Below are 61,975 nucleotides of genomic sequence, written 5' to 3' on the forward strand. Positions count from 1 at the left end.
CCTTATTTTTTACAGACTTTGGCCCTTCTCACACGAATGGGACAGGCTGCCTTCTCCGGATGGTGCAGTTTTGCCCTCTGGAAGAATTTGCTCCAAATCCGGGCAGAGAGTGATGCTTGCGGGCTGTTAGCCAGGCAGGCGTGCGGCAGGGGGCGGCGTTGCTCCTTGATTCGCAGCTCTCTGCTCCTGGATGCGTGCTGAGGAGCGCAGGCAGCAACAGGGCACTTTTCTGCGGCTGGGCTGCGGGGTAATGTGATTTATGCGGCACAAGCATTCCCTCTAAGCATAATTTTTAATATTCTAAAGCCCATGGCTCCATTACTGAGTATATTAAAAATACTGCATCGAATGGAATAAAGATGGGCTTTTTTTTTTTTTTTTTTTAAATTGCATGACTTTGACTGAAAAAGTAATTTGGAAGGGATTTAACTGAGCCTGTACAACTTTTAATATAAAGTGGGGTAAAGGCTTCTATTCTGTGCTGCCTTTTCTCAGTGGTCCCAGAATTTACACCTGATGTTCCTCAAACAGAGCAGCTCTGGGGCTGCTGCTTTAACCATACCTGCACCCAAAGTCACTAAATGCTCACTCAGGAAAACCAAATAGTAACCAGCAATACTACCAATGCAGGTTTCTGTAGTGTAGTGGTTATCACATTCGCCTAACACGCGAAAGGTCCCTGGTTCAAAACCAGGCAGAAACACCTGCTCTTTTGGGCCTTGGACTACCTCCGCTCCAATTCACCTTTACAGCCCCTGCCATTCTCTGCAATGAAAACACATCAAAATCTGACCTTCACTCAACTCCATCGCTTGCTGCGCTTCTCAAGCTACCATCTCACCACGTATGTACCCTGCGGGCCATATGCTGGGCAGAAAGATGGGATGAATGGGAGAAGGGAGAGGAAGAGCCCCATGCCTACAGCTCCAAGAAGCTGGTTGCAGGGGCCTCATATGCTGGGCAGAAAGATGGGATGAATGGGAGAAGGGAGAGGAAGAGCCCCATGCCTACAGCTCCAAGAAGCTGGTTGCAGGGCCTCGGCAATGTGTGCTTGGGATCTGCAATGTCTGTGCTGTCCTACCTGGCTGCACCGTGCGGCACGGAGATGGTTTCCTGGCTCCTTCTGACTCCATTTTTCTCCACTCCCCAGCACATACTTTGGCTTTGGGCAAAGTAGAGAGGGAAAAAATGCCCTGCACGAGTGAGCTGGCTGTGGTAGGATAAGGCCAAGAAGGGGTTCATGCCTGTGGCAAGTCACTGCATAGGGCAATCTGTCACATATATTTCCCCTCTATAGAATCATAGATTATCCCTAGTTGGAAGGGACTCCCTGGGATCATCAAGTCCAACTTGTGGCTCCATGCAGGAACACCCAAATTCAAACCCTGTGTCTGAGAGCAGTATCCAAACTCTCCTTGAACTCCAGCATTTGGGGCCGTGCCCACAGCCCTGTGCAGCCCGTTCCATGCCCACCGCCCTGTGGTGCAGCCCCTTTCCCTGACCCCCAGCTGCCCTCCCCTGACGCAGCTCCATGCCGTTCCCTGTCGCTGTCACACAGAGCAGAGCTCAGCGCTGCCTCTCCGCTCTCTATGAGGAGCTGCAGCTGCCATCAGCCTCCCCTCAGCTCCTCTGCTCTGCACTGAGCCAACACAGGGACCTCAGCTGCTCCTCATATATCTTTCCCTCTAGCTCCTTCCCCATCTTTGTAGCCCTATAAAAAAAAATAGTTATTCACAGTACCTTGCATTCTTTGTGTCCTGTTGTGCACTTGCTGATTCTTGAAAAGTGTCAGCAGAAAAGGCACGCAAGTGCAAGAAGCATAGGGAGGATTTTCCCTTTCTTCCATTCTAAGTGCATTACCAAGTGCTTCACTCTGGTCAGTTACAGTGTGAACATGTATTTTTGCCAAACAGTGTCCATGTCAGCAGTACCTACTCTAGAAAGTACAAGCAAAGCTATTCATGTAATGTTTAACCAACAAGAAAGCTATTTCTCTTCTATATTTGATAATTAGTGCCATATCACATCCCTTTGGCTGCTTGCCCACATCCCTTGGAAAGTGCAGAGCTTACATATAAAGCTCAAAGAGTTTTATTCAATTATTTTGGTTTGTCCTCCATCTCCCTTTCTTGGTTGCAAATTGCCAGTGAACAAAGTGCCTTCAGGCTGTAATTTCCTGTTGCATATTTTCTGAAACAGTGTGAGGGGTTGCTCTTGATGAGCTTTCCAGGAGCCTGCTACAAGTGAATTTGTCTCATTATCAGCCAGATATCCCCTTCAGCTTCTTGCTACCTTTTTTTCTTTCACTGTCCAGGATTGTTTTATTTCCCCTTCCTGGGATTCAAATATTAACGTGGACCTGGACCAACTCTGTGTGGCTGAAGGGCTGTTTCCAGGAACTTTTGTCTTAGTGAATCTGCTGTTCATCCTCTTGCCCTCCCAGTGTGGTGCTTCAGACACCTGTGACCTGTTTTTACACAGTGTAAACAGTCTAAAGTGGACTACAGAGTGTTAAATCCTTTCCTCTGACAGCTGAGGGATTCTCCCCCCAAAACTGGAGTAGACACTGTAGTCCTAGCAGGGTCTGAGTCATTCTAGGTATGAAGAAGAACTGTCGTGAATTATCACAAGCACTGGGGTCTCTCAGATGTTCTCAGGGAGACTTTGGTGATTACAGTTGTGGCAGACCAGAGGTGGCCTGAAAACTCATAATTCTTTCCTTCAGCCCTTGGACTGCAAGCCTTGTGCTCCTGCAAAACACAGCTTAATATGAAATTTATGAAATTGTGCCTTTATGGAATAAAATACATTCTAGGATGTAATCTCTGTTCCTCTCCTCTTTAAAATAATAGGATTAATGAACAGAAGTATTTGTGTTTACATATAAAATCTCCCATGCATTTGTCAGGGACGTGTCCAGATGCTTTGCAAAAAGTACACCAAAGCAAATCAAGCCAAACAAAACCCTTGCTTTTCTCTGTCTTGTAAACTTCCATATAGTTGAATGCAAGAACAAACCAGTGATTGTTTCTCTCTAACCATAACTTGCATTGCGGTATGCTCTTGTACTCAGTGAAACACATTATAAATGTTAGCAATTGTTTCTCTGTGCCCATCACAATAGCTGAAGAGTTAAAATTGCTAATGATCTGTCCAACAGCCCAGCCATTTTTCAGCTGCTCACTGGGACCATTAATCAATGTAACCAAGATGCTTGAGCAACATTTACTAGCAATTAACCTACGGTTATGGGAATATTTTTCCCTATTAAGTTTCTATTCTAGCCTGCACATCAAATGAAAGATATGTCCTAGCACTGCTTTTGCTAATTGAAAAGGCTATGAAACAAAAGTTCTTGGACCTACATGGACCAGTTTGAAAGGAGAAAAGGAGGCATCCAACACACTGAAAACATTACACTGAGTCCTTTCTGAGACTGCTGAGTATTAACTGAGCTCTTCCTTTCCACTTGCTCTTCCTGAAGTAATTTGGAACACAGAAAAGACATTGGAGGTGTGTTGCAGTTGATTAATGTTCATTTTAAAGGACGTATTAAAAGGTTCCCTTGTAAAGAACTGTAAACACGCATGTGCTCCCTAATCTTCACATTACCCTACTTTTTCTGTATTTGACTCTTCAAACACTGAATAATTTTATTACCTCAATTTTCTCTACCAAGATGCAGAACTGAAGTATTTCTGATGTCAGCAATGTTACACCAGGAGTAATCTCTACCTCTGATGTTTTCTCCTGCCTGCAAAGTTGATTTGACTGGTCAGTATTGCTATGCCCTCTGTGAGAGTTCTCCACGTGTCACGAAGGAAAAGAAACAGGAAAGTTTGTGTTTTTTTGGTATTGGAGATAGGAAGATGTTAACAAACATATTGCTGAAGTATCAACAGCGATATCCTTTCTTTTCTTGTGTCCCCAAAGTTTCATGTTTGTCGTCCACTTTCCTTCATCTCAGAAGGAATGTCGTGAGTGCTTTCGTACTCTCAGATTGGACTGAAATTCAGCACTGCTAATTTTTGAAGCATTCATCATTCAAGTGTATAATTCTAATACACAGGAATGTAAGAGAAGCCTATATATAGCTGTAATCTTGGCCATCACTTTTGTAAGAGACAATGCCAGTTTCCAGCCCACATGCTTGAGGGGGAAGGAGACTTCAGCGTGTGACACAAAAGCAAACAAGAAAGATGTCTCCAAACACACTGAAAAAAACTCTCTTGCTTTCTTCTGGAGTATGACTCACGATTTCTAAGCATTTAGCAGAGCCATAGCATCATTGCTACTCCAGTTCGAATAGTCCTTTTAGCTCTGATGAGAGAGGAGAATCAGGATTACAGAACCAGAAGCTGGCACTGGGCCTGAATGTATTGCAGCCTAATTAAAATTAGGAACGGTTGAAAATGTGCTTGGTTAGATTCTATAGACAATGAAAGGCTGTTTTCCTACAAATGCTATCTTGATGATTTCCTCCACTTATATTCTTGCCTTTTCATTTATTAGTTACCTAAACCTTATAAAACAGAGCTTTCTCCATCCTCATGAGGCAGGTGTGTATACAAATGGCAGGTACTGATGAAATGTTTACTGAAAAGATTAGCTTGTCAATGAGGCAAAGAATGGATATTGATCCCCCTTCTATGTTTGTCAACCCGTAACCTGTTTAAGAAATGGCCTACAGCAATGAAATCCAATCAAGCACTCTCTGCAGCTCCAGTTTTCTTGTAATATAGGGAGGGGATTCAATCACAATAAAGGAAATGAACCACTTATCATATAAATGAGGATAAGGCAATTAGCAGGTTACAGGTTCCAACTCCAGGGGAGTTCAGACTGCAATACAGGATTACAGGATGGATATTCTGGGCAGCTGAACCTTTCTGCAGTCCTTGTTACACAGCACGATACATTGCAGTGCCAGGTTAACAGAGTTAATAGCAGCACGTCTGTAGGTGTGTATCCTAGCCACCCCCTGCCTGATGACTCTGTAACGGAAAGATTCTCAGAGCAGCGGCCAAAACAACTTTCTAAGTGATTAACACCACTGATGTCTGTCCTAGGGCTACCTGAAAAACAATTTTTCAGTTTTATGAGAGAATGCATTATTTTGATTTGAATCACCATTAGAAGAAATTTTAGCCCTTTCTACTGTTAATTCCCCCACAACAGTAACATGAGGCCCAGGTCTGGTCCTTACATGTTTGAGATGAGTGCTGTAGCTGCCAGGCTGCAGATACAGCCTTTAGTAGTCTGTTCTGAAGCTGGTTGTGCTTGCATGCGTGAGGAAGAGAGACTTGTAGACCAGCTGATGCTCACCCTTTCTTCTCAGAGTGGGCTTGCAGGTTCAGATCCCTGCCCTAGAACAGATGAAACAGCATGGGACACTGAATCATTTGCCATCTGAGGGGAGTGACCTATCCCTTTGTTTTTTTAAGGTACAGGTTTTCTTCTCCAGAAATACAATTCTGGACCCTGATGGGAAAATAAGAAATCAAATACTTTTTCATTAAAAGTGATATGTCTTGGTATACCAGTACTTTCTGTCTAATTAAAAAAAAAAAGAAAAAAAAAGGAAAAAAAAAAGGTAGCATCTGAGCAGTGTTTAAGCATCATCAAACTTGCATCTCTGTGCTTTTTTTTTCACCCTTTTCTGAACATTATTCTGCCTAATGGGTGCCTGTGTTGCTTCAAATGTGCACTGAAATAGACTTCATTAGATAAGCAGCCTTCAGAGCAGATCTTGTGGGAGATTATGTGTGCCACTCAAGAAAAAGTGAGAATTTGATGAACTAACTTATTTAGGATAGGCAGAAAGATAGTCAGCCCTCAGTTCCTACTCCTTGTGTGAGCTGGACCTCTGGAGAAAGCAGCAGGCTGTCCTGCCTGGTGTCTAGCTCCAAGTGCCAGAGTTCAAGGAGCGTTTGGATACTGCTCTCTGACATAGGATCAGATTTTTGTGTGGTACTGTGTAGAACTAGGAGTTGGACTCGATAATCCTGATAGGTTCCTTCTTTTTTGGGATATTCTACAATTCTATACAGAAGAAAGATATGTGACGGATTGCCCTATGCAGTGATTAGCCACAGGCATGAACCCCTTCTTGGCTATATCTAACCATATCTAAGCTTTGCCCAAAGCCAAAGTATGTGCTGGGGAGTGGAGAAAAATGGAGTCAGAAGGAGCCAGGAAACCATCTACGTGCCACATGGTGCAGCCAGGTGGGACAGCACAGACATGACAGATCCCAAGCACACATTGCCGAGGCCCTGCAACCAGCTTCTTGGAGCTGTAGGCATGGCCCGCAGGGTACATACGTGGTGAGATGGTAGCTTGAGAAGCGCAGCAAGCGATGGAGTTGAGTGAAGGTCAGATTTTGATGTGTTTTCATTGCAGAGAATGGCAGGGGCTGTAAAGGTGAATTGGAGCGGAGGTAGTCCAAGGCCCAAAAGAGCAGCTGTTTCTGCCTGGTTTTGAACCAGGGACCTTTTGCGTGTTAGGCAAATGTGATAACCACTACACTACAGAAACATGCATTGGTAGTATTGCTGGTTACTATTTGGTTTTCCTGAGTGACAAAGAGTCTGATTTTTGGGTGGTGTGGTGTGGAGCTGGGAGTTGGACTCGATGGTCTTTGTGAGATCTTTCCAAGTAGGGATGTTCTATGATCCTTCAAAAGCCATAAGTACAATCACTATTCACACAAATTATTATAAACATTGCAATACTTGTGATGGAACTGAGCCCTTGGTGTGTGTTTTGTCGATATATTGCTGTGTAGATACTGGTACCAGTAGCATCTGGTCCAGTGCTCCCAGCTGGGTGTGCCTGCTTCTCATTTATGGAAGAGAAGACAATCCTAAAACCAGTTCCTTCTCTTTTTCTGATACCGTGTCCCCCAGAGGCTTCCTGTCTGCTTAGTTAATGATTAAGAACTAACTACAGAAGGGCACGTATCAAGTATGGACATATTATATTGTGTCAGAATTGAGGAGGAAGCCTCAAGCTTGTGTCCCCTGTGCCTCTCTCCAGTATTAATCTTCTCAGTACATGAAACATTTTTCACCAATACATAACCTCACTTATTACTTCCTGCCATTAAGTGCAGCAAATACTCAGACACTCTTCTGGAACATTTCCAAATGAAATCTCAGAGTCATTACATTAACCTTTTCCATTACAGAGCAGAAGGAAATTAGCTACTGGCATACAGAGAAACACATGGAAAATGGTACAATATTTCACATAATTGTATTTTTGTGCTTTTCATCAATGCAAAGAGTTAAACATAAGTGTTAAAAGTCCTGCATGCTTCATTAAAAACTCTCAATTTCTCAATTTTCAGCAAAATAAGCCATCAGCGTTAGATTCTATAATTGACACCATTGCTTAGGGAACAAACCTATGAATCTTATTAGAGACAAATTCATTACTTTAAGTCCACCCTTAGGATGCAGAGCTCATAAAAGAAACCTCTGGAGGGTTCAGCTTAGGGGATGAGATGATTTCAGGCTGCAAATCTACAGATTTGCTGTAATTAACCTGAACTAATTATTGCCAGGCGATGGGTCAGACATCCTCGATAAAAGCCCCTGACTGGTTTTATTGTCTGCTGGGTTTGCAGCAAGAGAGCTTCTTGTTAAACAAAGAAAAAGTACTGAAAGAACAGTCCTATATATTCTTAAAGTAAAATAAATCTTTCCACTGGGAGAGCACAGCAGAGTCTATTTAAAATGCAGAGTCAATAGGCACAGCTGAACTACATGAATGTTTAATACTTTTTCTAGCTAGCTCACTGCAGGTAACGATCAGCAGCAATGTTCAAAAACAACTCCTGGGTGGGCTAAACATGTCTCCATAGGAAGTGAACGAACTGCTTGCCTGCTTTTGCAAGTATCATAAGAAGGGATCCATTTAAACACATTCATGCTCTGCAGATATGCTATTACAGTCAAAGCACGATGGGCATGCAATGGATGCTCTCCTATTACCATTCTTCCATTGCTTACAACGGACAGAACAGGTGCATGCGTGCACCTACAGAAGCTTCCACTGCTCACACCAGAAGAAGGAATAGTCTAGCCTGTATGAGATAAGATGAGATAAGCTTGTACCTCTGTAATAATAATAATCTAATTTTAATTTTCATGGACTTAAGAAGCATTGACTTCAGTGAAGGTTTTTGTATGTGTTTAAACTGCCAAATTCCCCTCCTCTTTATCTAGTGAGGATGTATCAAGCTGTAGCCCAATATGTAGTATGAATTGAAATCAATGGCAATGACAAACATTTAAAGATACCCTTTGAGTCTTGAAGATTCACCTGAACAAAGCTGATATCCTTTGTAGTGTAGGCAATAGTCCCACTTTGAGTGACAGATGCTCTCCAGATGAGGTTTCTGGCCAGCAATTTGACCATTTCTGGTTGTTAAGAATTAGTTGCACCGTGGAGGGACCGTGTGTTCTCCTTACTCCCTCAGCTAAAGGTGTTTATGGCTGCTCCTTCTTTTCCTTTGATCCAGAGAGTCACCGCTACTGCTTTTCTCTCATAAACTTGAATCCTACCTTCCCTTTCAACTCTTCTCTGCATCATACTGTTGGTGTTTGGTTTTGGCAGATTAGCACAGGGGAGGTAAGCAAAGTGGGGATGGTCACTGAATTTTGTCATGTGACTTAAGAGCCATATTTTGAGCTTCTGCAGGTCCCATGGGAGAAACAAGCAAACAAAAAGCCCAACCAGTCTGTACCAGGGCTACCTAGGGACTTCTGGGTTCCTTATCAGCTGTATGATCCTGGGCAGCATCCTTGGTATCCTTCTGAGCTCATTTTCCCCCAGATAATCATTCCTGCCTCACAGGGTTACTGTGAATGTAACCTGTACTCACATATGCTAATCTAAGAGGTTTCACTGCACTGGAAAGGTCTTGAAACTAAGACATTTTTGGCTAGTCCCCAGACATTATTTTTTATCCTTTATCAGTAGGTTTGCTATAGGTTTTTTCTCTTTGGGTCATTACATTTTTTCCTCTACTAACCATTTTCCTACTAGCATAAAAACATCCCCTTCCAATACAGAAATAAATAAATAAATAAATAATCAAAATTACTGTGTAAAAATGGTACAAAATTTGAACAGTGCTCGACCCCTCTGGCCACTTTTGCCTGCAACAGTTTCCATGAGGAGTCTGCAACACAGCCAGCCCTATGGTACAGCAAATGTGAGTCTGCAATTCTTCTGTGTGGGTGAAAATCAGAGCTCTCCTGCACACCTGGGTCAGTACAGTGTCCTTGGGGAAGTGGTCTCTCCCTAATGAGCTCAGGGGCAGAGCGCTGCAAGCACGCCCCAAGCCAGTTTACGACATGCCACAAATAAAAACTAGTAACCTGTGCGAGGGAAACCCACACTGCAGTGGGAAAGAGCTGCAGTTTTCATGTGTCACCACTGTATGCCACTGCAGCCTAATCACTGCGCTGCGTCGCAGCAACGAAGCACTGCTACAGCCCACCCTCAGGAACCAGTTAGTAGTACACTGTAATCCCATTACGTTTGGATGTTTTCAGAGCTATTAATCTCCAAGCAAGCCGTTCCAAAGTGAATTATCTGAAAATCATAGCATTAACCTCTTAGTGCATACACCATTTATAAATACTGGAGGCAACAGGAGTCCAGTTCATAATATATGTATAATATACATATATGTAACTCATTCCTTAAGAATATTCCATGTGTGATTTAAAATCCATCAGAAAAGAACCAGTCATCAAACAGTATTCTTGTAACCTACTTATGCTACGGGTGAAATAAACATGAATAATCAGAAATGAATGATCTCACCCACTGTCATTTCTAAGTCTTCCACTGGACTGGTGCAAAATTAATGCTAGATTTATCCTTGCAAGATGGGTGGGAGAGTGAGAATGGCCAGGACAGGGATTCATAATGTAATTTCACAATCACTGAAGTTATTACTTTGTCAAAATAATTTATTCGTTGAAAATTTTTGGCAATTCTTGAAATTGCAGGGGAAGTATCCTCTAACTCAATGGCAAATGCCAAGTAACCAGGAGTTTTAGTCTCAGAACAAAATTGTGATATCTACAGGACAGGTTCAGGTTGAATATTAGGAAACATTTCTCCAAAAGAGCAGTTGAGGCGGAGGCACAGGCTGCCTGGGGGGGTAGTGGGATCACCATCTCTGGAGGTGTTCAGAGCTGTTTGGATGTGATACTGACGGACATGGTTAGTGGGCATGGTGGGGATGGGCTGGGGTTGAACTAGATGATCTTAGAGGACTTTGAAACCTTAATGATGATAGCCATCATTCTCGTACAGGTGCACTATCACCCAGCCCAGAGAAATTACAGACCCCCATGTGTCCCATCCTGTCCATTTCCTGATAAGTGAGGAAGAAGAGGTTACGCAGCATGTGGGGCATGCTTCCTTTCGCTGTTTTAGTGCCTCCCCACCTTTGAGAAATGGTAATGATAAGGTAAAAAGAGAGAAAATGAGAGCTATCTTTCCTTGTTCTCTGCAAAAAACCCATATGACTAGTAATAACCTATTCTCCAAAGGGATAAATAAATAAAGACATACCAAAAAGCTGAAATGACTGAAAATAAATAAAGGGATTCCTAAGATGCTCTCCTTGCCCTTTGGGTTTTCTCTGGGCATCGTGGCCTATGCTTGTTACCAGCACACAGGCTTCAGACGTGGCGTTCCAGACATGACTTCATTCATCTGCTGAGTTATGTTTGTCTAAGAACTACTAACTACTTGCAAGTTTTACATTGTACTTCACACCTTTGCTTGCTTCTGACTGCAGTGCCTATGGGTTGGTTCGAACTCTGTAAAAGTTCTGTAAAAGTTCAAACTCATCCCAGGCTGGATGGGGCTTTGAGCAAGCTGGTCTGGAGGGAGGTGTCCTGGCCTATAGCAGGGAGGTTGGAGCTAGGTGATCTTAATCGTCCCTTCCAACCCAAACCATTCTGTGATTCTGTGTTTCTATGAAAATAAGGCGTTACTCCTGTCCCACAAACCCTTTCCATAGAAGTTACCTTTTTAAAGCAACTATTGCGAAAAATGGAAATATGATCGTAAATCCAATAATGCCTCTAGTGGAAGGAAACCGAAGAAACTCTGGATCTCTGAAATCTTGTATTTGGCAAATGTGGCAATCTTCTTTTCTCTAAAATCCAAAGTCTATAGTAGAACTAAATCAGCACAGGGGTGGGTGTAAACGGGAAATAACTATCAGATGTGAAATGTCTTTGGATTGTTTAGCAACATTACCATTCACAGCCACGGAATACATTACTTTTTATTGTAAACTCTGTTCCTTAGTGTAGTATAAATCTTAAAAATGTGTCAATACATGGCAAAGTAAATAGTCTCTGGAGAGAAAAAATGTTTTAAACCATCTATCAAGTCTAAGAAGTTGATAGCAATTAAAATCAGGGCTGTTTATGTACAAACATAAATTGCAGAGCTAGCCTCAAACTAGCCAGTAAAAATCTTGGCTGGGTGGAAATTCCAATTGCAAAAGACTGCAAAAAGCAACACCTGAATGTTAAGAAATGCTTTTGTAGATGATGCTTTTTGTTTCCATAGGGAAATTATTTTCTATGAAATTCTATGACATCAAGGGAAATCCACTTATTTATTTATTTTTACATTCAAAGACGAGTATTTAGGAAAATTAAAAAAAAATAAAAAATAAAAAAAAATCCCAGGTAAAAATAAGATACCTGAGAAGAAATATTGCCCATAGTAGATGAGCAATAAAGTATATTATATTTCGATGCTCATTTTTCCCCAGAAGTGTTATGGAGAGAGATGGGGAACTGTTTTAATTTTTGTAATCATTAATCGTGAATATTTTCATAAGGGAATGTAATTACTTTTGAATTTCTGTGTGCTTAAATTGAATTATTAATTGTGACTCTTGAATATGTGAGACCCTAAGGAAATGGTTCACTTGGTGGTGAAGAGGAGTTATGCTTGTGGATTCTGCCTCTTCTTTAGCAGGGTCTGTTGTGGTAGAACAAGGGGACGTGGTTTCAAATAAAAGAGGGGAGATTTAGACTGGATATAAGAAGGAAGATTTTTATAATTAAGGTGATGAGGCACTGGAACAGGATGCCCAGAGAGGTGGTGGATGCCTCATCCTTGGAGACATTCAAGGTCAGTCTGGATGGGGCCCTAAGCAACGTGATCTATCTGTAGGTGTCCCTGTACATTGCAGGGGAGTTGGACTAGGTGACCTTTAAGGGTCCCTTCCAACTCAAAAGATTCTATGGTCCTATGAAGGAAATCTCAACTTGGGATCCAATTGAGGAGCTGGTACTGAGATTTTGATGTTCCTGACATTAAAATCCACCTTGAGTTAATTGTGATTGCACCAGCAAAATGTAAATTATGGGTAATTTGCCACAAGCAGTGGGTAAATTAAACAGGAGAAAAATGACCATGTAGGAGTTTCTTCTCATCTTCCGTACCTCTGGAGGCAGATAAATCCAGCAGGAGTTTCTCCATCTCCTTCAGAACAGCGAAAGGCTTTATGAAGTGCTCCCAGCTCTCAGAAGGATATGAGACTTGGGGCTTCCTTCAAGTCTCCATGCTCCTGCTGTGTGCTGTTCCCTGTCTGATCCGTGGGAACATGGATTATATTTATTTTCTTCTAAGAGATGAAGTCATAACACAAGTGAGGTGGTGAGATACCATTTTGCTGAAGGTAGCTGATGTGCCTTGGGTCCCTCCCCACCTGTTTTTGAGGAGTCCTCAGGCAGGGGAACATCATCCCTCAGCTTGCCAAGGACAGGGCTGCTGAAGGGTACCCTGGTAACACAGGAGGTGAAGCGAAGCTGCAGGAAATAACAGAATTAGTCTGGTATTTTTAAACTTAGACTTTGTCATGTGGTCTCTCTGCTAAAGATTTGTGAGAATTTCGCAAAATAAGACATGAACAAATCAATAGAGGAACAGGATCTGAACCACAATGCAGGCATTTGTTGTCTCCTTGTGCATTAAATTACCCAATTAATGTTTCCTGTTGCCTTAGCCCGTTCTAATAAGGCTTGATGTCGCTTATCAGCCCTAATCTTCTAAATGATGAGCAAGAACTGCAGCTGGATTTACAAGAGCCTTTGGGGCACAATACCAAACTCCCAGAGAGCTGAAGATCCATCCCTGGAATGATGCTTATTATGGGTTCTTATTCATTACCATTTACTTCACACAGATATTCGCTAATAAGATCAGATCAGCTTTATTTTTTAAAGTGCTATTAAAACAGATATGCTGGACAACCAATCTCTGTGTATAAAGCATTGCTCAAAAATTAAGCTTTTTCTTGCTTAAAACCATCATTTCAGATATATTCAGAAATATTCCTTTGAGTCAATTGACTCTGCCTAGTTTGTGGGCTTATTTTTCCCGACAAGGTGACCTGCAGTTTAGGAATTATTTGAGCAAGAAAAATGTTTCCAGAATTAACTGAGAGTGATTTTTATGGACTGCGTGCATAAGTTAACTAATTAGAATAGCAATGTTGGAAAGGAGTTGCTGGTAATGAGTAACTAACAGGTATAAATGATTTTTAATAGACAGTGGTAGTGACTTCAGCATGATAAATGCTTTCCTGTTATATGATAAAAAATAAATAAATCTATTTTACTTAGAGATCCTGTTCCGGCACTACGAGGCCAGTGGGGTGGAGGAATAGATTCATTTAGATAAAATGCTATTAAATTGCCTGCATACTGTCCTGTCAGACAACTATCGACCCTATCCCATGGGAGAAATTGATTTCTGTGCAGAGAGCTATGTTCTTTCTGCAGCATATTGTTTTGCTGCTACTGCTCTGGTAATCACATCCTGCTGCCTCTTTTCCTTTCTCTCCCTTTCTGTCTATTTGTTGTGAAAGATTGATTGAGAGACACAAGGAATTTACATTGCCATATTTGTTCCTAGTGGACCGTTTCAATTATTTTCTGTTAAAAACATGAATATTTCCTTTCTAATAATGTACATGTGAACTTCCTTAAGTGGTCTGTGAGTGACATGTTCAGGACACGCTGACATGCTCTCCTGTAAGGAACATAGGGAACTGTAGGGCTATCCAAACCCATAATGCCCGAATCATGCAGGTGTGGGAAGGGAGCTGATAGGGGATTAAGGATTGTTGCATAGCTGTGGATCATCTTTCCATCTTTTATGCTTAAACACTGTTTATTCAACTTCACTGATGATAGACATTTTTAACTGGACAAAGCACTTGAGATCAATGCCAAGGTTGAAGTTGAACTTCATTTGAAGTCTTATGTCTGTGCAGGAAAACAAGAATAAAAATAACTGTCGTCAAAAAGGTACGCATTCAGATAATACGGCATTAGTTTTAAAAATGAGTTTTAAAAAGTTAGCTTACAATAGTTTTAGGACTATTTAAGGAATTGCCTCAAGGTGTGCCAAGGGAGGTTCAGGTTAGATATTAAGAAAACTTTTCAGAAAGAACGGTGAGGCAGTGGCACAGGCTGCACAGGGAGGTGGGGGAGTCACTGTCCGTGAAGGTGTTCAGGAGCCATTTGGATGTGGCACTGAGGGATGTAGCTGGTGGGCATGGTGAGGATGGGTTGGTAGTTGGACTAGATGGTCTTAGTGGCCTTTTCAAACCTTGATGATTGTATGATTCTGTGAAAATTGTTTGTCTGATGAGTTATGTGCCTGATCTTTTCTAATTGTCTTTCATTCTTATATTAGTTTCATCATTGCATCTCACTTCAGTATTATCAGAGTCGAAGCAGGTGCTTGAAGGCTTGTTTGTGGGGATCTAGATCTTTGCTGCTCACTGACAGCATTTGCACATGAGGGAGTCTCTGACTGGGAATCAGCTGCAATCGGGTTCCTTGCTCTACTTCAAGCAGAAGGGAATGAGATCCTGCTGTTTACACACAACTGTAATTTGGTAGTCACAGGTTGCTCTACCAGACCTTTGGATGGAGTGTGGAGTGGCTTGAACAGAGCCATGTACCAGACCAGGCTTGAAGATGATGCATCACATCAAACTAATGATTCCATCTTTGCACATAAACACTGAGGCTATGCCAAATATCCAGAATTTCAATGCTTTTATGTTTGTTATGCTGAATGGTATGTAAGGCTGTAAAAGCAGAATTACTGGTGACCTTTAAAAAACAAACAAACAAACAGGATGGAGCTTCTTATTTGCCTTTTCCTTGCCTGCCTCCTTTAGTCTGTAGTAAATAGGAAGTTGGACTTGATGATCCTCATGGATTGCTTCCAACACAGGATATTCTATTAATCTATGAAATAGGCATAAAATATTGTTTGACCACATTCACATTGGCCATGGGGCATTGCACAGAAGCCTTGCCAGAGTAAGGTCGGAGCCTCCCTGTCCCTTTCCTCTCCAGGGGCTGGTGGCATCCACTCCAGATGTTTGAGTATGGCCACAGTATGAGTATGGCACACTCACAAGCAAGCACAGAGCTAATTGTGACTGGGACACGAGTGGAAATTCTTGATGCAGAGACATGGCTGGGACATGGAGATTTCCTGGAGGAGAACAGAGACAGAAGGGCAAATCACAAGAATTCAAGAATCACATCTGGATTATCATATAGGAGAGTCCATCCCACATTTCTCAGTCAGACTCACAGGTGCCTGAGGCTAGTAGGTATCTGTGAGTCCTGAATACGTAATTTTTGTACTCATATTGGCTTATATTTATTTTCGTTTAATCTGGACATAGTGGTCTTCATATTTTCTCTTTGTTTTCTGAATAATACAACATCAATATTACAGTAAGATATCTGCTGCAACGATAGTAATTTAGCAGTAAACAGCCAGCATGCAGACATGGAGCTTCATTCTCCTCACACCAAGTTTTCTTTGATAGTAACTTTTCTATGGTTTTATAACTACCACTCACATCACATCCTACTAGTCCTTTACAGCTCACAGTTACATTTCATTATTTTCCCGAGATAGCTCAGTATCTCGTAAGGTACTCTTTGTTTTGAGGTGTGGAAATGGAATGGGAGGCTGCACTGTCTGGTGTTATTAGAAATACAAAAGAAGGGAAGAGACAGAGGAGAGAGGATGAGGAGCTGGAAAGATGGAAGGTGGAAGAAGCAAGGGGGGAGGGGGACATGTATTTATGAGCATGACTAGGAAATGGACAGTGTTGTGTGGTCTGGGGAAATGGCATAGTCAGAGCACAGCTGAATGAAAGGAGTCAGGTGGGAACAGCAGAAGGCCCAAATAGTGAGACCTACACCAGAGAAGGTGGGCTTCCTTCCTCACTCTAATCAGATATCAACCACAGATTACAGGGGTAGTTTTTGTCTGTTGGTGACCAAGATGATGATAAACTAACAGGGTCTTGAAATATTAGAGCGAAAAGAATCTTACAAATAGATGGATACAAACATCGGTTGGATTTATGAGGTATGAAATTTCTTGAGACACGTTGTCATCTCATTATGTGTATTTTTAATTAAGTAAAATTTAATTTGATAAGCCATTAGAAGTACCTCTACAAGGAACTGCTAGATTCACTTCATAAAGAGTTTCTAGGCTTCTTTCTCACAACAGGGTGAATTTTGCTCTGTGATCACTTTTTGTAGAGTAAGCAAAGCAAACAAGCTACTAGGAGAGTCTAATGCTGATAAAAGATGGGCTTTTGTAAACTGTATTCTGGAGTACCGTATCTTACATTTATTGTCTTGTGTTTACATTTGTTTGTGCTTCAGAACACACTTAACCAAGGAAGAAACTGGCCCTCGTTCCCATCCCCATCCTTGTTCCAACTGATTTCATGCAAACATCCATGATTTTAACAGTACTTTTATTTTAGAGAGTGAAAAATGCTTTGTCTTTCATGCCAAGTACAGGGAGAGTGAAGAAGGGAAGAAGATGTCAGATGAATCTGTCTGTAAAAGATGAACAGTTTGCAGGACCTGCTCTTGGACCATGCTTCTTTCTGTTTAGTGCTTTCCTCCTTTGCCACCCATTGCTAAAGACAAACACAAAGAAACACAAAGCAATTTAAAGCAATGTTGCAGTACAGGGTAACATATGGAATATCTAAGCATGGCTTACTACAGTTCTCCGGACAGAGGAAGCCAAAGATTTGTGTTACACTTTGAAATACACTTTTCGAACTGAGGAGCTTCAAATCATTTTCCAGTTCTCTACCAAGCCTCCTCTGTATTAGGAGAACTCTGACTTACAGATAGACTGGATAGTGGAAGTTGTGCCACCCTTGGGAACTCCGCCGCCATGAGAGGTGGCCTCACTGGACATCATCTGGGAGGCCCTGGAACCACCAGAGATCCCACTGCTGGTAAAGCCTGAGGAGTGTGTTGAGCTTTTGGCACCTGGAGAAGTTACAAGAGAGATGTTGCTGTGCTTTCCTAAGGAGAAGACTTCGCAGGACAATTGTAAACTACCATTCTTTTCTAAAAACAAACAAACAAAAAAACCCCACAAAGCTAGAAAAAATGTCAGAAGAAAATGATTGCTAATTACTTGACCTCTTCCATCAGTGCACTGGCTTTTAGATGGCATCCCGGTGAGAGAACGTCTACAATATTTTGTTGATGTTGCTGAATATAAAGAAAACGTATAACTCAGTCACAAAGACAGTTTTGATTAATTTGGTTGTCCAAAACAGTATGGGGCAAGTTTGTCTCTGCTGGAATTGCAATTTTCTGAGGAGCTGCTGGAGGGACATGGTTTAGTGGGAAAATATCGCTGATGGGTGGTCAGTTGGGCTAGATGTCAGGGAGAAGTTTTTCACAGAGAAGTGGTAAGGTGCTGAAACAGGCAGCCCAGAGAGGTTGTGGATGCCCCATCCGTGGAGGTGTTCAAGGTCAGGTTGGATGGGGCCCTGGGCAAAGTATCCCTTCTTCTTCTGGGAGAAGTGTAAAGCATTACCAATGACAAATGATAGTGACAACCCTTAAAACATTCCCTGAGGATGCTCAAATATTTTGGTGATGAGCTTGTTATAATGTCATCTGTAAAGTGATATTGAACAATACTCATGCCCTGCTGCATGTGGGGGAGGGTTTCCAGCCTGAATGGAAAGGTTAAGAAGATGCGTTTGAAGAGTGAGAGATTTCAGGAGCACCTGCGGAAATGAAATCAGGCCCTTTTAGCTCTCAATCAGGCAAAGAACGTGTGGCAAGCTCTCCTGCTGCAGGGAGCCAAAGCTCACACCTGTCTTGGCAATGTTACAGAGCAAGTATTTTTCACAGGGATAAAAGCTCTTCTGGAGTGTGTCCTGTAGGCACGGCTAAAGTTTCCTGTAGTCTTGTAGATTTATCTTCACCAAAACTAGTGTTTTTCCTAAAAGCATACAGTTAGTACAGATATTGCAAGAACAAAGTAAGGCACTGTTAAAAGTCTTTGTCTCTCTTCTAAATATTCCCAGCACTTGAATTCAACTGCAACTTCGTGCTTTCTGTAGGATGCCACTGTTTATGGGCATGCACACTACTGCTGTACCACCATTATGTGTAACAGTAGGCAGGGTTCTGCAGCTGTCTGCTTTATTATGGTATTAGTGATGCCTCTTGTGTAAGGGGTTCTGTGCTGATAATGCAGTGGACTGTGCCTTAGAATAGCTCTTCCTGCTTTTTAATCCCTTGGTCCTCCTGTCAGTCTCTCAAGTTCTGTCCTGCTGCTACCATCCCCTAAGCTCTTTGCTGCTTTATTCTGTAACTTAAACTCACTGATTGAATTATTCAAACTAAAATTTAAACAATACCTGTTGAGAGTCCCGCACAGTATCTCTCTAAGCGACCCTTATGTTACTCTCTCAGAGCCTCACACTATGAAAAGCATTGTCAGCAATGTAAACCACATCTAAAAAAATAACTTACCTCCTTTCAGTGAGGTTTATCACCATTTTACTTATTAAAAAATTGTGCAAATCTAGACCCTGGACAGCTTACCTGGCCATCCACTCATTCTGTGGCTGGACGAGTCAAGCTCAGCTTCATCCTTGAGTAGATCTGTAGCTGCTTAACACAAAAGCAGTTGGCCAGCAGTTGACCAGCTGTTGACCAGTTGACTAGGAATTTTCCAGCAGTTGATCAGCAGTTGGCAAGTTGACTGGGAACTGCCAATATAGCAGAAATCCCTACTTGTTGCCACACCACAGACTATTGTTAAATGTGTTCCTGATACATGAGAGTGGTGAGTCCAAGATCCCCAAAGCAGGAAGGTGTTTGAAGCCTTCACCCAAGGTCAGCCTGTGAACCACTGTGCTGCTGGGTAAATCAGAATCACATGGGGCTCTCTTCTCTGTGGGGTTATGCATACTCAGAGGGTGTCTGCTGAACCAGGTCCCACGGATAGGATTAGCAGACAGGAAGCCTTGTGTGTGCATCCCATGGGACATGGGGTTAAACAAGAGCCAAGATGCTTCCATTGCCAGATCAGGATTGCTCTGTGTATGCAACAGAAAAGCAAGCACCTACAGGGTTAGCTTGCATAAAGGCCAGTTAGCCTATTTTTAGTACTTGTATACACACTGCAAGGATATGTATGTTCCTTTATATGTTTAACTCTCAAACTGCAGCTAATTCCCCTCTGTTATGGAGTCTGCATAAGATTTCATGCTTTCTCTCTGTATGCGTGATACACATGGGTGTGTAAGAGCAAAGAGCAAGGGGAATCTGAAATTTATATGAAATGTTAGTACACAGATCATGTTCTTGCATGCACGCATGGATGCTTACTGCCAGCGTGACTTTCTGTATTATTGATGATAGGAAAGACAGCACAGACTTTGAATAAACACTGTCCCAAATCTCATGAATACTATATATACATATATATATATATATATATATATATATATACACTCATGCTATGTACATTCACAGAAAACCTTCTCAACAGCATCCCACTCATAACATGCAGTTTCATATGTGAATCTTCTGTCTTCAGTGCAATACAGGAATGTAGGAAATAAGTGATTATGTGACAAGCTTATGTTCAAGTATATAATTCTGTTTGGCTCTATTCACTAAACAAAACAAAACAAGACCTGCAAAGGAAAAAAAAAGTTTCTCATACCCATTTCTTGTAGAGTAGCAGTAGTCCCTCCAGAAGGAACGCCTCCCCCAAAGGATTTTGCCTCATCAGACATGATTGATGAAGCAAGAGAACCTCTTGCAATTCCAGAGGAAGTGAAACCGGCTTTGTGGACGTTCTTGTCAGACATTTTGCCTGCTGAAGGTGCAGAAAGAAGTTCATAGCCACCCCTTTTATATCCAATCCAGCTAGCAGGAAAGAAACGAAACTGAAGCTGGAAAGTATCTGAAACCTGCAGTCACTCAGGAAAACGAAACTGACCTTTATGAACATGCTAGATAAAAAACAAACACACCTTATCAGAAACATCTAAAAAAAGGGTATTTCCTCATTTTAAGTGTTAATGTGACCCTGATAACAGATAATAGACAAAAAAAGGCAGCAAAGAAGTGCTGATGCAGAAACTGCAAGCTGGGTTTGTTACAGTGCCCAGAGCTGAGATGCAGCTATACCCCCCCCCCCCCCCCAGAAAAATTGTTTACAGGGAGTAGTAAATCAGAATACAATTAACATAGGATGATTGAAATTAATTTCATTATGGAAGGATCTGTTAAAGGACTCTGTGTCATGAGAGCAGATTGACACAGCTGTTTAGTTCTTCCTCGTGCAAATCGTGTTAAAGCTCCATCTTTAACGAACAGGACATGGCATATGCTCCTTTTATTGCAGCATTTCTTAGCCTGTAGTTTAGATTAGACAGTTTGAAAATCCATAGGTCTCCTTCCTTAGGTAAAGAGGACTACCTGGTTAGCTCAAAGTACCACAGGAAAAGCTCTCACAGTGTAAATAATACAGAAAGAAGATCAAGAATTTTCACTATTGTGTAATGCCCTTATCTTGTACATGTTGGGTTATGGGACAGATGACAGAAAGTCCATTTCTGTACTACTGCATATGGTATGTATCTGAGCAGGGGGATACTTGCCCTATGCCTGCCTGAGCAATACTGCTCTCTGTATCTTCGAACGCTTTTCTTTTATTCATTTTTATTCTTCAATTCAGATGTGTTTGTCTCATTTAACTGCAATACAGTTGTTTTTATTAACCAGTCTGCTTGGATTAGGCTTTCTGTCATGATGCATTTTCATCCTCCAAAATCTCTTTTTGTCTCATCTCTCATTTATCATTTTGAATTATTTAATATAATGAAATATCTAAAGTTACAGCTTAAATGCAAGTAAAATTTCATGTAAGAACAGGACAATTAAGTTGTAGGCACACTTTGAGTCACAATATAACAAAAAATGACTGTAAGTATTGCTGCATGTACTTCCTTCAGATCTGCAAAAATCTTTTGATGCTTGGTTAATATCACTTATTTAGTATTCCAAACACTCCAACAAGAAATGATGATAAAATCTAGCAGAGCAATGGGGAATTAAAACTTCATGATGTTGCAGAGACACTGCGTATGATAAGTTTTTACCAAATTCTGAAGTACAACAGTTCATATGAATACACTTCTGAACTTCACTTTGCAAATAGTTCAGCTTAGCATAATGTGGCAAATCTCTCATGAGTGTGTCAGGGCTGAGCCTCCCATTAGGTCTTAAAGACCCCGAGCAGCCTCCCTGGGGTCCTCCACCCTTGCCTCTGCCTGTGGACGCTGTCCCTGTCTCAGCAATGCTGCAGGTGCACCTGTCTGCAGCTCCATCACAACCGTTGCTACCTGACCCAAGCTCTCACCTGCAGCCTGTATTCCTTGGGCCTGCCTGGTTATGATGGGTAGGCTTGATCAGTGGTCTCTGAGCTGTGACTGATCCTGGTTGTTTTCACCACATCTGAACCTGATCCATTGACTCATGCTTCTGGCTTGACACTGAATCTGCCTCCTCACCATAATCTCATCTGATGATTTGGGCCTTTGCTTCATCTGATTGTCATCTTTGACTGTGCTCCACTCACCTTCCTTGGGATGGTGGGGCAGGGCTGCAGCTGGTGATGCTCCTGGCTGTTCTATCATATTTAATTCCCTGTCCCTTTGGGAACAGCCAGCCCTTGCTGTGCCCTAACAGCGTGTGACGTGGCTGACATCACAGCCTCCACTTTAAAGATTCAGTGCTGAAATGGGACTGGGAACAAGAACTCAGCCCCCGAGGTTAAGCTTGCAGAGTTTCCTCCGTCAACATTCCAGAAGGACACACTCTTTCACCTGATTACTTTTTTGTGTGTAATGATCTCCTACCTGTTTTACTTCCTTTAGCCAGTATCTGGGTGTGTAATTTTCAAGCTGTTTGTTCTTGTTTATACATCAAGTATACTTGATGTCCAGCTGAGTTTGCAAGGAGCACAAAAAACCCAGAAGCACAAAGGTCAATGGGCTGTCAGCCAAAAATTCACTGATAATTTAAAACCGAAAATGATACAAGGAAAACGAAAACAGCTCTTATCACTGAATCTGACAAGCAGCCTTACTGGGGTCTGGGAGAGTATATGAGTAACTTCCCTTCTTCAGGAGATGGAAATTGGAGGAGAGAAGGTAGGTGGTGTGAGCTGACCTGAGAAGTGTTTGGCAGCACTTCTGAGCCTCAGAGAACAGAGTCAAAGCCATCAATACCAAGAGTAGGATTACTTCCATTTTCAGCCTCACCATAATTTCAGCAGCTTTATGTGCTGAAACATTTACAGTTTTCAGCTAACACAATTGAATATTTAACTCCCAGAATTTCAGGTTCAAATGAAATCTTTAAGAGCCAGAAATCATGTGCTGTCTGGGACCAGGTGTTCATTAAAAGTAACTGGGAGACCAGAAGCTGGCTCAGAAGTACTCTGACAACTTCAGTCAGGAGGATCCTTCCCTTCTTCAGGGAAAGAAGTGTGCGAAGATGAAAATACCAGACAAACCAATACAGACAAACAGAAGTGCACTCAAATCTTCTGTATTTCACCCCAGAGTGAACTGACTCTCTCATGTCTCTGGATACAACCTGCTGTGCCACTGCAGTCCCTTTTCCTTGAGGTTCTCACTAGTGTACCACTTAGACACGTTTCCTTCATAGCGAGGCTGGGCAGCTGATAGCAGACATTAATCTCTGCGTAACTTGCTTTTGGTGGTCACCTTTTTCATTCTAATAACGTGTTCATTGAAGTCACTTTTTCATAAACATTTTCCCATAAACCTCTGTTTCAAAAGAGATTATTCAAACAGCTTTTAAACAATTACTCTTTTGAAGGGTCTAATTGAAGGAAATAAACCTGTAGAGAATCTGACTGAACCAAAGATCTTCAGCATCCAAGATTATCTATCTGTCACCCTGTGACCTATTTCCTTCACACTACTTTTTAATTTTTGTAGCAATTATAGTGTATATGGATAATACCTATTAGCATATTTATGGTCATTGCTTCATATTTATTGTCTGCACAACTCATTAATCTTCATCTAGTGTGTGAGGCTGACAGCTCAATCTATTTTGCAATCTCTGGGCAGCAGCCATATCCAAAAAGCCTTTGTTTCCCTGTAAATAAACTGTGTTCAGGACCAGAGGACAATGGTACATCACGCGGTGATTGACACAAGCCATGGCTGCTAATCAAAAGTAGATTTTATTACCAGCTGAGTCAAGTGCATTCTGGGGCCATTGTTCTTGTGCTGTCAGGGCAAGAGCATACGTAGTCAGTCACCTTCTCAAGATGGGTTGATTGTTCTCCAAGATTAGACAGAGTTGCCTTATTATCTATCCCAGACAACAAGGCATCTCACCCAAACAGACGCCTTTACAGAAACTGCCTGTACATCGAATTGATTTGAATTGCTAATGTATAATCTGTCCAGCACAGATGTGCAATGAATATTTGGATGTTGTTTTGCATGTCAGTTGAGAAGGCTGAATGATGAGGTGATGATCATTCAGTGATGGGTACTGGACATTTGCCAACAATTGAGTTTGAGCACTTTCCCTGACAGTAATCAGATCAGCTTCCAAAACGTCTTTTCTTCAATTCACTGACAATTTATGTTAGAAGATAATGCAACTCTCTCACAGTTAACACAGTTGGCAGCAATTTGCATTTTTTTCATATAATTAAATTTTTCATTTCACCCGAGAAGAAATGCATACAAGTCATATATAACTGATACACATATTCCAAGATACTTCCAAAGTAGTTCCACTTGAATAAGAGACCATCTAGGTAAGTAAAAAAATTGAAATGCTCAACAATGCAGGTGACTGTAATTTTATTAGTTATAAAGCCACTTTTGACACACACAAAAAAATAGGAACACTATTATAGGATCTGCAATAGGATCATGTGATCATGGTCATGTTGACAGAAGGCCAACCAACATAATGTTCTGATTTTAAAAACTGTGGTTTGTGTCAGGACTGACTTAGTATAAAACAGAAACAGAAAATTACACAAGGCTGGCATTATGACATCAGGGGATTGATGCAAGTTCACACAGTGACATTGTATGACTCCTGTAAGAGTGCGAGAGGTTTTGATACAGTTGCAATCATAGAACTGCAATAATTTAGGTTGGAAGGAACCTCTGGACATCAACTGTTCCAGCCAGAGACTTACCCTTTTACTCAGAAACTGTTGAGTTCTGAGCATCTCCAAAGGTGAAGATTTCAAATGCACTCTGGGCAATTTGCTCCAGTATTTGACCACCACCACCCTTAGTGTGAGATACTTTTTCTGTATATCAAATTCGAATTTTCCACGTTGTGACTTATGTTTGTTGTTTGTTGCCCTATCTCTATGCAACTTGGGAGAGATTTGGGGTCCATCTTCTTCAGACCTACATTATTCCAGATCTAAAAAGCATGGCAAAAAAACTCTGGTTGTTATATATGTCAGCCTTGTTCAGGGTTTGGCTAAGTCACTCTCATTTCAATTTCTATTCCTAGAATCTAGAAACAAAGCATTTGAGTAAATGACCTGAAAACACTTTAATCTTAGACCTCAAATACAATTGGATGGCAAAATCTTAATGGATGTTCACTTCTCACATCTGAATTTCACACTATACTCCTCAGAGCTCCTCTGCCTGGACCCTACACCACAGTCTTAACTTCCAGTCTTAACCTTAGTAATATGTTTGTGAGCACAGTCAGCCTCTATGTTGTAGGCTAGCTTATTCCAGGGCTTTGTGCCATAATCCGAATACGTCAGATAAAGCCCTGCTCAAAACAGACTCTGCAAAAGAGGAGGCAGTCTTGCCTTAAAATGCAGTAGTCCAAGTTCAGAGGATTCACCCAGATCAGAATTCAGCTGTTTGAGAGCACACCAGGTCTCAGTCACTATAGGAACTGGGAATAAAGGTACCACTCAGCCATGGAGACATACTCTCTCATTTGTTCTCTCTGTCCAAGGAGTTTTTCATTATTTCCTTATTTTGGCTGGTCCTGTCATGTCTCATGTTGAGCTGTCCCATGCTTTTGAGGCCCTGAAATCAACGTTCTCAGGGCTGCTGGTTTCTACTGCAAGGAGTGGTGCTTGAAAGCTGGTATGGGATAGCCAGTGCTCAGTCTCTTAGCAAAGCCATTTTCTATCTCCATAACACTTTAACACCAGTCCTACACTGAAGTATCGTGTCCTGAAGGTTAATAGCCTTGTTTTCCAAAGCATGGAAACTTACTTTGGCTGATAAATAAATGTCAGCACCATATCTATTTGTTTATTACTTATCTTTGAGACTGAAAATGGGTGTAAAAGTAAAGAAGAATTCTCACAAACCAAAAACATATAGAATATCTAAACAGAAAGTCCCCTTGTATATTATTTTGTTAAAGAAATATATAGATATGTGGTAAAACTGTCATCTGCTGAGTAAATGTTCCACTCAGTCTTGAGGTTTCAGTCATTCTATGAGTGGTTGTATTAGCCACAAACACTTATATTAATAAAGATTCAGGAATATGGAAATACAGACAAATCTATGTTGAAAGGAAAAAAGAAAGTCCATGCAATTTTCAAGAACAGATGCATAGGCATGGAGGAAACTTGTAATTCTTTCTGAAACCTAGGGGCAAACTAGTAAAGGTGACAGACATGGTGTATAAACTACTAATCAGTTGTATCCATTCTCTAAGGCAATATAAGGCTTGTTTTGTTTTGCTTGTTTTTTCTTGGAAGAAATGTGGTGAAAACAGAAATAAAAGGCAAACAAATTGAATGAATGTTCAAAGTGTTATTTTAACAGAACTGAACTCTCATTGCTACTCAAATGTAATCACGGTAACTGATATCAAAATACACTGTCTACAAGAATTAAGTAAGTATGTATAAATACAGGAAACTTCTTAATTCACATGTGTCACGTGGATGAGCCCATGGCACAGTGTGTGCCCCAGGGTAGGTGCTGAGCAACAGAATGGCTCAGCAGGGCAGGTCAGCTGCTCCCTCAGCCAGTGGACCCAGCCCAGCCAATGCTCCTGGAGCAGTCCCAGTGGGTCCAGTACCACATGGAGAAGAAAAGGAGGCTGTGATGCCTTCTGTCTACAGCTTAAGGCAAAGAACACGGTTGGGTGGGCTCTGCTTTTTTATCAGCTTTCTTCCTCGTGTCCCTTATGCATGTGTCCAAGGAGTGTTCTCTGATCATGTGTCTGTGATCAGTGCTGCAAGGTCCAAGGCAAAGTCAGTTTTCAGGAACAAAGCGCAAGTCTTTTCTGAAGATGAAAGCTAAGCACGGACAGTTTAAAACATATGGATCTCTTCTTATTTTTCCTCCCTGAGGCAGGTTTCTGAGGCTGCATATATCATGCTACTCAGGCATGTTGATAATAAGCACAGTATAAACATTTAATGTACATAAAGAGGTCTCAAATGCTAATACAAGTGAGTATTTATGAAAGCATAAGTGCTGGAAGTGTTTTTTATGGCCAATTTGAAAAGCTGTTAATAACAAAGTGGCCAATCTGTTCAATGGGTAAAGGATCTGAAGACCAGATGGCCTGATGTACTTTTCAGCTCCAGCTGCAAGACGTGTAGGTAAGCTTCAGGCCAAACTTACAAAGGACTGAGAGTTCTCCTTAGAACCAGAGTAAGAACGGTTGGCTTGTTTTGCCTCTCCTAGGTCATTACAGCCTATTCCAATGAGGAGAAACCTCTTGTTTTATGTTTCTTTGTACAGTTTTGCATCTGAAAGATATTGATGTTTGACATTCATCTTTTCTGATTAGAGAATCCAGGCAATGTGTTTATATGACTTACACTGGAGATTGAGTACAGTATGATTGAACCTGGTGAGTTGGCTTAGTGTTGTTATTATAAATAACTGCAATCTGGCATCTAGAATATTAGAAAAGGCGAACAGTTATAGCAGCATGAGTTAGGATGCAATACAGTTGTGCCTAGGAAAGAAGTGAGAAACGCCTGCAGTGAAAGCCCTGCCTGGGAAGGTCACAGAGCATGTCCTCTTGGAATCCACTTCTGAGCATGAGAGGGACAAGGAAGCAACCAGGACTCATTGAATCATAGAATCAGAGAGTCACTGAATGGTTTGGGTTGGAAGGGACCCCAGAACCCACCCAGCCCCACCCCGTGCCGTGGGCAGGGCTGCCCCCCACCAGCTCAGCTGCCCAGGGCCCCATCCAACCTGGCCTTGAGCGTCTCCAGGGATGGGGCACCACAGCTTCTGTGGGCAGCTGTGCCAGCGCCTCACCGCTCCCTGGGTAAAAAATGTTTTTCCTAACATCTTGCCTAAATATCCCCTCTTAGCTTAAACTGTGCTTGACGTGAATTCGCCAAGGGCACACTATGCCTGGCCCGGGTCTGATTGCACTGTGACAAAACGCCCAGTGTTCCAAGCAGAAGTTTTTGTAACGCAGAGAAAATGTTATTTTACTCAAGAAAAGTTCTTGGTAAAGATCTTTGAAATCGTATGCTAAAGAATCTACTTCCTCATCTCTTCAGTACTTTTTGGAAACACACCTGCTTGTAAGACCTGAACATGAGAGTTGCCCTGAAGCAATAGTTTCTTTGTTGGTTAGATAACTTTCTTCACAACAGAAGTCCCTGTACACTTCTGAATATCACTTATACACGGCAACATAATGCAAGCCTCAGAAAAATGTTCATCAAAGCAGATCTGAATCCTTGTGGCTAGTTCTTAAATGGGAATTAAAGTAGCTTCCCTATTTATAATGCTGAGGCTGCTGGGCAAAACACAGTAGACGACTTAAATTAAATGTCAAATCATGAGGTACTAACAATAAATAATGGAGAGATTTCTCTTGCCTTCAGTGGCTATGGATAAGCCACTGGAGAAACTATTTAGTGCAAGGAGGTTGTGCAGTCCTAGGTGGATCATTCTGACCACATCTATGCGTTTTTTCACTTGGATGAAGAGAGGGGGCCTGTGTGAGCCTGTGATGCTCCCATCTCAGAGCCTTTGTGGTCCCAGGAGCCATAAAGTAGTTGGGAAAGGATCCCTCATCAATCATACCAGCATCATTTTCTCCTCAGGATGGTATTTGCTGTGTGCTTCCCTTGCCGGGAAGCCTTCCTTTGCACTGTCCCTGCTCAGTGCATATTATGTATGTGTCTGCATTGGATCTTGGCCTGACTGCTCAGGGGACTGCTTGCTCTGTTGCACAGCTGGTGGGTGGGAAGGAGTTACCAGGTAAAAGGGAAAGCAGAACAAACAATAGAGGTAGAAGGGAACGGTCACTTCTCTTTTGCTGTGTAGGATATGCATTGCTAATGGCCCCTTGGGTGTGGATTTTGAGACCAGCAGTGGAGTGTTCACTCTGTTGAGCAGATGATTCTACCAAGTGTGGGTTTTCTCCCCTTTCCCTTACCCTGGAGGTAGCAGCAGAGACTGCTGGTAGTACTACAGATGCAATTTGCCCATACAGACAGTTCTAAGAAGTCAGGTAACTGGAAGGATGTGAGTGCAGGTTCCCTCCAGTTTATCTTTATTATGTGATTGTCAGGAGGAAGAATCTGATGGGAATTTCCCCATTTGTAACTGAGCACCATGTCCTAGTGACATCTGAATATATCCATTTCTTACCAATATCTTTCCACTGTACCTGTCTGCTCCCATTGGTCTCTTCCATTAAAACACTGCTCTACCATGAGAACACTGGAAAAAGGGAACAAGAGCTAATCTGTCCCATTAAGAAAATCATTTCTTGGTTTACACAAACACAAAGTAGGTTTTTTGTGTTTGAGCATCTAGTCCTAGCAGCAGAAGATCCAGTAACTTCATTCCCCACAGCTGAGGGATATTTAGAAAGCTGTCCCACCCCTATTGGAAGTTTGGCTTAAATAGTAGCAGCTATTCTAAATGAAAGTGTGATTTAGGAATGCTTTGTGGGGGTGCTAGTGAAGCTGCTGAAGGGAGTTAGCTTTACTGGAAAAAGCAAGATGGATGTGCAATGGGATAGGACCTTAGCTTTTATTTCCTCAACAGGATTTTGGTATTAGTTACCTCTGGCTATTGTTATGTCACAGCTCATCTGAAGGTGAGTTTTATGAGCTTAAATAACATATCATCTGAAAAGTCTATGGATAACTTCTGGCTGTGAGCTCACCTCTATTTCTCCCGCCCTTCTCTTCTGTAGATGCTGCAGTAATCTTTGCAATTGGCAAAGGAAGCCTGGTATGGGGAGAGTATAAACAGCCTTGTTAAGGGGGAAAGCATTTTTAAATCCTTCCTGTCTTACTCACCACACTGAGCATAGTGTAATGGTAACCTGAACTGTTGGGGGAGGTGACAGTTTAGTATCTGAACTTAATTACTTTGCTCAGCTTGCAACACCCTGGAGTACGTGTAGTATAGCCTGCCATTTTGCAATCCCCTCAGGTATTAATTATTTTTCCTTTTGTGTCTTAATTATCAACTGTGCAGTTCTATGGTAGACTTTGAGCCAAGAACTGTGATGGTGGAGGAAACACACAGAGTCACTTATGAAAAGCAAATTCCTGTGCTGAAATCCACTGTGGGAGTCTATTGACAAAAAGTAGATGCTGCCTGAGTTTCAGTCATCTGTTCAATGGTCCTAAAGTTTTTTAACTCTCTGAATCTACAGCCTTTATCGTTTGTTCTAATCAACTTTCTATTGCTATTGGAAATAGCCTTGGTCTTTGCCAGAGTAAGAGAATCTGTTATAAGAGGGTTGTAAACAAGGAAGGTGAAACCGAGAAGAGGTCCTGCAGGCAAAAGAAAGGAGGTTTGAATTAAGTTGTGAGAGAAGTCAATCTTCTTCCTTTATTGTTTAATCTAGAGGTGTTTCCATCCAAGCAATAGCAATACTGCAATGACTGTACTGGTACCTGGCAACATAATAGAGCTTATCCTTAAAGCATTTTTTCCTTGTTTCTGAACCACTCCCCAACAGGCGTAAAGCACTTATTATGATATTGCCTGCATGTAGAAATTATTTCATGGTTAGCAGCTCGGTGATGTTCTATCACGTTCTTGGTTAATACATAAACTCATCTGGATACAGTAATATTCTTCATAACATCTTTCAGAAATTATCTTCGTAAATCAAAATGTATTTATCCAGTTGGAATCAAGGTGAAGAGACCATGCCCTCTTTCAGTTTGGTTAAAATACTAAGAAGAAAATGGCACGTGAATCATTCTACTCCCTGCTGTAACTTTGAGTTTTTTCTTTAAGAAACAAATGTATTTGGGGGTGTATTTTATATCTGGTTGAGAAAAATGCTCCTTAAAAGCCTTGTCTAAGGAAGAAGCTACCTGCTATGGTGAAAGGCACACTTATAGCTGAGAATCTTGCCTTTATGATCTCCTGTGGAATCTCTGTTTTCTCCTGAGTCTCAGTATGAGGATCCTAGAACATTGTTTTTTTTTAGGCCATTCCATATCTTTCCAGTTCTTTTTTGTTAGCAATTTATTTTAATACTTTTTTTGTGCCTGCTTTGTGTGCAGTGGATCTACTTCTTCAAAATGGATATTTCTGTGAAATTTACAGCACTTCTGTATATAGTACTTTCTGGGATTTACTTTCTCTAGTTCTTTTATAAGGATTAGCAGAACAATTAGTACTCCTTGGCATTGTGAGACTACAAGCATACAGTTCCATGATTCTATGATAACATTCCAAACAGCTTTAGGGATCAAAAACTTGACAGTGATGTTTTGCAGTACTATTTATAAGTCAGAGACTGTTTGATTAACTTAGCAGTTCTTGTCTTGAACACATATTTTAAGTGCTAGAAGAATACTTCTACTCAGAAAAATGAGATATTGCTGGAATAGATGACAAAGTATCCTCTCTAACTATTATCCTAATAGGAAATAGCACAGATTTTCTCAGCTGAGGTGCTGTTTCAGGAAGGGAGTTGCCTACTGTCATGTTCTTTAAACACTGCATATATAAGGTATCAGCTCAACTCGAGCAGGGTGCCCAGGCCCATGGCCAGGTAGAATCTGGAGATTTCTTAGGAGGAGACTCCACAGCCTCTGGGCAGCCTGTACTGGTACTTGGTTATCCACACAGTACAGAAGTGCTGCCTGATACCCAGAACCTTTTGGATCTTTCTGTTAAGTTCTCAGCTTTGTCTGAGTATAATAGAAGATGGTTTCTGGGATTTTTTTTTTTTTTTAATCTCTAGCAGATCTTGCTGTTGTCACAGGATTATCTCTAGATACGTCTGTGATGGGGGGCACAGGCCCTGGAAAAAAGAGACACCCCATATTCCTTATACAAACAATATGCATTATGTATACACATATCTATATACATGGAATCACTGACTGCACTCCCCCAGCATCAAATTCCCTTGTGGTACACACTGAACATTCCCATTTTTCTCCATTACTCACCAAGTGCACCCAGGTCTCTGTGCAAAAACAGTTCCACTAAGAGGTTTGCCCTTTCCAGAAGCTGCAAGGACCCAAACAGCTTTTCCCAACATGCTCTTTACATGTACTACAGGGACCTTATCTACCTCTACAGTATGTAGGGAGCTGGATTTTGTAGGACCATCTCGATTGACCAATCCTCTGGTGTTGACCAACCAGGTGGCTTCTGCCAAATGCTTCTCCCAGTGCTTAAATGTGCCAAGTCCTCCAGGGATGCTGCCCCTTCCATCAGAATACTCAAAATGCCCATAATAGGCAGTAAATGGAACCAGAACATTAACTCTTTAACTCCCACTGTTTCACATGATGTTTTGATGTGGAATACTGACAAAAAAAACCAAAAAAACAACAACAAAAAAAAACAGAAAACTGCTATTACAGAAATGTGGTAGGACTAATTGCACAACTGGAACACTAATATAAAGGGGCTATGGGCTTTTAAAAAGAGAGAGGCAGGGCAGGAGGAGAAGGGTAGTTGCCCTCTCTTTTAAGAAGTGGGTATAGAATCATAAGGTTGGAAAGGACCCACAAGATCATCTAGTCCAGCTGTCCTCCCATTACCATTGCTACCCCAATCTTCTAAACTCTATCTTGTAGCTTCTCATCCAGATGCCTCTTGGACGCTGCCGAGAACAGCAACTCCCCACCTCCCTGGGAACTCTGTTAATCTTGTGCTTAAAGTAACTGGCAATGAAGAAATGCACATCCATAAATCAATGCATACTAACCTCTGATTTATTTATTTAGTGGGTCACATGTTCTACGTTCACCATAAACACGGACAAAGGCAACTTATTTCCTCCTCTACTCTTTGTATTGGCATTCATGCTGTTGAATACACTCCTTTCATAATACTATATTTTGTCAGTATTCTACAGTTATTATTTCCTTAAAAACACTCCTGTGATATCAACTGTATAATAAACTATAATTCAAAGTAAAATATCAGCCATTTCATCCATGAGAGAGAATAATAAAGCCATAATAAAAAGGAATAAAGTTTAACAATATGATAATGTAGCATGAAGTTTTATAGACTCCATGCAAATGTTAAAATCTATAAATTTTTTTATAGTGTAATATAGTAAAAAAAAAAAGTAAAAAATAGTTAAAAAGAGGACAAAAGGGAGTGGAGAAAGGCAACAGTAGCAGGCTAGTTTACTGCTGAAATTCTGATTTCTTTTTATAATATGGAATGTGGAAAAAATTATGCGTATGAAATAATTTGCTTGTGGCTTATTTTAATCATTATAAGTATTACAAGTAAACTGAATAAGGAAATCAGAAGTTTCTACTTCCCAGCCCAGTCTACTTGTAAATCCAGAAACTTTAAAGGCTGATCATCTCTCTCCTTGTCTCTCTTTGCTCACACCTAGTATCCATGAACACACTTTGCATTTTTCTCATCATATTCCTTCTGTTTGTTGTCTATCTATTTTGGTTCTAACTGAAGGTGAAAGGATGCACAAATATGGAAACGTGGACAGAAGATCAAATTCTCCTTATAACCATTTCCTCTATGTTGTATCATCCATTCTATAACTTGTGAGATATGAATACCAAACCTTCATTTTCTAGCAGTCTAATGATTATTTCATTGTACTCATCCATTACTTAATCTGTCTTCTGGCACTACATCGTGCTAGGCATTTGCATTTAAATAAAACTTCTAAAAGCCAAAGTAAATACATTTTGTTAAAAAATTCTGCCTTTGGAGACAGCTGAGGTTGGCTGTACAGGGCTCTGAACACACGATGCAGCTGCAGGTGTTCCTGTTTGTTGCAGGGGAGTTGTAGATGATCTTTAAGGGTTCTTTCCAACTCAAATGTTTCTATGACTCTATGAAAGGAAGCTGTAGTGAGGTGGTTGTCACTCATTTCTCATGTGACAAGTGATAAAACACAAAGGAATAGAATCAAGCTGTGCCTTGGGTTAGATTTGATGTTATAGGAAGTACTTCCTCATGGAAACTCTGGTCAGGGATTGGAACAGGGTGCCTGGGCAATTGGTGCAGTGCAGCCCCCACCCCTGGCAGCATTCAAGATGTGGATACAACACTCAGGGATGTGGTTTAGTGGTGGACTTAGTAGTATTAATGGTTGGACTTCATGATTTTAAAGATCTTTTCCAAGCTAAATTACTCCATGATGTAGCTGCTTCTGTTGACAGCTGGTTCATCACTGACAACAGCAGAGTGCATTTTGCTCACATAATCAAGATTATTGTAGGATTTCCAAAAAGGAAGAAGAGTAAGCATAAAATAAAGATCTGGCTGAGCACTTCTAGAATCATTCACTTCAGAACTGCAAGTTGAGGAACAGGAGTTTTTTCAAGACTCCTTAAGGGCTGTTCCACATCTCCACATGCTCACCTGCAGGATTTTAAGGGTAACCTGCACCTAAGAGGGAGAGGGGCCAGCTTCTGTTCACCATATTCATCCTGAAAAATTGCACAAAGTTTCAGGAAAACTTCCATATGTTTCAAGAGGATTAAGGGGAAGGAAGGAGCACAAATGCAGGAATAGGCAGTAAAGGTAACACCAAGAAATGTTTGGACTAACACCTGCCATGCCCTCTACTAACCAGCCATGATGTATAACTATTACAACAATTCAAGTTTCGTATTAAAGACAAGAAAATAATTTCTTCACTGATAGTGAGACCTTAGTTGCAGTCCTAAGCAACAGAAGGCGTGGTCTCTCTACAGTAGAGATTTTCACTAAATGTGGAAATCCTTTAGTTTTTATCATACAGGCAAAACACAGGCTGCAGAAAATGATACTTTAGATAAAATTGGACTTCAATAACCAAGGGAATTATACTTACTCAGTCTACTTTGAGATCCAAAACTCAATTGTATGAATTACATAAAAGTGTGTTATGTGAATCTAACAACCATCCAATAAAGACGTGCTTGAATTGAGGTAGATACAAAGATGTTCCTTGCCTAAAATCCAGTACTGCACTTAAAAAAAATAACAAACAAAACCAACCATTAAAATTACTGTCATGTGATGGCACTGCCTTGAGAGAAAAGCATGTGAGAACTGTTCCCCAAGCTAAACTAGTCAGAATAACTATATTAAGCAACTAAAGTAGGTAAAGTAAAACCTACTGCTTGTTCCACAAGTGCTTTCTGTAACTTAGAATTTAATGGAACATTTAATTAAGAACATTTCTACAACCCACAAACTCTTAAAATTTCAACATTAGGCATAGCAGGTATCTACAAAGATGTAGAATTTCAGTACCAACAATTCTGCCTGATCACACACTTGTTTGCTCGTTTATGATGCCCAGCACACCTGGATTACGCAATTCTAGAAGAAAAGCACAGTAAAAGGTCATTTAAAAAAACAAAAACCCATACAAATCATATCCCTAAGGAAGATATTTTCTTTAAACAGTTAGTTGAATCATGTGCTCTCTCTCATACCATAGCTAAATCTTTTGCTTGTTAGTTTTTTTTGATTTGAAATTCTCAGGAGAGTAAAGCTATGCTTATCTGCACATATCTGTACCTTGTAAATTGAGTTAATCATAAAGTCCTAAAGCAAAATGTGCAGTAAAGTCTAGTAAGTCACTGCCATTTGAACCATGCATTTATCCAAGGCACTGCATAAAAAACAATCAGTCTAATACATGAAAATCTGAACCTTCTAACAAGGTTGACTTTTTTCCTTTTTTTCACATCAAGTGACCAAAGGCAGCATACAAAGTATTACAAGGAAGTTCACAAGTTCTGGGTCCTTCATCATAGTCATACTGAACATTGGCCCCTTATATAAGTCACAGACACAAAGCTGTAAAACGTAATTAAAAAAATACAATTTTATTGTGTTAGTCTGCATATGTATTGATACAGTTGTTCTGAGAATGCTTCTGAGGAAAATTTTTCCATAAATCTGACTCTCCCAGCTGCTCCCATTGAGTCCTTCAAGAGAGGATCTCTCACGATTTTTTCCATGGCCTCAGAGAATTGTGTTGGCAGAGGATCACACAAGAATCCTGTAACGTTATTCAAAATTGATTCTAAAGGACCACCCGAATTAACTGCTATAACTGGACGTCTCATGTACATTGCCTCCAGAGGAACAATGCCAAAGTGTTCGTTACTTGGTGTGTACAGCACACACACACAGTTACTAAGAAGAGAGATTTTTTGTTCATCTGTGAATGATCTCACAAAAGTGACATGGTCACTAACGTTAAGCTCAGTTGCAATTTTCCTTAGTTCTTCATAATGCTCCACATTTTCCAGAACTCGTTTATCATAGCCACCTGCCATAACCAAGTGAACTTCACTCCACTGATGAGAATCAAGTCTTCCTCGAAGCTCATGCAAAGCTTCAAGAGCCAACGCGAGGTTCTTTTTTCTTTCGTACCTATTAATAGATAGAAACAAGAACTTGCTCTTTTTGGGAATCAAGTCAACTATGTCCACAGGAACCACTGTCTCAAAGCTACTGGTGTTGAGAGATGGATAAAGGACATCTGGGTTTATGTGAGACAAGGATTTAAATGTCTCCTTGAACACACTGGCAGTGAATTTGCTGTTCACAACGATGCAGTCTGCCATGCCAGTGGTGTACTCTTCCAGCCAATCCAGTGGCATTCTGTAGAGGCGCTTTAGAAAAGATTCTCTCTTGGTAAGGAGCTGATCAGGAAAGTGACAGTAAAACAAAACCTTCTTCCGTGTTCTGGCCAGCCTGAGTATCGGAATGCAAGCGGACACCTAGCGCAAACCAGAAGAGAGGACAAGACATTTATTATTTGTGGTAGCACCACTGCTGCAAAGGGTATGACAGGATCATCAAGGTAGGAAAAGATCTCTAAGGCCATCTAATCCAACCGTCAGCCCACTCCCACCATGCCCACTGACCACATCCCTCACTACCACATCTATATGGATCTGGAACACTTCCATGGACAGTGACCCCACTGCCTCACCGCTCTTCCAGAGAAGAAATTCTCTCTAATAGCCAAACTGAACCTCGGAGCTCCCCCTCTCAACCCAAGCACCCACTCCCTACGACCCCCAGCCCGCGTTCTTTCTCAGCGCCCACCACCAAGAGAAAGCTTCAAGAATACGACGGCGCGGCTCACCCTGTCCCCACCAGTCACCCTCAGGACGTTCCCCCCCGCCCCGGCCCTGCCCCTCAAGATGGCGGCCGCCCGCACCTGATCGCAGATAAAGGCATCGGCGTGCTGCCCGCTGAGCAGCAGGACGTAGAGCGCCACGAAGACCATGCGCAGCGCGGCGCACACCGCGTGCCCGCGGCCCCAGAAGCTGCGCGGCAGCCAGGCCCCGGCGCGGTGCACCGCCAGCTGCCGCGTCTCGGCAAAGCAGCGCCCGGGATCGTAGTGCGCCGTCCACACCTGCACTTGGCAGCCCCGAGCCTTCAGCGCCAGCGCCGCGTCCACCACCAGCCGCTCCGCGCCGCCCAGTCCCAGGTCCGGATGCAGGAATAGCACAGACGGGCCGCTCGCCTCCTCTCCCTCCCCCTGCTCCGCCATGGCACCGAGCGGCAGCGCACATGCGCCGCCAGCGGGCTCTAGGGCCACGTCAGCCCATCCTGCCGGCCGCTCTTCCGCCTCCCCTGCCGGGCCGCTCGCACGCTGCCGGGCCGCTCGTCCCACTCCTTCTTGGAGCTGACACCTCAGCATGGCCGCCTGAGGGGACGAAGACGACGTGTGAAGGCGTCTCGTTAGGAAAGAGGCCCGGCAGCGGGCGGAGAGGAGGGAAAGGAGGTAGGCGCTGCGTCAGGCATCGCTGCGGGCAGCCCCGGGGACCTGAGGGCGGGGCCTCGAGTGGGCGGGGCGGCACTGCGAGTAGGGACGTGGCTGTGGAAAGAGAGCTGCGTCTGCCTGCTGACTGATCGACTGCAGCCAGCGCCGCCGCCATGGTAAGGTTCCACGCTCCTGTGCTGCTGCTTCCAACTCGAGGAGCTCCCCGTCCTGATGTTCTTCCCCTCCTTCTGTTCGTTTCTCCCTAACCCCACTTCTTTCCTCCTCCCGCAGCCCGGGCCGAGCCCTAGCGCCACCAACGTCGGCACGTCCGGCCGCTCCCCCAGCAAGGCCGTGGCTCCCCGCGCCGCCGGTTCCACCGTCCGGCAGAGGTAGGTGCCGCGGCAGTCCCGGGCTAGACGCTGCGTTGTTCTTCAGGGCGTTCCGAGTGAGTGCCGGAGCGGCGTTGAGGGAGGGCTGGGCCGTGCGGTGCATCCCGCTGCGGACGTGTCAGTGAGGTGTGCTTGAAGGGGAGAGCTGCCGTCGGTCCGGCTGGTGTCGGTCCGGCTTCTCGGCCCTCGTGTTACGTGGGCGTTGTGCCCGCAGCGTATTGTACTGCCCAGTTTTAAGTGCTTGTCTCGTTTCTTGGGTTTGTTGGGCACTCCGTTGATGGAGAGATAATGGATTGTGGCCTTTGCTTTGTTCTGTTACTCCCTAAAGGAAGAACGCCAGCTGTGGGACGAGGAGTGCAGGCCGTGCCACGTCCACAGGCACCGGTGGGATGTGGCGGTTCTACACTGAGGACTCCCCAGGGCTCAAAGTGTAAGTTGAGTGTATGAGCGTGGGGTGATGGATTTCAGCTGTTAGGTTGTTTGGTTTTTGAGTTGAGAGATCAGTGCTGTGGTGTGCAGGGAGAGGTGTGGTGAGCTGATGACTGGTTAGGTGTATTCAGCAGGAAATCTGGTATTTAATCTTTAGAGCTGGAGAGAGGTACCGACTTTTACAACTGTGAAATTGGAAAGGTTGCTTGTCACAGTGAATTTAGGCATTAGAAATAGTTGTGTCATTTCTCATAGTTAAACTTTTGTCTTTCCTTACTAGTTGGTGTGTTGCAACATTTTACACTTTCTTGAAAACGTAACACTACAGATTGGCTATGTTTACACAGTGTCAGGTGTTCTTATTAAAAAAAAAAAAAGAAAAAAAAACCAGAAAACAACAAAGCTTATTTCAGGAAAGCTTTCCAACTAACTAACTTTCCTGTACCTTGTTTCTCTCTGTTACTATGAGAGGAACATTCCCAGGTTACAGTCAGACATCTGATGGTAGCTTCTGTTGACAGCAAGAGGGGCACTGTGTTTTTTAGTCCTGGGCTAGTCTAAGTCAGATCAGTTTCTCAAACTCATCTAGCAACCTAATGTGTGAGTAGCTGAGGCAGGAGTGTTTCATCTAACAGGTGCAAATGCAAAGTTATACCCTCAGGTATGAGCTAATGCTTTTTGTAGAGTTCACAGCCTCTAGTGTTTTGTTACTGGGCTGAAAAGAGCCAGTATACTTAGTGGTGCCTTTGGTTATGCTTATTGTTTATTTTTTTTCCTAGGATCAGTTAATATTTCAGGGTTCCTTAAGTGTGCAGCTGTCTGTGTGAACGATTGGAGAAGGGCTCATGATACTCTGGCTTACCTTTTGTGTTCTCCTTTTCACATGCACTTAGCAGTTTTTAACAAAGTTTGTGCAGACTGTCAAAGTAGTGGTGCTCTGCTACTGCAGAATCACTGAAGGAAGCAAGGTAGAGAAAATGGAAAGAATATGAGCAACAGTGGTGTTTTAGAGCATGTTTGTGTGTTGATAGGTAAGGCAAGTGTTTTCTGTATTATGTGGCCTACTGAAAATCAATTAAGAATGGAGAAGAAAATACCTATTCTTCCATTAGGTACAACTTTTAAAATGTAACAATGATGTAGCTGTCAAAGTAGATTTACCAGCTTCAGCATGATTCACAAGGGAACCTTTAGTTGTTAAGTGGTCAGTTCTAGAAGATGCATTGTTCTAGTCTTCAATGCAGGCAGGTCTGTCGGCAGATTTTCCCATTTACTTGTAAACCAGTGGCTCTGAATCTTAAGGTTTTAGAACGATGAAAGTATCTTTTACAAGCTAGCATGGGTAGCTGTATGTCAAGGCTTTTAATGGGTGAGATGTCTGTAAATGTGTGTTGATTTTAGAGTTTGCTTGCAAGTGAGCTGCAAGATTTTCTAAACTGTGGCTTGGGAGTAGCTTCCTTCCTTCCAAGCTTTTTTTGCTTTCTGTATTGATTTCCTATTGCTATAATCTGTCCCATTCAGTATGCTTAAAGATGAAAATGGGTTATATATGGGTTGCAGTTGCCTCGGTTAAATGCTTCAGCAGAATTTGTGATTGCTGTTGCTTAAAGCAGTATAAATCTAAACCTGGGATATCTTCTGTGGGGTGGGGTTGGCAGACCACTCTTACTTATCTAGTCTAAAGTAAGAGCTCTTTATTATTAGCAAGGATTATTTCATGCTATCTGTGATCAAGATAACTCCGCTGTAGATCAAATGTTTTATATTGTGTGTAATGATATCTCTGATGCTTCAAGGTTTTAGCATCTGTTCTCAGCGTCAGAAACAATAAACAAGCCAGTTTCTTTTGTCTCAGGAAAGTACTTTTTCTTTTCTGAAATGCAAGATGTTATAAAATATCATTAAAAGCAAAAGGAGCTGAGGGAAATCTGAGAAGGAGATAGGATTATATTTGAATGAGCATTTTGTGCTTTGAAAGAAAGAGTATAAAGTGAAACGTGCTTTGCTTGCTATGGCACCTGTACCTGTGGTTCCTCTATCTTGTCTTAAACTTGATTGATTACTTGAAGAGCTATAGGCAGTGTTTTATGGTGGAACCATGGTGAAATGAAATTGGACTGAAAGTATGGTATGCAGTCCTGTGAAAGGTGCACCTGAGAATGTACAACTCCAAATTTCTGGAGGTGCTTAAGCCAGATTTAATATCTATTTTAAGTGTACGCGATGAGCTAGGAAGATCCAGATGTACGAAAGAGTATTAGGGGTTGCTTGCTTCGTTTCTGTGTGTGCAGTCTGTTTTTGTGTTATGTTATTGGTTTATATCCAGTGTGGTTTACATCTATGTGTAGGATTCTTCGTACTCAGGACTGCTAAATGATCAATAATGACTGAGACTTAGAATTCAGTGGCAGAGGACAGCTTAGGTCTGTTAGAAAAATGTTAGTGAACTTTCTCATTTTAATAAAATTTGAGGTTGTTTTTTACGCTGTGTTCAAGTAATATTTGCCTGCTTCTAAATGGTAAACAGAAGGGTGATTTGTCAAGCGTGACTGGTTAAGAGAAGTCAGTGTTTATAATGTTATACATCTGACACATAGTTGGGTGAAGTAGGTGGTGCAAAGCAGCATTGAGAGAACAGTAGGTAGTGTGAGAAGGGGAAAAAGCAAACAAATCTGTTAAATTGTACACTTTGGGTAATGATTTGATGATGGACTTAACTTTGACATTCTGTGTATCTTGATTAAAAAACAAAACAACAGCGATCTCCATCTCCCTCATTGCTGCCATTGTCTTTGAATGAAATAAAACCTTTGGGGAAAAAAAGACAACCAATGTGAGTTTTACACCAAAATGTGAGTAGCCGCTAGAGGACTCTGTTGTTTCTTGTATCTCACCACATCTCCACTCAGGCGCCTTAGTAGTAAATACAGATAATAATTTTCTGCAGATTGGTTTCACGGTGATGACTAATAATGAACCATGAATTACTGCTTAAATAAGTGGAAGTTGTTAATGTGATGTGATTTAGAGTTTTACATATCCGAATTGTTATGTAACTGTCTCTTAAAGCAGAGCAGCAGCAGCATGTGTTTAATAAGAGGCGACTGTTTCATTTCTGTGTATTTAACGATATTTCTATGGGAATGGAAAAAGAATTTTCTGTTTCAATTGCATATGAACTGATGAGTTTGCTTGGCTGGTAGTGACTGGCCTTTGGACAAAGCAAACTTTTTTTGGCTTCGTGTTAATGTATTTTTTTTCTTTATTTTTAGTGGGCCTGTTCCAGTTTTGGTCATGAGTCTCCTTTTTATTGCTTCTGTATTTATGCTGCACATCTGGGGTAAATACACTCGTTCATAGACTCAGCTGCCAACTTAAAGCATACATCTTGGACCAAAAATATGGTGGATCCTGGTTGTTCTTGGAGAGAGACTGGGGAAGCCTCCTGTCACCTATTGAAGTCCTACAAACTTTGACTGTAACACAGAATGAGCTTCTCAGTTGTCTATGCGGGCAGGTTTTAAAGTCTGTAATGGGACACTGCATCTGTACGTTTAGAATACAGGTATTACAATAAAATTTGTATATGGAAATTGAAATAGTCTTAATGTTTTTCCTCCTATTCCAACCAATAACTAAAGTATTGTACTTGTGGTTTCTGTATATCGCTGTCGCTGATTAAATGTCATTTGACAGTTGAAACCAGGTCATTATACTACAAGTAGCCATGTAACTTCATACCAAAAAATCCTTTATGAATGAGGAAGGCAACATAGGGTGCATAAACATGTGATGCTAATGACTGCGTTGTTAAAACAAAGTTGAGATACATGAACTTTGGTTGTGTTTTTTTATTAACTCCAGAAAAGCAAATGCTTTTATTTCCAAATTGTAAGTTAAGCCACTCAATACTGATTATACTAAAAGTATACAGTTTTCTTGTTTTTCAAACTGCACTTAAGGAAAGGCATAAACTGGTATTCTGATTTAAAAAGAGTAACTGCATGGCTGTCACAGACACGTTTCTTCTGTAGGTCTAGGGTCTTTCAAAGAGACTTAAGTTGTAAAATGGAGTGGGAGGGCTGGGAAAGCAACGACTACTGTTTAAAAAACAGGACATGGAAACATACTTGAGATATGCTTAAGTGGCTCTTCATGCCCTGCCCATTTTCCTTGCAGGTGTTGTTTTTAGTTTTCCTTGCAGACCATCAGGCAGCTCTTCTTTTTTAACAAAAGCAACATATTGGTGTGTTTCTTCTTGCTGGTATGGTCTTGAGATTCAGGTAACTGAATCAGGCCTTTCCATGCAGTTGGATGGAATTATTTTAGCCTGTTATCATGTTATGATTTCTCTTTGAATATCTGCTCATACTGTACAAGGAATAATCTTGTTTATGCAGCCTTGGTAAGTGTTAACTGTTTACAAGTTGTAGAATCAGTGTCTATTACCCCTACCCATTGTCCTATAAATCAGTTCTTAAAGTAGTACTAATTCTGAAATGAAGAAGTGGCTTAAGAGTAAGGAATGTGGTCTTATGTCTATAAGGATAGCTTTTGGGCTGTACTTAAGTCAATATGTACTAAAAATGTACAGAGAAAGATAGATGATTTAGAGCCGGAACTGAAACTTTCTTACTAAATGTAGTGGTAGAATTTTGTTTTAGGAGGAGTGGAAGTCAAGAACAGGGAATTCTATTAACTAAAAGAGTGGTATCAGAATACAACAGTGTGATGGAAACTACCCGATACATTGTGTGTAAAAGGGGGAAGTTCCACAAATTACCACTGTGCATATGGATGGGAAGTGAAAATGAGATGAAATATGGGAATTGCTTTGCTTCAAAAGACAAAGGTAAATACTTTGCCTAGCAAGAAAATAAAATCAGTGGCTGTACAAATGTTATTTTAAGGCAAGAAGGAAAATGCTGTCAAAGAAAAAAGCAAACGCAACAGTCTCCATCTCCCTCATTGCTGCCATTGTCTCTGAATGAAATAAAAGCTCTGGAGAAAAATCACAGAATCACAGAGAATCACAGAATCACCCGGGTTGGAAGGGACCCCAAGGATCATGTAGTTCCAACCCCCCTGCCAGAAAGAGAGACAACAAGCCAATGTGAATTTTAAATAAAAATTAGAGTTTAAAAAAGGGGAGAGGAGTGGGTCAGGTTATGTTGCTAGCTTAGTTTGTGGTACTTTAAGGGAGAGGAATAATGGACTGACTCTTCAGATAACTGAAGGGAAAGAAATAATGGATAATAGTAGGTAAGTAGGTAACCTCTGCTTTACTCTGCTTATTATATCATCAAGATATAATTGTCTTTTAAACAATTGGGGTCCTTAAAGGCTATTCTGCCACATCAGTTCTATTTGAAGCCTTCACTGTTTTTGCGTATCTGGTATCCTGGTCTTCAAATCAGCTGTGAACTTGGAAGAAGAAAAGGGGTATGGAGCAGAGAGTTTGCTGTATAACTGGCATTTTGTTCAGCTGAGTACAGAAATGTTGACTGCTACAACAGTGCTGTCCTTAAATGTTCTGTTTCTTAGACTGACTTGTCTTGTAGGTGCTTACATATGCTGTTAAGGAGTGTAGTGTCCTTAGTTGTGCACAAACTACTTCCCTTCCCTTTTGGCATTATATTTTAGAAGTGTAAGCCTTATTATGGTGTTTTTAAAAATGGCAGCTTTAATTCATTAAATAACATTTATACCTAGTTGGATGCATTTAGCTGGAACGTTAGCACTGCTTGATGTTCCTTGCACATTATAAAGACAGATTTCTCTGTATGTTTTCAATTTATGATCACTTTAATGGTTTGCATGAAAGCATTAGATATGTCATGCCTGGATGCTTAAACATACCATGTGCACGAGCTGTAGTGGATTATTACAATCAGTATTTATCAAGAATTTGACTTCCCAGCAGGGCAGATTGCCAAGACCTACCAGAATACTGGTTAATAACATGAAATTCTGTATAGCCTGGATGATTAAATTATGGCTGTGCTGGTAAACAGCAGCTTATCTGTAATACAGGAAACTAGAGTGTCTTTTAGTAATAAGTTGAGGAAGAAGAAAGAATAATTATTTGCAAAGCTTCTTACCAGACAGCGAGGAATTAATAGGACTGTGAATTTGGTCTCTAATTGTATATGATTGAAATACAAACATGTCTGAGCTGAGTTAGAAGTCATAAATATCCTTGTAGTCTATGTTAGCGCTGCAGGAGGAGCTAGGTTCACACAGGTCTTTTCTTAGCAATGCAGATAGCTTCAAGAAATCTGTGAGGACTTGCATCTGCAAAGGTAATATGGTGAAGTACTAGAATCTCTTATTCTCGACTTCTAAAAACATTATTTGCAACCTCAGACTTTATTTCTCAGGTAATAAGAAAGGATTTTATAAGGAAGTGGAGCTTACGTAGCTCTGTCATACATGGATGTGTCTGTGCCACATAAGCCTGCCCTTCCTCCCTGAGCAGTAGTGCTGTATGTGAGACAACTGCAGTGAAATTTAACACAAGTAGAAACCAAAAGATGCACTTCGTGAGGGCTCTCTGAATGAGATAGCTAGTGGATGGAGACTGTTGGAGTTTTCCTAAGCTCTCTAGCTTGTTATTTAATGAAGAGCAGAAGAGCTGGGCTTCTTAAATTCATTTATGTTAGGAAAGACTGTAATTTTTGCCCTGGCACCTTTCTGCACTGAAGTTGAATGCTACAAGCTGTGGATCTCTGGAGATATGGGCTTCATTAGTTCAGATGTTGCAGAACTAGCTCCTTCTTTTTGCGGTCTGTGCAGGAGCCAGCTATACTACACAAAAGCAAATGTTTTTCCTCTAAGCTACACTATTTACTGGTACCCAATCAGTCACATGCAGGCCAGCCTTCTTTGTGGTGTGCACAGAGCTTGTGATCTATCTTCTGCCATCATGTTGGGATAAATACTGTGTCTCTGATGGTCACTTCAAACATTTCTGGTTCTTGAAGGGAATGAAGGGAAGGGCAGGTTTTAAGTACAGGTGTCATCTTGCAAAGACTGTCCCCTGCATACGCTGCTTCTTACAGCAGGAAGGTTTTTTTTTATCACATCAGACTCTGAATTTACCCTCCAAGAAGAAATGGTTAGCTCTTTCCAATATTTCATTTATCTCCAGCTGTTTCTTAGGATCTCTGAGACTGTCATAACATACTGTAAGCTGTCCTCAGTACTGTTTTGCTCTAAGTTATCATGCCTTTACTGCAGAGACAGATATACGTGCATGTCTCTTTACAGATATGTATATAGTTAGTCTGTCTGCTTAGAAATGCATTAAGATGAGTCTTTGAAAATGTAAGATTTTGTGTCCTTATTAGTCTGCACTGTGGCAGCAGTGTGAGAAGCAAATGGAACAGCTTGTGTTCTTTTTCTCAGCTGTGCTGGCTAGAGATGAGTGGATGTTATATTGAGATCACATGGTGAGGGCTAAATGATTTTATAAATACATTAATGGCTTCCAGGAGGAGTTTTGCAGAAAGTTGTATTTTTTTTTTTTCTGGAGAAAAGATATAGTGCTTTTTCCTTCAAAGACTATGCTGTTACACTTCCAACATTGATAGCGTGGTGGTGTTGACAACTTTATATTAGCTGTTAATATAATGTGTTGCATAGAGGGCTATATCTTGTAGCCTTGGTATTGTTAGTAAAATATTAAGACTTATATTTCTAATAATATTAATATTATTTTTAATTTGGAGTGTGTCTTATCAGAAGGGATTGTCTGCCTTTTACCTTTTTTATTGAGGGAAAGTTGTGTCTTGTTGTGAATTCTGCTTTTGATTTCAGAAGCCGCTTGAAAGAAAGGCAAAGCAAGAACAGATATAAAGTTACTGAATATACCTAATTCCTGAACTTGTCTGTGACGTCTTGTTAGTACTGTATTCTAGTAATCTCTTATTGTCTGGAGGCTGCCAATTATAATCCATAGCACAATTCAGTAGGATAATGCTCTGATAGAGGAGCATGACAGGTACTACTGAACAGAAAAGACTCATTCTCCTTGTGAGAAAATCCCAGTTCAAATGTGGATCACAAGAGATCTGACACGCTTGTTGTATTGGCCTGCAGGTTGCAAGTAATTGTTCATGCTTCATATTTTGAAGGATTTTTAACAATTCCACCTTGAAGTAACTGACCAACTACAAATGGAAGTACTTGAAATAACACTTTCATTTATGAAACCGAGCTAAGCAAAACTTCTCATGCGCAGAGTTTGTCATAATGTTAACCAAATGAGATCATGCTTGTCTTGTTGTTCAAGTCAAATTAAAACAACGTATTTCTTCCAGAAGATTGCTTTTTTAATGTCATTCTTTTTTAGATATTTGAAGAGATCAGGAAGATACATGGAAGCTACAAAGATCAGGAAGAAGATCATGTTTGGTTGAAGTTGCGTATTCTGGGCAGACTGTAAGGGTTTGTGGTATCTGTGATCACCCCTAGCTTACTGTAGGGATGAGATGGTCATTTGTGGAGAGGATGGGCGTTGTAGCCATGGGTCAGCATGCAGGAGTCCCTCTGGGTGGGAGGGCGAGCAAGTCAAAAGACTGAAGCACTTTATCTCCTGTTCTTCAGCTTGATCAATTGCCCTTCTGTAGCTGTTTCCTCAGCGTTCCAAAAGGACAGTTAGAAGGTGTTTGTTTCCCTAGGAAAAAAGTAGTCAACAGCTAATGAACTTCTTTATGAATATGTTTTCATGTCCAGCAATGTTAGCTTTTCATGTCTCTAGTACACTTTCAGTAAGTAGGCATGAAATGATAAATGCAATTAGCCACAACTTATAATAAATGATAGATTGAAATGCAGTAAGCCACATCTTCCTCCTACACAATGGAAAATAAAGCCATCTTTCTTGTAAATAGCAAAGTTAGCATTCAGGAGAATCTGCTACTATTACATTTGTGGTATTTTCAGAAGGTAATCCATGAACAAAAAAACATTAAATTGAATATTGAAAGTATGTTTAAAAAATAAGATACTTTCTATAAACATAACAATTTTTAAATTTATTTCAGAAATCTTTTAAAAAAAAATAAAAATAAAAATTGCTTGTGGTTGAAATGAGAGCCAAGTTGATTGCCAAGCATCAACATTTTTCATGAACTGAAGATTCAAATTGTAGTCAGCATTTAACACTAGCTAACTTTGGCAATGTAAAGGAAAATTGGAAATATGAGTAGAGGTCATAAAGTGGACTCAGGGAAGTCACTGGTCCAGCTCCTTACTGTCTGGCAGGCATCAGAGGTTGATCAGATCCTTGGCCAATTGATTTTTGAAAGATTGCAAGTTTGGAGATTCCAGTTTCCCTGGGTACCTGTTCCTGTTTTTAACAGCTTTTGTGGTAACATCTTCTGTCTGATCAGAAGTTTCCTTGTTTGACCTTGCAGTGGTTGCCTATCATCCTTCTGGTGTGTGCTGCTGAGAAGAATCTGGCTCCATCTTCTCTGGTAGGTGAGGAAACCAAGTAGGTTGCCCTTTTCGGCCCTCGTGCTCCAGTCTCCTAGCTGTCTGCGCTCTAAGTGGTCCCCTCCTGGACTCTCCAGTTTGTTACTATTTCTTTTGTACTAGGCTCAACACTGGATGCAGTATTCCAAATGAGTGTCAAATAAAGGGGGTACCTTTTATATTAGTTTTCTTCACACCTTGGCTGTGTATCTTATGGTATGGTTAGTCTTCATCATTGCAGGGATGCACTGTTGTTTTTTGTTCCACTTTTCCGCTGGAATATCCAGACCCTTTTGTGTAGAGTTGCTCTCTGAACAGTCAGTCTGTGTATTGGAGCAACACAAGGCATATTCAAGGTGCAGGACTTTCAGGAAGGACATTTGTCTTTGCTGAACGTTTCTCCAAATTAAGATCCCTCAGATGGAAGTGCTATTTTCCAGCCTAGCTATCACTTGTTGCAGGTTGGTGTCTTCACAAGCTTGCTGAAAATGCAGATAATAAGGCCAACTGTGTTCCTGCCAGGGAGTATGCAGATTAGTCCGCATCACTGCAGGTTCACATTAGGCTTCTGTCCTGTTTTTGACCATCTTCAAAAACAAAACAACAAACCTGGTCTTGTTTGCAAGGCTAGCATATAGAGACTGAATTTGATGTAAGAACATACTTTAGCCCCATGCTGTATTTTACATGGACAAAAAAGGGAAAACTGAGATATGCTTGAGAGGTTTCCAAGCACCTTCCCAAAATTCACTTGGCACTGTTCCCAAGCCTTCTGCATGTTCATTTTTCTCTTACCACCTGTGCATTCAGATTCATCTGCTGGCTTATAAAGTTATTTTTATATGAAGTTCTTGCTTCCCAGTAGCCTACACCATTTCTTTTATTTGTAGATTTCTCACAGACCATCATAGAGCATCTCTTTAACGTGTGTGAGGTAGCCAGAGTAACACGTAAAAACTCATTTCTGATACAACTTCAGCAATTAGTGTTTACTTTTCTGTATTTCCTTTCGGCATTCCCAGCAATCCCTATTGTAGGAAGAAAACTGTACATTCATACATATTTGCCCTTCGTTCCTTTTTTCTGTGAACTAATTCCCTGTAAGAAAAAAGAACTGTAAGTATATAACTGTCACCATTGTGAAAAAGGGTTGAGCTTATAGGCAATAAAATAAAGGCATAGTAAGCTGATATCTCTGTATCCAAGTACCGAGTCTAGTGGGCAGCTCCTCTCTCCTTTGTCTCTGCAGACAGATTTTCTTAGATTTACCAATGCTGCTGCTCCTATCCCTCTTGCTTGCTCTCTGACTGGATGCTCTCTAGGAGGCTTGTTGTTTGTTGCGATGAAAACTCTGTTTCTTTCTCATGGTAGCCCTCACCCGCCTAGAGTCTCAGTGTTGGGTGGCCTTCTCCCCGTTCTCAAGCAAACAGGATGCTAAAAGCTTTGAGGTAGAACCCCATTCTGTAATCCCAGGTGAGTGCCTGTGCAGACTTGCACAGCCAGGTGCCATGAAGTGACTGAAGAATGGCTGTTTTCCAGAGAGATAAGGTACAGGCATCTGGGTGTTTATACCCAGCTCACCTTTGCCATATAGACATCAAAGTTTAGAGGCAGTAGCCATCAAATCCGCTTGATTTGCTCTCATAGACGTTGCATCATAAAAGCCTTTCCTAAATGGATGTAACTGTAATCTAAGATGCTATGAGCTTCCCATGTCTTGTTTGAGAAATTACCCTGGCATAAGTGCAGCAGCTAGCTATCTGTGTGTGTAAAAAGACACCTTTTATCAGTGAGGTTGTAGGCGTAGTCATGCCAAGCTTAGTAAAATCTGTAGCTGATTCACAGTCTAAGTAAATACGTCTGTACTTTGGGAATATGGTACTGCTGTGACAGAGTGTACTGCCTTGCCCCTACCATGCATGGGTGTCAGAAAATGAAGTAAATTGATATCTTGAAAGACCATCTAGTAATTATATTTTGTTGAGAAGTGCTGTGAAACAATTGTTCTAATGCTTCATAGTCTGTTTCCCCACCATCTGCTGTTACACAGTGGCTCTCAGAATATTGAAAGTTAGGAAAAAAGATTGTTTCTGATACTGATAATTCATGAATAAAATGATTGAGGACCTTTGCTATTAAAAATTGGCATAAATTCCCTTCGCAGCATCCTGTCTTACCCTGTCTTAGTGAAGTAAACAGATGTGAAGAAGCTGCAAGGGCAGAATGCAGTGATGGAGGGATGGCGTTGCAGGGTCAGACATTTCAGGTGGAATAAGCCTTTTAAAAATGTATGTATACAGATACATACATACATATATATATATATATATACACATTTAAAGGAAAATCCTGTAAGAACTTTGTGTCAGCATACTGTGACAATAAATTTACGTAGTTACTGTAAAATTGGGAACAATCAGAACTTTGATGGAATATGACCTTCATTAAAATACCAGTTTAGAGTGGACAGTGAGTATTTGCTTTTGTTTGTGGAGTCATACTTGATATTATTTATGTAATAAAAGACCTAGCTCCAGTGGCTGAGGTCAGGGAGTTATCTGAGTCTGTTTATGACAGATAGAGTGTTCAGTCCAGTCCTGATTCTGTTTCCCAGCTGGTCACAAATCACACAACAGAAAAGGCTGTAGGAGAGAACTGGGAGGGATTTCTGTGCCTTCATACTGTGGTGGAAGCTGTGAAAAGAGCTGAGCAGGAATGCTCTTGCTTTCTAGGTACGTCTATTCAAGACTCATGCATGTGTGCAAATATGAACATTCACTACTTAAAAGAATGGTTGAAGCATACACACAATTGTTAGTGGTATTCTTGCAGCCCTAATGAGCAATTAGAAGTGCATGCAGAAATTAATCTCTCAGACTTGATATGAATGCAAAAATTCCTCCACTTATGCCCATAAACTTGGTCATATGGAAACTCTGCAAGAGAGGTTTAGTGGGTAACTGCTGTGAACCATTTTTATAGTTCTTTATCTAATCTCCCGTGAAAAAGGAGGAGCTCTGAGATTTCTTCTTTGTGAATCAAGCAGAGATTTAACAAGGGAATATTTGATCCTGCTGATTCCAAGTTTTGGCCAAAGTAGTCCCATGGCTCCTTTTCTACTTCAGACAATCATAAGGCTTCTCCCTACTTTCTGATGTTCTTTCTAGCTGCAATTTCTGGTTAGTGGGTTATGCATAGTTCATGTATAGCTCAGGTTCGTGAATGGGTTATAGTCTGTTAAAAACCTGACTTGGTTTTGACGTGTGGTTGTTTTTGTTACTGCATAGGCATTATCTCCTTTTGCATGTGGAAAGGGGCAGTCGGGGATCACAGACGGCCCAGTCCAGGCCCTGATCTTTTTTGCTATGTGAAGTATTGAGCTGCTTACATCTGAGCAATGCCAATGTTTTGCATCAGCTTTTATTTCCACACTGAACCAATGCCACTTCCATTCTCTTCCTGTTTGTGCCCGTCTTTATTGCCAGAAACTATGAACGTTGTGTTAAGGGACATGGTTTGCTGAGAACTATTGGTGATGGGTGGATGGTTGGACTGGATGATCTTGTAGGTCTTTTCCAACCTTTGTGTCTCTGTGATTCTGTGAAAGCGCTATTGAGCTCTCTGCTAAGAGGATCTGTAGGGTTCCTGCCTTTTCCAGGAAAAATACAGCTCAAGAAGATGTTGGGTAGGTCTTACACTGTTAAGCTTGCCTGGGACCTTAGGGAATATGTTTCTTTGTAGTATTTATGAAGAAAGAATGGTACTTGTTTCAAGTGAGACTTGCCAAGTTGGGACTAATTTTGTATGTATGTTTCCTCTGAGGTTTGTAATGTCCTGGTGTGGAAGCAGTGTGAAAACTTTCTTAAAGTTACAGCTATTCCTCCACATAATGCACAGCTGACGTTGAAGTATAAAATCGATCTAATAAGAGCTGGCTCATGCATGAGCCACCAGTGTGAGGAAATACACGACAGGGACAAAGTGTGTCAGTTTACAGCAGCGGCTTACAGGAAAGACAGTGGTGAATGGGAAAATCCAGCAGGGGTGGTCAGGGTCTGGGACACTTGGTTTATGAAGACAAGTTGAGGGAACTGGGCTTGTGTAGTGTGGAGAAGGGTAGGCTTAATATCGGCCTTCCAGATGTCATGGAGAAATTGAAAGCAGGCTTTTCACAGTTGTGCATGGCAGAAGGACAAGTGTCAATGGGCATGAATTGAAACAAGAAAGATTGGATATAAGGTGAAGCCTTTTCACCATGAGGACATCCAACCATTTGGATCAGGTTGCCCAAAAGATTGTGCAGTCTTCTCTTATGTTTTAAAGACCTTGAGGATAAAGGCTTGGGAAGCCTGGTCTGATCTTGCAGGTGTCTCACCTTTAAGCTGGAGGCAGCATGAGATTGTACTTAATAACCTTTCAAGACCTCTTCCAGCCTGGATTTATCCTATGAATCTTGTAATAGAATCGTAGAATGACCTGTGTTGAAAAGCACCACAATGATCATCGAGTTTCAGCCCCCCTGCTATGTGCAGGGTTGCCAAACACCAGACGAGGCTGCTCAGAGCCACATCCAGCTTGGCCTTGAATGCCTCCAGGGATGGGGCATCCACAGCCTCCTTGGGCAACCTGTTCCAGTGTGTCACCACCCTCTGAGTGAAAAACTTCCTCCTAATAGCTAACCTAAACCTCCCCTGTCTCAGTTTAAAACCATTCCTCCTTGTCCTACTACTACCCACCCTCGTAAAGAGCCGTTCCCCTTCTGGTTTATATGTTCCCTTCATGTACTGGAAGGTCACAATGAGGTCTCCCTGGAGCCTTCTCTTTTCCAAGCTGAACAAGCCTAGTTCCCTCAACTTCTCCTCATAGGAGAGGTGCTCCGGGCCTCTGATCATCTTTGTGGCCCTCCTCTGGACCCGCTCCAAGAGCTCCATGTCTTTCTTATGCTGGGGCCTTAAGCCTGGATGCAGTACTCAAATGAGTACAGCGGTCTGTGATTGTTGTAGGGCCTTTCTGAAGCTGACTTGAATGCCTACATTCTCTGAAACTTGGGATATATCTGTTGCACAGCAGCTGGGTTAAAAGCTGTGAATAAGCAGAACCTCAATAAAAGCCTTCTTGAGATTATCAAAGGACTTCAAGAGTTGTGGAGAGAAAGTAAGTTCTCAGTTTTGTTTGTGATTTTATTCAGTCTTTGGGGATGAATTTTTGATTTTTGAAAGGAGTAGAAATGGTTCCATAATATTAGCCAAGAATTCAGTAACCACTCCAAATAAATAAATCACGTGTCTGCAGGAATCATCAAAGCTGTATGTGCTACTCCATCTGGTGGGGAAATCAATAACAACTTCCAGTGTTTAAAGGTGCAGGTATTCTTTAATCACAAAGGTAGGTTTTTTGGCCTTTTTTTTCCCAAGCTATTTTGTGTCTGTCAGCAAGTGTCCTTGTTTTTGCAGTACGTTCACAGACAAGAAATCTTAACTTGGGAATTTTGGTATTTGTACATTTCTGCACCTATTTTCCCCCTTTTTCACAGTGAGTAGCCCAAATCAATATGGATGGTGGGCTACAAACAGAAGATATAGTCCTGAAAAATTGGACCTCTTCTTCTCTATACATTGTGAACTCAGAATGTGAGTATCCTAGATTAGTTAATATTTCGAAAGGACATCTAAGAAGTTAGTCTTTTTGATCCAGAATTGCATTCTATTTGTTCCTGTGTAATGTCTCTCTACACAGTGTCATCAACTGGAAGCTTCTTCACCAGATTGCTGAATTAATTTATATAGAGTAAAATGGGAATGATGGTGCTTAGTGTCTGAAAATAACATGAAATATGTTAAGTTGGAATTTGAATCTTGTGGTTTTTTTGAGAAATAGTAGGAATAAAAGACTTGTTCTGTTTTCCATGAGCTGTGAAATTCCATGTCTAGTAGTAATTTCTTTCTATAAGTAAATGAACTTCACAGCAAATAAAGGAGTAAAAGCCTAACTAAGAATTATTTGGATTTTACAAATGCTTAATTCTTTTGTCAAGCAGTCGAAGCAGTGACTTGATTAGAACAGTTGTTACATTTCTGAAGTGTACTGAGAGAGCTTAGCTTGGTAGCGGATCTGTGAAGTATCTGTGATGGTGTTCAGTGCAGGACAAGCCACACCAATATTAAAAGGAGATATTGTATGCCATTCATAGACTGCTTCCTGTGAGGCCAAAATGCAATTCCTACGATTCAGATTGCGCTTCGTCTGCGTGAAGGACAGATTTAGACCCACCAGGGAAAGAAAAGCTGTGAAGAAGAGGAGGAGGGCTAACAGCTTACTTCTTGGCTGTTAACATTGAATAATTAAACACTAACAGCCAAAAGGAAAGCTGTTGTTTTCCTAGTCCAAATACCCAGCCAGGAATAAAACATTAAGCAGCTATACAAATGATTTCTTTTATTTTCCTTTTATAAAACAAACAAGTGAGTTAAACAATATATACTTTGGATACGTGGAATATAAATGCATTTCATATATCCTGAAGCATCATTTCTGCAGTTTGAGCTTTGCATGTTGCAGGTGAATTAACCTTAGTGTGCTAATTTTTTTTCCCTAAAATTCACTTTGCATTTGTTTTTTAAAAAAAAAAAAAAAAAAAAAAAAGAAAGAAAGAAAGAAAAAAAGTAAGGCTTGTAATCAGAATACTAAGGCTTTAAATCATGAATACCTTATGGTAAAGAACCCGTTGAAGTACTTGTGCGTACAACTTACTTGTTTCTTTTTTTCCAGTGTATTGTATTTAATTTTAAAATATTATTATTTGTATTTAGTAACCTTGTCCTCCTTCTGGAAAGTGAGTCATTAACCTGTCCTTCTATTAATGGAGGGTCTCAGTAAAACAGAGGTACCACATTCATGATTTCAGACTACAACCTATTCCCATTCACACGTTATATGCAGTGAGAAAACTCAGAAGAGAAGGAAAAAAAAAAAAAAAAAAACAAAGAGGGGAAAAAAAAAAAAGACATGAAATGAGGAAAAGATAGCACTCAGAATTCAGTATGTCTGACAGAAGAAATACCCCCCAGAGCCAGAAAATTGTCATCGAGTAGCAGTGATATCAGTCTCGAACTCCTTCCAGCTTTGGATCACGAGGCCCATCAGCAGAGCTCCCTGCACACAGCAGCCCTTCACAGTCACTCGTCAATCAAGCAACTCTGAAAATAAAGACCACATGTCATCAAGTTTGCAGAGTTCTTCCCTTCCTGTTTATGCTGCTCTTGCAAGAACTGCCAGATCGCTTATGTAGCTGCACCAGCTTTCTATCCTCAGAGAGGCGGGTGATTTTCTTTTCCTGCAAGTCTTTTGATTCTGATGTGAAAATTAAATGTTGTTTGTTGTTTTATGATAGTTTCTAACTGCACAGGACCTAGGGCTAAAGCTGTGGTAAAAACCCTGCTAACACTTTTGTGGTAAGGCTAATAGCTTGTCAGTACTTGGTCCTATGCCTACACTGTATGTAGTTTACTTAGATAAACATAGTCAGAGGTTCCCATGCCCAAGTAATGCTGGAATATCAGATATATGACATAACAGCCCTATTTCAGTGAATTTCACTTGCGTGTAACTCATGCCTATTCAGACTCAACCTACATGTTCAGAGGAGCCATAATTAGTGATCGCTCCTTGTAGTAATCAGCACTCTTTTCTCTAACAGAGCTGCAATAACAAGAAAAAGGTTGAAATTCATATTAAAAACATTCCAAAAAATAGCAGTACTTCTATTGGCAGTTTTCCCAGTACACCATATGTCGACCTTTTCTGGTCAATGTAAAAACTACAAACAGTTGAGGGATTAGTGTTTCACCTCAGATGTATCACCCTGTGCTTTGCATTCTCACTGATGCCACCCTGCCATCTTTTCCAAGTGACTTCAGGCTCCCTTCATGTGACGTTTTGCTCAAGGCTGTTTCCAGTGTGTTTTCACACAGAAGCGAACACAGGCTCACAAAGCGTAGCTTGCTTGCTCCCCCAAACCAGGATTTTATTCATTTGTATGCATGTGAGTTTCACTTGTGTTGCTTGTCTAGTCTTACATTGTCTTTGTATGGCTTTTTTTGGTGGTTTCCAGGTTTTTTTTGTGTGTTTGATTATCAGGAATAATAAAGGAATAGCCCTTTTCCCTTCCATACCTGTGTTTTTACTCTCTTATCCCAAGTTGCATTTCTGAAGGTTCTTTACCCTCCTGGCCCATGAGAGCAATGTGAAGCCTGCTCTTTGCTCCATACACTGAAGATGGAGGCTGTGTATATTTTTACCATTCTCCCATAACATTAATTCTTTATATCCAATATGAATTATTGGCAGATTAACAGCAATCTGGAAAAGCAGATGGTGCTTTCCAGACCTCCCTCCTCCTTCCCTGTCATGGTTGAAAGGAAGCTAACATTAATACAGCCCCAGCCTTCAATTAGAGCACAGGCCTACTCAGTGTGTCAGGCTGCCAGATCTTTACATACAGCTTTACTCATACACATATTTCCTTTATCTCCTGTATATATAGAGAAATCTTCAGTATATATCAGCATTTCTATACCGTACCAATGTTTCTAGCTAGTTACGTAAATGAATGTAAACCTATCATGTAACCACATTCGTATATAATCACATAATTATATGTCAGTTGTGGTCCTAAATACACAGAGATGTGTTCTTAGAAATGTGTGTATATGTATGTGCACACATGATACATCAAAGGTATTTATCTATACTTGCTAAATCCATTGGGCATCAATATTGACGTGTGGAAACTCTGAAACTTAGGTCTGATTGAAAGTTGTTAGCATGGCTTGGAATAGCAAACATCTGCCAACTACTAATTAATCACAGACATCTCCCCTGTCTAGAAATAAACCCTTGTGTAACTTTCTGTACACAATTGCACACAGTGTCCTGCCTTTATGCTTGCATCATATTTGGCACCTTTTTGGCCTATCTCTTCTGGGGCAACTTTCCTCAAAGATCTCATGTCAGTAAAATTCATCAAGCTAGTTGTACATGTGTACGTGTGCCTTTTCCTGCACTGGCACTACTATTTGGCACCATTTATACTCATAACAAGGGATAAGATCTAGTTTGGATGTGCACCAATACACCTCAAGCTCTTCCATCAGGATTCTTCCAGGAAAATACTCATTTTTTAGCAATTCTTAAATTCCATAGGAGGCGAATTTAGTATGAAATTCAGAAATGGCTAGCAAGTAATATACGTACATGAATGTACATACAGAGGTTTCAATCTGAGACAAACAACCTCTTCTTGGTGGATGCTTTCCCTTTTTCTTCAGTAGTCTACTTTTGACTATCTTTCTGTCCTTCAGTCCACATTTAATCAAGTCAGAGGTAGAGAAATTGTTTATTCTCTATCCTGTCATGCATTACTGAATCGCACTGTTTCTTGCGTTACCTCTAAGAAGGCCTTTGATGCAATAATTTTCAAGACAGATAAGATCCCACTGAACTGGAGGTTAATGAGCCCTTGTTGCCGCCTTAAATTCTACAATCACCATTTGCTACAGTGATGCTATGAGCTTTTTGAAAGAAGAGTGTTTAGTTGGTCACAGCTACCCCACCTTGAATGGCAAGAAGCCGCCTCTGATGAGGTGAGTGGTTCTGACGTGGCTTACCAGGACACAGAGAAGTCCTGTGGTGATGCAACTGGAGAAATGTCCTCTCGGCCCTCTTTCAGGAGTATTTCAGTGAAGCTGAGGGTTGAACAGGCATCAGTGTATGTACAGAAAGGCTGGTGGCAATTGCTGCAAGAGAATGTTAACAAAGTTGTGGTGTTTCGTGAGATTTTGTTGCGCTTGCCTTTGGTTTGGTTTCTCTCTTTCCTTTGTAACACATTGGATATTGGTTAATTAACAAGTGTACTTCTGGCAAATCTTGAAAAATAGCTATTTTCCCCCATCCATGACCAAATGCCATATCATTTGGCATCAGAAGGATTAAATGTAAAGTTTACCAAGAGAATTTGAAGCCTCACAATGGAAAGCAAAATTTGTTTATTACTACTGGCGTCAAGTCTCTTTTCAGACTGTTTCATGCTCATCATATAAACATCCCGCTGCATTTACCCAGCTATATACTTATACTCCAAAAGGAGTAGCATATGGTGTGAAAACCAGATGCCCCTGCCCACATAAAAACTCTATACATTTGTTTGAATGTAATCAGGAAACAGTCACGATCTTCTTCCCACTCTTAGAGGAGTCAGCTGAAAGCAGCAAGACCTTGTTCAGCTCCCAGAGATGGCTGGTATTGCCTCGGCTCCTGTGGGGGTGGTGGGGGACGAGACATGGGTATGTTTCACCATGCTCCTCTGAGAACTTTCCAGCCTGTCTGCATTAATTTTCTCTGCTGATGACTCTTTGCCCTCAAAGGCTGTGTGGAGGTGCAGCTCCATGTTCTTCTAGGACCTGCCATGTGGGGGCAGAATAGCTCCACCTAGGCAAGGAGCTGCAACTCTCTCCACTGGAGCAGATAGTCCACCGAGTAAGTCTGTAGGATAACCTTCAGTTCCCTCGAGGCCCCTTGCATTCAGAAGGGTCTCGTCAGGTTTGTGTTGTCCTTCTTTGCTGTTGCACGTTTGCAATAGCTGATTCTGCTGCTTGTAGAATCACAGAATCACATAATAGAGCAAACAAATAAAATACAGTTGAGAAAATAATCATAGAATCATAGAATACCCCAAGTTGAAAGGAACCCACAGGGATCATCTAATCCAGTTCCAGGCTCCACACAGCACCACTCACACTTCAAATCTGAGAGTCTGAGATTGATGTCCAGATACTCCTTGAACTCTGGCAGCTTGGGGACATGCCCACTGCCCTGAGCTGCCTGTTCCACACCCACTGCCCTCTGATTAAGAGCCTTTTCCTAACACCCAACTTGACCTTCCCCTCCTGCAGCTCCATGCAGTTCCCTTGGGTCCTGTTGCTGTCAACATATACTTGCTGGATCAACAGGGCTACACCCAAGAGATAGGAAGCCCACAAGTATTCAAACAATACTTCCTTCTGCATCTGTATCATTAAACAAGCCAAATTTAGCCCCAAATATTTAGTGAAGAGCAGAATAAGCCAACAGTACATGTGACTACTTTGTGTTGGAAGCATTATTGTACAGACTTGGTCAGCTGTGTGGCCAGTGGGAATTCCATATACATGGCATGCAGAAGGGTCTCCACATATGGACCTTGCAGTGTATGGACCTCTGCATCCCATGTGTACTAAAGCTCTAAGAAGTATTATATGCATGGCTTACAAGAAGGATCAATATTATTCTAATATTCTACTTTTTTTCAAGAATTCTGGGCATGGACAGTAAGTCTTTAAAGGCACTTGGGTATTTTTAGTGATGCTATTCTGAAAGACTTCCTGTAGAAATTGCAAATACTATTTTAAAAAGTCTTCTACAGCTCTAAGTTGTATGAGTCACTAAAAAGTGGTTTATGTCTTCTTTTTTAGATTTAAAAAGAGTTTCTTCTTTCAGTAGATTCTCATTTTGTTGTTCCAGAAAAACTGACAGGGTTGTTCTTTCAGTCGAACTGTTGTCCAGGTATTATTGTTTCTCTTAAGGATATCAGATGATACAGGTAATGAGTAGACAACGCCATTTTGTACTGGGCTTGGACTGTCATTTCTGTCTTGTTGGCAAAGCCATGTTTATTTCATGCCAGGTGTTTTTTTGTTGCGTGAGACATGTCACTAAAAGCCAGATTTCAAGTGAAGAATCTTTGTGATGTTTTATAAAAAAAATGAAGTGAAACGGGGTGAGGGTGAAGACCGCTCCCCCCGACGTTCACCTTTGAATGATCTTTCTTCTTAACTGAGTAGCAGCATATTTCTGGTAACTCTTGAATTTCAGTCCTCTGTATCCTGTTCTGGAAAAACCTCCTACGGAAATCTGTGAAAACTGTTAAAAATATGTTTTTTTCCAAAATCTTCAAGAAATAGTACAGAACCTTTAAAAATTTTAAGTTAAATTCAATTCCTTAAATGTTGATGGAAGAAATATTATTATCTTCAACATCATTATATGGAGGACGAAGCCTTTGGTAAGGCTTTGCTGAGTGATTGAAAAAGGCAAATTAATGACAGCACTTGAAATTACCTGTAATTATCACTGACACAGGGTCAGCATCACTGCAGTGACGGTCTCACAGAGAGGTGACTCTCACTGGTTCAGAATTTGTACAAAAGTGCAAAACAAAACGTGACCTCCACATTCAGTATTAAGGTATCTCTGGAGTATTTAAGCATCTTGAATTCGAAATCTACTGTCTACTGCTTTCATTTTTTGAAAAGCAGTAAAATTCTGAAGGAAGGGGTCCCAAGCGCTTTTCTGGTCAAAATCACCTCTCCTTTCCCATTCATATTTACTCAGAGCTCTCCCTTCACTGTCACCATCACACAAAGCCTCTTCAGCAGTTATAACAACTGCTTATATGGAAAAGTAATAATAGGAAAGCATTTAATGAATTTTAAGCTGACATTAATGTAATTTAGCAGCTGGAAACAAGGAGAAGAGCCAGCACTGTGAGACCTGCCAGCTCTCTATGGATCATCAGTGGTCAATGGAGCACAGATTTCAGAACTGCTCTCCAGGGTATGTTGGCAGTGTTTCTTTTCTCCAGCTACATTCCTGATTTCAATTAAATCACAGTCTGAAGTACTCTTTCTGACATAGCTAAGACCTTCCAATAAATGCTCTTGGCTTCATTTCTCCCCAGACGCTGTCCTTCCTCACAGTTCTTTGCTAAGTAAGTGAAGAAGATACTACCTGAAAAGCAAGAGATGTTCTTTTTTAAAGAGACTGGCACCAAAATTTGTCTTGAGAAAGCAGGGGAGAAAAACAACTCCTTTGATTACATAGCAATAATTCCCCCATCCCTGGGCAGCTTCCCCAAATCTTTATTTTGTTCTTCCACTGTTACCATTTCAATATTAGGTTTTCTGTCTTCAATTCTGGTTGTTTTTTTCCTACTTTTTCTGGAACAATAAAGGAATTTCCAACATAAAGTCACTCATCAAACTTTACAGTTGAAGTTTTTAGTTTGCAGGGAGCAAGAATACCTTGAAGTTCTTTTCTCTCAATTTTCCACCAGTGAACAGATTGGCAACATATTGACCCAAAGCCTTTGAGGCATTATAAAGCCTTTTATAACTGCCTACAATTAAGAATATATGGTTTCTCTTGAAGGAGGCTTGCATCAGGTGTCTTAACTTTATGCTCTTTGCTTCCTTCCTCTCAAGTTCAATGAAAAATAAGCAGTTTAACACCATTTATAAAGATCACCCATATTTGCAGTTCAGGTGAATCTGTGCTAGGGCACTGAAGGAAACTAGTTATTATACTAAACTTGGCAAGGAATGCTTTTGCTTTCATTTTCACAAAACTTCACTTTGATACAAATTCATTTTTGTGGTTCTTTCAGCTGTTTTGACCTCCTCTGCCCCTTACCCCCCATCCTACTTGTGTGATGAATTTCACCAGCAGCTCTTTACAGTGGTCCCACTGTTGAGATCTAAAAGAGTGAGGAGTTGTGCTGGAGGAATCTAAAGCCATCTGGCTGCTTAGAGCCCAGCAGAAACCATTCCAAAGAGGATGGTGGCCTCTGGACAATTTCCTTCACTTGCTACATAGGAGTTCTGTAAACCACTTCATATTCATCTGGCTGAGTTCCAGCATTGCTCTTCATTGTGCTTTGACATTCTAATTTTGTCTGTTTGGATTGATGGCCAAGTGGGATAACCTTGAGGCTGCTGAGCCATGATAACCAGTATGTCTATGGCTTTGCGCAGCAGATAGCGGGATTTGTAGGAACCTGACTGCCAATGACTCAGTCTCCAGGGGTATTCAGGCAATTACTGATTGTGCAAGGTTTCTTAGCACTGTAAACCAAATTCTCTCCTCCAAACTGAGGTACTGGAGAGAGGAGGAAGGAGAGAAAGGAGCTAACTCAGAGAGAGTTAGCTGGGGAATATAATTGAT

General features: G+C 41.2%; 3 protein-coding genes and 2 non-coding genes across 6 annotated transcripts; 2 read left to right on the plus strand and 3 right to left on the minus strand.

Moving 5' to 3' along the window:
* Positions 1 to 630: 630 nt before the first annotated feature.
* TRNAV-AAC (transfer RNA valine (anticodon AAC)) lies at positions 631 to 703 on the plus strand. The gene has a single exon. It is a non-coding gene; the product is annotated as a tRNA-Val (tRNA).
* Positions 704 to 6,464: 5,761 nt separating this feature from the next.
* Positions 6,465 to 6,537, minus strand: TRNAV-AAC (transfer RNA valine (anticodon AAC)). Its single transcript has one exon. It is a non-coding gene; the product is annotated as a tRNA-Val (tRNA).
* A 10,284-nt stretch (positions 6,538 to 16,821) lies between these two features.
* LOC125690897 (interferon alpha-inducible protein 6-like) lies at positions 16,822 to 20,281 on the minus strand. Its single transcript, XM_048939661.1, has 3 exons — positions 20,113 to 20,281; positions 17,256 to 17,402; positions 16,822 to 17,038 (listed from the first exon to the last, which is right to left on the minus strand). Exons 1-3 carry the CDS (start codon positions 20,258 to 20,260, stop codon positions 17,010 to 17,012), a joined length of 324 nt encoding a protein of 107 aa, XP_048795618.1. The 5' UTR covers positions 20,261 to 20,281; the 3' UTR covers positions 16,822 to 17,009.
* A 15,448-nt stretch (positions 20,282 to 35,729) lies between these two features.
* On the minus strand, positions 35,730 to 37,717 carry ALG2 (ALG2 alpha-1,3/1,6-mannosyltransferase). Of its 2 annotated transcripts, none has more exons than XM_048939777.1 (2): positions 37,296 to 37,717; positions 35,730 to 36,651 (listed from the first exon to the last, which is right to left on the minus strand). In XM_048939777.1, the coding sequence occupies exons 1-2, from the start codon at positions 37,581 to 37,583 to the stop codon at positions 35,749 to 35,751; spliced, it is 1,191 nt and encodes a 396-aa protein (XP_048795734.1). In that variant the 5' UTR covers positions 37,584 to 37,717; the 3' UTR covers positions 35,730 to 35,748. The 2 variants fall into 2 exon arrangements, with proteins under 2 accessions (XP_048795734.1, XP_048795733.1); XM_048939776.1 differs by having other exon boundaries at positions 37,098 to 37,717.
* SEC61B (SEC61 translocon subunit beta) lies at positions 37,709 to 42,063 on the plus strand. Its single transcript, XM_048939779.1, has 4 exons — positions 37,709 to 37,822; positions 37,938 to 38,035; positions 38,364 to 38,465; positions 41,737 to 42,063. Exons 1-4 carry the CDS (start codon positions 37,820 to 37,822, stop codon positions 41,822 to 41,824), a joined length of 291 nt encoding a protein of 96 aa, XP_048795736.1. The 5' UTR covers positions 37,709 to 37,819; the 3' UTR covers positions 41,825 to 42,063.
* Positions 42,064 to 61,975: the final 19,912 nt, after the last annotated feature.

Source organism: Lagopus muta, chromosome 3 (genome assembly GCF_023343835.1).
Source record: "Lagopus muta isolate bLagMut1 chromosome 3, bLagMut1 primary, whole genome shotgun sequence".
NCBI lineage: Eukaryota > Metazoa > Chordata > Aves > Galliformes > Phasianidae > Lagopus > Lagopus muta.

Coding starts and splice junctions, on each gene's coding strand:
- SEC61B (XM_048939779.1), top strand. Junction 38,036..38,363: donor GGTTCCACCGTCCGGCAGAG/GTAGGTGCCGCG, acceptor TACTCCCTAAAG/GAAGAACGCCAGCTGTGGGA. Junction 38,466..41,736: donor GACTCCCCAGGGCTCAAAGT/GTAAGTTGAGTG, acceptor CTTTATTTTTAG/TGGGCCTGTTCCAGTTTTGG.
- LOC125690897 (XM_048939661.1), bottom strand. CDS start 20,260: ATGTCTGACAAGAACGTCCACAAAGCCGGTTTCACTTCCTCTGGAATT. Junction 17,403..20,112: donor TGCTACTCTACAAGAAATGG/GTATGAGAAACT, acceptor TAACTTCTCCAG/GTGCCAAAAGCTCAACACAC. Junction 17,039..17,255: donor TTCCACTATCCAGTCTATCT/GTAAGTCAGAGT, acceptor GTTTGTCTTTAG/CAATGGGTGGCAAAGGAGGA.
- ALG2 (XM_048939776.1), bottom strand. CDS start 37,583: ATGCTGAGGTGTCAGCTCCAAGAAGGAGTGGGACGAGCGGCCCGGCAG. Junction 36,652..37,097: donor ATGCCTTTATCTGCGATCAG/GTGCGGGCGGCC, acceptor GGTTTGCGCTAG/GTGTCCGCTTGCATTCCGAT.